Below are 72,089 nucleotides of genomic sequence, written 5' to 3' on the forward strand. Positions count from 1 at the left end.
ACACCAAGCTGATATCTCTAACAAGGAATGCCAGGCTTCCTCATGAAGGACCCAACGGTGTTATTCCTAAGTGTGTAATTGTGTCTGTGTGGGAGAGGAGAGGTGGACTTTTCTAAGTGCTTTTGCTAAGGCGTTTTCAAGCAATTTAAAATTCATATTCACCCTAGGAGCTAAGTACCATTTCTACTCCCACTGTACAGATAGGAAAATGAGGCTCAAAGAGGTTAAGTCATGTGGTTAAGGTCATCACATAATAAGTAAGTGGATGGGCTACAGTGCGACCCAGGTCTCCTAGGCTTCATAAAAATTAAGCCCCTTACTCCTGGGGAGGGAGATGCTTTTACAATATCAAAAACACTAGCAGGAGCAACTGAAATTGCTACCTACCACTCCAGTAGCCATTTTCCCTTTCTTTCTTATTATCCGAACTCTACTTTTATTCTGGAAAACAATGTACACAATTGAAAGACTACATTTCCCAGCACCCCTTGCAGTTAGGGTCAGCCAATGAAACATAAGCAGAAGTTGTTGACTGGGACTTCTGGGTACCTGCTTGTAAGGGAACAGACAGTTGATGCCCTTCTCTTTTCTAGCTTTCTGCTTACATTGTGGCCAAGGTGACTGGAGGTCCATTGTCATTTAAAACAGTATTGAGAATGGAAGCCTGGCCCTGAGGGTAAGGGAACAAAAAGATAAAAGAAACCTGGGTCCCCGATGATGAGGAATTGCAGTACTAAGTGGGACTGCCTATAACTAAGATTCTCTATTTGATCAAATTCTAATCTGAGTTCCCTGGACTCTCTTCTCAATTAGACCCTGACTTTTGAGCTTTTGTGTTCATCTCTGCATCGTCCAGTTTTAGCAGGAATCCTGCAAAACCACCTTAGCCAGAAACCCCTCTATCCTGAGTCAATATTCGAACACTTGATATCAGATTAGCTTCCTTATGCTCCATCATCCTCCAGGTGATGTCTGATTGCTGTGGCCTGCTGCTTCAGCAGGAATACAATTGGCCACTTTAGGCCCCTGATGTTTGCTTTTAGTAGTTTTCCATCCATTTACCCACCACCCTGCTCCTTGGCTATAAATCCTACTTGTCTTTGTTGTATTCAGACTTTAGCCTGATCTCAGCCCCTTGCTAAAACCCCCATTGTATTGAGTCCCTTCCAATAGTGTCTGCCCTTATTGTCTTGAACAATTTTCATGAATCATTTGTTCTTTGACATTTATCTTTGGACTTCATTTGTGGGAGAAAAAAAACGAACTCTGTCTTGTTTAAGCCATGTGTTGGGGTATTTTGTTCAGGGCAGATGAGCTTAATCCAAATAGATACAAGCAACAATGTCAGATGCAGAAGCACTGCAGAATTCTGGATCTTCAGTGATGTTCTGCTTCACAGGCTACCAGATTTCCTGAGAAAATTTTTCTTTTATATGACAAATATTTTGCAAAGTTCCCTTTATCATCTTGAAATAAAAATCAATCACATGTAATAAATTCAGATCAATGTAATGTCCCAATTCTAATGTTATGTTAGAAGAAAGAAAAATAATTTGTAAAAATATATATTTCAATATATAAAAGCTTGGATGCAATTATACCCACAGATACAATGAAGTAGCTAGATGCCCATTTTGTTGTTGTTTTATCTAGTTGCTCTAGACAAAAATCTCTAAAGACTCTGATGCTAGGAAAGATTGAAGGCAGGAGGAGAAGGGGACGACCGAGGACGAGATGGTTGGATGACATTACTAACTCAATGGATATGGGTTTGAGCAAGCTCCGGGAGATGGTGAAGGACAGGGAGGCCTGGTGTGCTACAGTCCATGGGGTCACAAAGAGCTGGACAAGACTGAGCAACAGTTGCTCTGTGGTGTCCGACTCTTTGTGACCCTGTTGAGTATAGCCTGCCGGACTCCTCTGTCCATGGGATTTCCCAAGCAAGAATATTGGAATGAGTTGCTGTGGCCTTCTCCAGGGAATCTTCCTGACCCACGGATGGAACCAGAACTCCTGTGTCTCCTGCAATGCAGGCGGATTCTTTACCCGCTGAACTATTAGGGAAACCTTGGTTAGATGCCCATATCTATATATAAAAGCACTGTGCATATGGCAGGCTAACAGGGGTGTTTTCTTTCTTAATGACTCAAATACAGGGGTAGTTTCAACTTTCTAAAACGGCAAAACTCTCACTAAAGTTTCAGTCATAATGAAATAAAGCATAATCTTACCTTGATTTACACAGGTGGATGCATTTTTAGAACACACCACCACACAGAAATATTATCTGTTTATATAAAAAACAAAGTTCCAGGATGAGCTAATCAGGAACAGGCTTTTCATATACATGAGTTTCTGGTAGGACTCAGAGAATTTGTGTGGGTGCAGGACAGCTTTGTTGTTTGGGACTGCCCCCCACACTGCAGGGGAGGGTACACCCTTCCAGTGGATACGGGGGACTAGGAGCACTTCCAAAGAGACCCCTAGTGTGTGGTACTGTCCTTGATGAGGTCTGCTAGCAGAGTACAACTGCAAACATTGCCTCTGTAGCCCCACAACAGGAGCAGATTCCCCACAATGAGATCTGTGCTTTCTGCTTTCCGCTTCTCCTGGATCCCAAGAGTGACTCTGGGGACAGGGATCATTTGCCAGGTGAAAAAGCAGCAGACACTGGGAAATTGCTGGTGCTAAAAGAGCTGAGCCTTGAGCCCTTCAGTGACTCAGAGCTAAAAAAGAACAGGGAAGTGTAACCATCAACACAACTCTGTTTTATACAAAAACACCTAGCCAAGCCAGCATTGCACATTTTTCTTGTAAGACACTTGCCAGTTAAATTGGGTTGGCTAATTCATCCTTGGATGATACGAAGTTATCATCTAACCATGCTTTGCTTGTATTGTAAGAATAGAGAGGAAATGTGTTTGTGGCAGACTTCTGCTAACTTCTTAGCCTGAAATGAGACAAGAATGAACAGGAATTCTCTTCAGAGTCACAATTCTAAGCCAGCTGTTGACTGGTAGTCACGAGAAGGAACTTATTATAGGAGTTCCTGAGGACAGTGACTCAGGAGGAATCAATATGAAATACACCACAATTCATATTTCTTCTGCCAAAATACTAACCAACTTTTTAATCTTCTAATACCAGCTTGGTTTCGCAGAACTTTGGACCCAGTAAATTTATGATTTCTCTCCTTCCCTCTGTAAGGACTGGGTAAACTCAACTTACTGACATAGTCCCTCTCACTATTTTTATTTTTTAAAATTTTGACTTATTTATTTGGCTGTACTGGGTCTTTGTCAAGGCGTGCAGGCTTCTCTTGTTGTGACTCTAGGGCTTTGTTGCCCTGAGACATGCGGTATCTTAGTTCCCTGACCAGGTATCGAGCCCTTGTGCTCTGCGTTGCAAGGTGGATTCTTAACCATAGGACCACTAGGAAAGTATGCTTTTCATTTTAAAATGGAGCAAAATGCTTTCTTTACCCAATTCTTTCCTTTGCAGTTTGCAAAAGTTCTTTCCTTTGGAGTTTCCTTTGCAAAAGTTTCTGCTTTTTTTCTTGAAACAGCAAAGATTGACGCTGGTAGAAATTTCTCGAAGCATAGATCAGGCTTTCAGTGAAGGCGCAATCGACTGATTTCCTTGGACTGGGCAAAGAGAAGGGCCCAGAAAGATACTGCATGCATTGGCTTTCTGCTAGGTAGCAGGCCTTCTCACAGGTGTATCTCATCTTTAATGCCCAGATCAGCCTTGTTGGAGCAGGTGTCACAGTTCTTATTATATAGGTGGAAGAAATAGGAGAAAATGACATGCTCAGGTTCCCAGAGCAGGTGCCAGATGCAGGATTTGAACCTGGATCTGTCTGAGCTAGGAAACCATGGTGAGTCTGTCACTCCCTTTGAGAGTTATCTGTTTGAACAGGTTTAAGTGCGTGTGTGCTAAGTCCCTTGTCGTGTCTGATTCTGTGTGACCCTATGGACTGTAGCCCACCAGACTCCTCTGTCCATGGGATTTCCTAGGCAAAAATACTGGAGTGGGTTACCATTTCCTCCTCCAGGGGATCTTCTGGACCCAGGCGGTTTCTTTCCCACTAGAGCCGTATGGGAACAGATTTGCCTGTCTCTATCTCCTCACCCAGGGCAGGGTGTTCACTGCCCATTAGGCACAATTTTGTGTGCAGCACAAGCTGGGCTTTCTGTTCTTGGACTCTGTCTCCATCTCCAAGTCGGAAACTCCAGAGGCACAATTGTAAACGCAGATTCTACCTACCAAGTCCTTCAGAAAGCAGCTCTCTTCTAGCTCTGTCTCTCCCACAAATATCACCGAGTACAATTATACTGGTCTTTCATCAGCAGTGATGAACTGTGGCAGGAAGTTCTAAATTCTAGCAAGCTCTGCCAGGATTTCTTTGTAACTCGGTAAACACTGCTGAATATGAATAAACAAATAAACAAGGAAACTGATGAGTGTGTGTTTAGACTGAGAACACATTCTTGCTGATGGGGGCTGAGGGAGCAGCCAGGACAGGCCGACGGCAGTCATTGGCTCATCTCCTTGTCCCACCTGCTTTAAAGGGGAAACCCTTGGGGAACAAAGAGGAAATTACACCAATAAACACAATATTACTTTAAATCCTTGATTTCCTGTGTGACATTGCAATGTATTTAATGCCCCCTCAAGTCAGTATGAAACCCCACGCCCCAAAAGGAGAGGGGCTAGACTGAGATAAAAAGAGGGCATTTATCAACTCTGCAATTAGAATCAGAATCAAATTGTTTTAAAGATACAATGTCAATATTTTGCAGACCATTCCCCTATGGGTAGAGATTCGAGGAGTACCCAGCTGCTGTTTTCAACTTTATAATTGCATTCTGGCTAAATTATACTGTTAAATCATAAAATTATTAATATGTAGCCCACATTTGGACATAAATAACCAGTCCCAAATTGTATTTTTCTTAGAGGACAAATACCTAATGGTGAATATATTTATTCAAACCACATTTAATTTGTTCCCTAGCATCACAGAAGACTATAAAATCATTCTTCATTTCCCTCCATGTTTAATGTTCGTAATTTACCAGGCCCTTACACATATCCCAGATTTTCCTAAAATGTTAATGTCACAAATTTTCGGGGGTGCTCCCCTGTGGGTGCATGCTGTTTCTAGGTTCTGCGGGTTCTGGGTGCCAGCCACTGGGCTAAGAGGGGAAGAGCCCTCTGCAAAACCTAGGAAACAAACCTGTGAGCCCCACAGCAGCTGCCAGGCGCCCCCTAGAGCTTCTGATGGGGCAAGACTCCTTATTTCTATGTCTTGAACTCATTCTCTTCCTGAAGACTTTTCAATTAGGAACAGGTTTGAATTGAGAGAAACATTGGGGTGGATCTTTTTCCTAAGCTGTTTTTCACATGAATTAAAAATTGGGGAGCATTAGTAATCATTTTCTAGTGGTTTCAGAAATAGAATTATCAGCTTTTTATACACCTTTGTTGCTCAGACCCACTCTTTGCGACCCCATGGACTGTAGCCTGCCAGACTCTTCTGTCCATGGGACTTCCCAGGCAAGAAAACTGGAGTGGGTTGCCATTTCCTCCTTCAAGGGATCTTCCCGACACAGGGATCGAATCTGCATCTCCTGCATTTCCTGCATTGGCAGGCAGAGTCTACCACTGAGCTACCTGGGAAGCCATCCTCTTCTCTTGCCAAACATAACCATCATCCAGAATTTTTGTTTCTCATTCTCTTGCTTTAAAAAAAAACACATACATATGTCTGCCTAAACACATTTTGTTGAGTTTAGCAGGTTTTTGAACTTCATCTTACATAAATCATGTTATATATACATATGCTTCTGTGATTTGCATTTCTTATTCAAAATTAATTTCCTGAGATTGAACCATGCTTGCTGATCATGTGGTTCATTCATTTTCACTGATGTGAATTTCTTCATTCTTTTATTCTTGGATACTTGGAATGTTTTCAGTGACTTTCTATTGCACACAGGCTGTTGTGAACATTCTTGGGCATGATTCCTGGAACGTACAAGCCAGAGTTTTCCTGATGAATACACCTAGGAGCGGAAGAGCCAGCTTATAGGTATAAGCATCTTCAACTTTATAATATAATGCAAAATTATTTCCAAAGTGATGATACCACTCTACACTCCCAACTGGAGCACATAAGAATTCCTTTGTTCTGTATCATTTTTGATGCTTGTAAAGTAGCCTCTCATGATTTTAATTTTCAATTTCCTGATTTCTAAGGCGGGCATTTTTCCACATGGTTATTGCATTTCATGTCTTATTCTCCTATGCAGTGTTTATTTATGACCTTTGCCCAGGTTTTTATTGAGTTGTCTTTAACCGAGAGACTCACAGTTTTTTATATACTCTGATACTCTGCCTTGTCAGTTGGGCTTCCCTGGCGGCACTGGTGTAAAGAACCTGCCTGCCAATGCAGGAGGCATAAAAGACGCGGGTTCAATGCCTGGGTCAGGAAGATTCCCTTGGAGGAGGGCATGGCAACCCACTCCAGTATTCTTGCCTGGAGAATCCCCTAGACAGAGGAGCCTGGTGGGATATAGCCCATAGGGTTACAAAGAATGGGACATGACTGAAGCGATTTAGGATGAACGCACACATTTGTCAGTTACATGTGTTAGACAAATATAATCTAGTTTGGGGATTAATTTCAATATTTTTGAAGTATTTTGAGAAAAAGTAGTTATAAAGTTTAATGTAGTCCAGTTTATCAATCATTTCCTGTGTGATGTGTTGACTAAAAAAGATGCACAGTTTGAGCATTGTGAGTTAAGTTTTATGTGGGGCAAAATGAGGGCCACAGCCTGGGAGGCAGCACCTCATAGAGCTCTGAGAGACTGCTCCAAACAGGCTGTCAGGGTAGGTCAATGTATAAGATTTTGGTGAAGGGGGAATTCAGTGCAATCAAGCACTTGCTTTACAAAGGATTTCTGCTAGTCACGAGGTGCTGATGTTACCATGAAAGGATTTAGTGCTTTTCTAGATATGAAGAGATACAAGGATTGGGGTCATGGAATCAGTTCCTGAAAACATCTAACAATCTAAAGACCCGTTTTGCCAGTTTCTCTGGAACACAGAGTCTGGTATTCCCATCTCTAAGAATTTTCCACAGTTTGTTGTGATTCACATAGTCAAAGGCTTTAGCATAGTCAATGAAGCAAAAGTAGATATTTTTCTGAAATTCTTTTGCTTTTTCTATGATCCAATGGATGTTGGCAATTTGATCTCTGGTTCCTCTGCCTTTTCAAAATCCAGCTTGCACATCTGGAAATTCTCGGTTCATGTACTGTTGAAGCCTAACTTGGAGGATTTTACCTTGCTAGCATGTGAAATGAGTGCAATTTGTGTGGTAGTTTGAACATTCTTTGACATTGCCCTTCTTTGGGATTAGTATGAAAATTGACCTTTTCCAATTCAGTGGCCACTGCTGAGTTTTCCAAATTTGCTGGCATATTGAGTGCAGCACTTTAACAGCATCATCTTTTAGGATTTGAAATAGCTCAGCTGGAATTCTGTCACCTCTGCTAACTTTGATAGTAGTGATGCCTTCTTAAGGCCCACTTGACTTCGCATTCCAGGATGTCTGACTCTAGGTGAGTGATCACATCATTGCGGTTATCTGGGTCTTTAAGATCTTTTTTGTATAGTTCTTCTGTGTATTCTTGCCACCTCTTCTTAATATCTTCTGTTTCTGTTAGGTCCATACAGTTTCTGTCCTTAATTGTGCCTATCTTTCCATGAAATGTTTCTTTGGTATTTCTAATTTTCTTGAAGGGATCTCTAGTCTTTCCCATTCTATTGCTTTCCTCTATTTTTTTGTTTTGTTCACTTAGGATGGCTTTCTTATCTCTCCTTGCTATTCTTTGGAACTCAGCATTCAAATGGATTTATCTTTCCATTTCTCCTTTGCCTTTAGCTTCTCTCCTTTTCTCAGGTATTTGTAAGGCCTCCTCAGACAACCATTTTGCCTTTTTGCATTTCTTTTTCTTGGGAATGGTTTTGATCACTGCCTCCTGTACAATGTTACAAACCTCCGCCTGTAGTTCTTCAGGCACTCAATCAGATCTAATCCTTTGGATCTATTTGTCACTTCCACTGTGCAATCATAAGGGGTTTGATTTAGGTCATATCTGAATGACCTTTAGTTGTTTTCCCTACTTTCTTTAATATAAGTCTGAATTTTGCAATAAGGAATTTTCGATCTGAGCCGCAGTCAACTCCTGGTCTTGTTTTTGCTGACTGTATAGAGCTTCTCCATCTTTGGCTGCAAAGAATGGAATCAATCTGATTTCTTTATTGACCATCTGGTGATGTCCATGTGTAGAGTCTTCTCTTGTGTTGTTGGAAGAGGATGTTTGCTATGATCAGTGTGTTCTCTTGGCAAAATTCTGTTAGCCTTTGCTCTACTTCATTTTGTCCTCCAAGGCCAAAGTTGCCTGCTACTCCAGGTATCTCTTGACTTCCTGCTTTTGCATTCCAGTCACCTATAATGAAAAGGACATCTTTTTTGGGTGTAGTTCTAGAAGGTCTTGTAGGTCTTCACAGAACCGTTCAGCTTCTTCAGCATTACTGGTTGGAGCATAGACTTGGATTACTGTAATATTGAATGGTTTGCCCTGGAAATGAAAAGAGATCATTCTGTTGATTATGTGATTGCATAGAAGTACTACATTTCGGACTCTTCTGTTGACTATGATGGCTACTCCATTTCTTTTAGGGGATTCTTGCCCATGGTAGTAGATATAATGTTTGTCTGAGTTAAATTCACTCATTCCAGTCCATTTTAGTTCACTGATTCCTAAAATGTCGATGTTCACTCTTGCCATCTCCTGTTTGATCACTTCCATTTGACCTTGATTCATGGACCTAACATTCCAGGTTCCTGTGCAATATTATTCTTTACAGCACTGGACTTTACTTTCACCACCAGACACATCCACAACTGGGCGTTGTTTCTTTTTTGGCTCAGCCTCTTCATTCCTTCTGGAGCTATTTCTCCACTCCTCTTCAGTAGCATATTGGGCACCTATTGACTTGGGGAGTTCATCTTTCAGTCATATCTTCTTGCCTTTTCATACTGTTCACAGGGTTCTCAAGGTAAGAATGCTGAAGTGGGAGATCTTAGCCAAAATGAAACTGTTTCCCTCAGATTAGGACTTGAACTCATGTGTTAGGACTCAAACTTGCCCCAAACCCATGGTCTTCCAACTGAGACCATATACCTGTTTCAGGATCTAATGAAGGTCAAGGTCTTGATGTCTCATTGCAGAAAGAATTCAGTGAGAGACAAAGTGATAGGCAAGAAGTGGATTTATTTAGAGAGAAACACACTCAACAGACAAGAGTGTGGACTGTCACACAGGGAAAGTGTGGCTTCAAAATGTGGTGTGGTTAGCTTTTATGGGCTATGTAATTTCATAGGATAATGAGTAGGAAAATTATTCCAAGTATTTAGGGGAAGGGGCAGAAATTTCCAGGAATTGGGCCACTGCCCAGTGTTTGATCTTTGAGGTCGGTGTTGGAACTGTCATGCTGCTCCTGGGTATGTCATTTAGCTTGCTGATGTATTACGATGAGCATATACTGAGGCTCAAGGTCTCATGGAAGTGACTTGTCTGCCATCTTGGACCTATTTAGTTCTAATAAGTTTATGTCATGTCCTTAGGCTATGTCATTCTTTCAAAGTTTATTCCCTTGCCCCCTTTCCTCCTTTTTCTTTGACAATATTTATAATACTATATTATATACCTGAAAGTTGCTAAGAGATCTGATTTTAAATGTTTTACCACACACACATATAAATGGTAATTATGTGAGGGGACAGAAGTGTTGATTAACTTTATTGTGGTTAACCTTTGGCATACAAAATTGTACTATCAAATCATCATATGTACATCTTAAAGGTATACAAGGTTATACGTCAACTATATCTCAGTAAAAAGACTAGGGGGAAGGAAAATATTCTTGTAATAGTATGGGGAAAATAAAATTTAAAATAAACTCTAAAATTCTATTCTCTGAATTATTTCCCCAAATGGTGGAATTTTGGAATTCTAAATTTGGAACTACCTATATCCTATAGTAAGATAGTTAACATTTATTTTTTATTTTAAACAACAGTGACATCAGCAGAAAAACAAAAAACCCTCTGTATGATTTGGATACATGCTGACGTATAAGACGGGCCTCCCTGATCGCTCAGTGGGTAAAGAATCTGCCTGAAGTGCAGGGGAAACAGGAGACACAGGTTTGATCACTGGGTCGGGAAGATCCCCTGGAGGAGGAAATGGGAACCCACTCCAGTATTCTCCTGGAAAATTCCATGCACAGAGGAGCCTAGTGGACTATAGTGGAGGGGGTTGCAAAGAGCTGGACATGACTGAGAGCATGACACCTGAAGGATGAGAACCACGGCCCCAGTGTGACCTTAGAAGGAGAGTTTTGAGAATCGCAGAGCCTCAGTCTACTGGAGAATTGTTACAGCAAAGCCAACGTGCTCTCAGTCCAAGATACTTAAATACACAAGCAATACTTGCTTATTAGGTTGAGCCATTATGCATTCGAGTCAGCAAACTACAGTGCGCTAGCCAACCCTAACTAGTAAAAAGGCTTGCCTCATTAGTCTTTAGCCTTTTTCCTTTTCTAATGTATGGACTTAAAATGAAATTTTTTCTTAGGACTGCTTAAAAATTCATCAGTTTGAACATTTAGACTCTTTATTATCATTCAGCTTAAGATATTTTGTCCATTGGATTGAGGAGAATTGTGGGTTCTCTAGAAGCATGTGTCTCAACTTCGATGCTCATGAAGTTCTTCAGTCTTCTTGTTGATTTCCAGTTTAATTGTTTTGTGGTCCGAGAAACTCAAGGAACTCCTGTGTATGACTTCAATATTTTGAAGTTGGATGAAATTGCTTGGGCTCATTTTTGTCAACATTCTGTGTATTCTTGAAAAATCGTGTATATTCTATAGATGTTGAATGCAGAATTCCATGCATTTCTATTGGGTCAGCATTGTTAATTATCTTGTTGAAATCTATGTGCATACTTTTTAAAAAAAAATTTTTATTTATTTTTGGCTGTACTGGCTTTTCATTGCTGTTCGTGGGTGTTCTCTAGTTGTGGCTTGCGTGGGCCACCCTCTAGTTGCAGTGCACAAGCTTCTCATTGCGGCGGCTTTTCTCGTTGTGGTGCTTGGGCTCCGTAGTTGTGGCACACAGGTTTAGTTGCCCCTTGGCATGTGGAATCTTCCTGGACCAGGGATTGAACCCGTTTCTCCTGCTTTGGCAGGTGAATTCTTAACCACTAGACCATCAGGGGAGTCCTATGGTTTCTCTTTTTACTTGCTTGTTCTACCAACTTCTGAGTGAAGTTTGTCAAATACTCTCACTGCTGCGATGGGTTTGTTTCTTCTTGTGGTTCTTTCTGTTTTGGCTCTACACAATGAAGAAATTTAATTAGATGCATGAAAAACTTAAATCATCGTGTCTTTGGTGAAACAAATCTTTTATTATCATGACATGACTAACTTTCTTGAATTCTAGCAATGTTTACTTGCCTGAAAGTGTGTTTTCTCTGGGGCTTCCCTGGTGGCTGAGCAGGCAGGAAACAAGGGTTCAGTCCCTGGGTGGGAATGATCCCCTGGAGAAGGAAATGGCAATCCACTTCAGTATTCTTGCCTGAGAAATCTCATGAATGGAGGAGCCTGGAAAACTACAGTCCATGGGGTCACAGAGAGTTGGACACAACTTAGCAACTGAAAAACGACATAGTTAGACTTGTTTTCCTTTGGGTAGCATTTTTACGTCTCATCCTTTTTTATTCTTTTACTTTCAACCTTAACATGTTCTTATGGTTTAGCTATGTCTCTCACAAGGTTGTTGTTATTTTAAAATCCAGCCTGAAAATCTTTGACCTTGAACATTTGATCCTATTCCACTTACTGTAACTACTGATATGTTTGGTCAACCTATATTATTTCATGCTTTTTGTCTCTCCTTTCTGGCTTTTGAAAAAAAACAACTGAATTTCAAGTTTTCCCCTTCTACTAGTATGGGGAAGTGGTACTATATCTGTCCCTTCAGTGATTATCCAACATTTTATAATGTATATTTAAAACTTTAAGTTAAGTCGCTCAGTCGTGTCCGACTCTTTGCGACCCCATGGACTGTAGCCCACCAGGCTTCTCCGTCCATGGGATTCTCCAGGCAAGAATACTGGAGTGGGTTGTCATTTCCTTCTCCAGGGGATCTTCCCAACCCAGGGATCGAACCCAGGTCTCCTGTATTAGAGGCAGACGCTTTAACCTCTGAGCCACCAGGGAAGCCCAGTTTAAAATTTTAAATGAATCAAAATCTTTGTCTTTCTCTCGGATAATACAAGGTTCACAGAACATTTTAACTCCAGTTACCTCCTTCCTCACTTTCCAAATACTGCAATGCACTATATTTTTCTGTCATTTGAAGAAATGTCACAATTATCTCTTTCATGTAGTTTAAATATATTCTGCATTTGCCTGCCTAACTTACTGCTTTTTGGCTTACCATTTTTTCTTGCATCTTAGGTCTTCCTAAGATTTGATCTCACACTCTTCTGCCTAAATCTTTTAGGATTTCCTTTGGTGTGCTTCTGCTGAGAGCAAACTCCCAGTTTTAATTTTTCAGGGGTTTCATTTCACCTTCACTTTGGAGAGATTTTTACTGGGTATAAAATCCTAGTTTGGCAACACCCTGAAAGGAATTGTCCCATTGTTTCTATTATGAACATTGAGTTAGTCTGTCATTGCTTTGAGGAATCTGTCAAAGAAAAAATTCTGCTTTTATCTCAAATTTTTCTCTTGGTCTTTGGTTATCTAATTTCATGACTTTGTGTCTCGATATGGGCTCATTTTTATTTATTCTGTTTGAGATTACCTGGGATTTTGAGTACCTGGGAGCACTGTTCTTCATCAGTTGGAGAAAATTCTCAGCCTTGTAGTTTCAGATGCTATCTATGATCCATTTCCTCTCTGCTTCTCTGGAATACTAATTAAACATCTATTGGACTTGCTTTGTATCATCCCTGTATCTTACTCTCTCTTCTGTAATTTGTTCTCCCTCTTTGCTACATTCTGCATTTTTTCTGCTCCATCTCCAGTTAAGTAATTCTCTTTCAGCTTTGTCCAACTGCACTTTATTTTTATTTTTCGTTTCTGGAAGTTATATTTGGTTTTCAAATCTGGTCTACCATTTTTAAGTGGCCCATTCTCCTCTTTTCAAGTATGCCTTGTGTTTTTAAAAATATACTATTCGCATTTTACAATCTACATTTGATAACTCCAGAATCTGTTTTCTTCTGGGGGGGGGGGCGGTGTGGAGAATAGGCTGTTTTTGCTTCTATTTTGAGAGTTGTCCTCAGCAATGTGGTCTCCTTATATGCATATTATTCACTGTGTGCTGCTCATAGTCCTTGAAAAAACGTTTTTTCATGATGTGGTTTTACCATGACCTGGGAGGAGGGATGAGGATTGGTTTTTCCAGAAATGAATGGGATTTGCTTCTATTGTGCACTTGGGATTTGTTTCTGGAACCACTTTAATTCATGACCTGACAGTTCCTCTCCCAGCCATTCTAGTAATGCAGATTTGGGCTTTAATTCTGCTCAAGGGTCAGTACTTGATCTACAGTCTCACGAACAGGTTTTTCCTGTCTCATTTTTTCCCCCCTCATTTCTGTTCAGTACCAAGGACACTTCATCTGTTCAGTCAGTCAGTTCAGTCGCTCAGTCGTGTCTGACTCTTTGCGACCCCATGAACCGTAGCATGCCAGGTCTCCCTGTCCATCACCAACTCCTGGAGTTTACCCAAACTCATGTCCATTGAGTCGGTGATGCCATCTAACTCTCTCATCCTCTGTTGTTCCCTTCTCCTTCTGCCTTCCATCTTTCCCACCATCAGGGTCTTTTCAAATGAGTCAGCTCTTCACATCAGGTGGCCGAAATATTGGAGTTTCAGCTTCAGCATCAGTCCTACCAATGAATATTCAGGACTGATTTCCTTTAGGATGGACAGGTTGGATCTCCTTGCAGTCCAAGGGACCCTCAAGAGTCTTCTCCAACACCACAGTTCAAAAGCATCAATTCTTCTGCACTCAGCTTTCTTTATAGTCTAACTCTCACATCCATACATGAACACTGAAAAAACCATAGCCTAACTAGACGGACCTTTGTAGACAAAGTAATGTCTCTGCTTTTTAAGATGCTGTCTAGGTTGGTCATAACTTTTTTTCCAAGGAGTAAGCGTCTTTTAATTTCATGGCTGCAGTCACCATCTGCAGTGACTTTGGAGCCCCCCAAAATAAAGTCAGCCACTGTTTCCACTGTTTTCCCATCTATTTCCCATGAAGTGATGGGACTGGATGCCATGATCTTCATTTTCTGAATGTTGAGCTTTAAGCCAACTTTTTCACTCTCCTCTTTTACTTTCATCAAGAGGCTCTTTAGTTTTTCACTTTCTGCCATAAGGGTGGTGTCATCTGCATATCTGAGGTTATTGATGTTTCTCCCAGCAAGCTTGATTCCAGCTTGTGCTTCATCAAGCCCAGTGTTTCTGATGATGTACTCTGCATGTAAATTAAATAAGCATGGTGACAATACACTTCGTCTGATCAGCACCAAGGAAACAAGGCAAAAGAATCTAAATTTATTTCTGGGGTCCCAACTTAATGGGAAGGATCTACAGGCTCCTTGACTTAGGTGAGGCCTACTTGGTCATCTGCTCTGTCCCTTGAGAAGCTATCAAAATTATAGATCAGCAAACATGTCTAAGTGGCTGTTAACTTTCTAGGTTCTTGTTGTATCTTAGATTTTGGCCTGCTCATTCCTCCTTATTATATTAACTCTTGGATGTTAAGATTTTTGAAATATTTTATCTAGTATTTTAATCGCACTCATTAGAAACATCGGCCTTAAAACCTAGCCCATCATATAAGTAGCAGAAATCACATCTTCATCTTGCTTTGATGTCCTTTAGTTTCAGTAGGTGTATAGGCATAATTTAATCCTACATAGGATGCATTGTGATTCGTGGAGCTATGGATTCATGTTTATCAGCTCTGGGAATTTTACCTTTTAAAATATTGCCTTTTCTCTATTCTCTTCATTAAATATAACCAAGTATTGCACATTCCCATTCCATCCTCCATACCTCTTAACTTCTTTCATACAGTCCTTTTCTCTCTCTTTGCTGTCTTCTAGGTTGTTTAGATATATCTTTAAGATTAAATCACTTCAGTTACGTCTAGCCCATTTTTGACTTGTTCATTGAGTTGATGTCAGTTCCTGTATTTTTCAGTTTTACTGTTAACTTTAAGTCTGTTTACTCCTTTAAATTTTTAAATATATATATTTGGCTGTGCTGGGTCTTGGCTGTGGCATGTGGGATTTTTAACTGAGGCATGCAGTCTTAGTTGTAGCACATGGGATCTAGTTCCTTGACCAAGGATCGAATCCAGGCACCCTGCATTGGTAGCTCAGAGTCTTAGCCACTGAACTACCAGGAAGTCCCTACTCTATTTATTCCTAATGTTTCTTATTGCAAGCTCATGTTAATAATTATAGCTACTCTGCCTTTTCTCTATCACTTGACAATTGGATCTGTGTTCCCATGCTTCTGTAGTGGCTGGTCTTATGTGTTTGGTGACTATTAAAAAATGCTATGAGAGCTCTGTTGGCCTGATTTGGAAGTTTCCCCTCTAGGGATCTGATTTGGCTTCTACTGGCATCTCCCACCTGGAAATAGTTCAGCCTGTTCTAATTCCCCTATTCTGTAGCAGCAGCTGCTGCTGCTAAGTCGCCTTAGTCGTGTCCGATTCTGTGGGACCCCATAGACGGCAGCCCACCAGGCTCCCGTCCGTGGCTCCAGACCTCAAATATAATTGCTCCCAGTCATCTAAGCTGCAAAACCAGTCCCTACCCTGATTAATCCAGATTTATTCTGCTTTGGGCTTGGGGTGGCAGAGGGGAGGGAGAAATATCCTTAGGGGAACCCTTCAGTTTCTTGCCAGCAACGCCTTAAAAAGCATGTTCTAAGATCAGCTATCATGGAAGAGGTGAGTTGTTCAGGGATCCGGCTTTACTCATGACACAAAAATCAGATGTTCACTTTTAAAACCTTCATCTTATTTGAGACATTAAGCATGACTGTTTATGAACTGTGGGCTTCCCAGGCACCTCAGTGGTAAAGAATCCACCTGCAATGCAGGAGACATGGGTACAATCCCCAGGTTGGGAAGATCCCCTGGGGAAGGAAATGGCAACTCACGCCAGTATTCTTGCCTGGGCAATCCCATGGACAGAGGAGCCTGGCGGGCTACCGTTCATGGAGCGGCAGTCAGACACAACTTAGTGACTAAACACAAATTTTATGAACTGTACTTTGATATTTCCAGTATCTTGTTTTCCTGGGTTTCATTCTGTAGCTTTCACTAGAAATTTACTTTTTCCTAAGTATTTTTTATTTCACATTTTTAGGTTTAGATTTATTTCTTCAAACAGTAAGCATGACTATGAACTGTGGGCTTCCCTGGTAGCTCAGCTGGTAAAGAATCTGCCTGCAATGTGGGAGACCTGGGTTCGATGCCCGGGTTGGGAAGATCCCCTGGAGAAGGCAACATCTACCCACTCCAGTGTTCTGGCCTTGAGAATTCTAGGGACTGTATAGTCACAAAAAGTTGGACACGACTGAGCAATGTCCACTTTCATTAGATTTTAAACACGTTTAAAGTGAATATTACATGTATAGCTAATGATTTTCATATTGTGTACGCATCTGTTTAACCACTACCCAGATCAGCACGCAAGAGATTTCCGTCACTTGAGAGTTCCACTAGGCCCCTTGTTAGTCCAACTCCCCCTCCACACATCCTGGTAAACATTAATTTGGCTTCTATTATGTTAACTAGGTTTGCCTGTTCTTGGCCCTCACATAAATGGAACAGAGCATATACTATTCTGTGCCAGGCTTCTTTCATCTGTTTTTGATACTCATCTGTGCTATGGCATGTATCAATAACTCCCATCTTGGTTTTTTACTATGCAGTATTCCACTATACAAATTGCCCTTCTCTTGATGATATTTAGTAATGAAGCCGCTATGAACATTTGAAGACACATTTTCATCTTTCTTGGGAATCCTTTCTTCTGCAAATGGTAGTAATTCTGGCTAATAGAATGGATAGTTTTAAAATTTCCTAGAAATAGTACTCCAAAGTAGGTGTATCCTCTTACACTCTAACCAGCAATGTGAGTCCGTTATTCGTACGTCCTTGGTATGGCGTCTCCTTGTCATCATACTGGGTGTACTGTAGTGTTCCTTCTTGGTTCTGTTGAGTTGGCCAAAAAGGAAAAACCCCAATGAACCTTTTGGCCAACCTAGTTGTTAATCAGATTATCTTTTTTTTTTATTAATGTCCTACCAGATAAACTGTGACTTACTTTGTCTGCACCTGCAGTTTTAATTGTATTTTTAAAATTCTGTTTAATGGTTAGTACCATTTTTGGTTAAACTACCTTGTCTACTTCAAGGTTGCAAAGATATTTTCTCTAGGTTTACACTTTTAAAGACCAAAATCCATCTTTTGTGTAAAGTAACTGTTCATTTTTATTCATATTATTGTCTAGTTGCTCTAGCATACTTATTGGGGGTATGGAAACAAAAACACAGTATCAGTATATAGTTTAGGAAGATATAGATCAAATAATCTGGGCCACTAAAACATGTAGTTCACATAACTTTAACTTTATTGGTTTAATCTTGAAAGCTATGTCAGAAGTAGCAGTTGAAAATGGGCTATTTATTCTTGATAATAAGACTTAAGGAGGGATTATAACGTGCTTTTGAGGGATAAAACAAGGGTCCACAGCACTAATTTCATTGTACTGGATGTGATGAGCCCCTTTGAATTTGACTAGGTTTAGAATCCTGGGTCTACCACTAGTTTCAAAATGCCAGGTCAGTTATAGTTACTTTTGAGTTAATTCCCAGGAAAATAATAAAAGGGGCTGTTTCTCCTAATGGGCCGTTAAAACACTTTGATCTTTTCTTCAAGTAACACCCTCCCTGTATCAGTCTGTCAAGTTTCCATCGTTGTTTCAACGTCTGGGTAAAACACTTTTTTTTCCAGGTAACATTTCCAGAGTTTTCTAAGAGAACTAACTAATCGCCACACTTCAGAGGACACAGGACACCCCTGAGGTTCACAGATAGTATCACTGAGGGCAGCCCATCTAAGATAAATTTAATCTCATGTTTATCAAGTCTTTCTGTCCTCACGTTTTGGCTAGAAAAATATTCATTGTTTCTCCAATAGCCTCAGGATGTAATCCAAGCTCTATACAGATCAGCTTCAGATAGTCCATGTTCTTCCAATTTACAAACAGCTCCGTTTCTCATTACTGCCCAGTTTCACTCTAAGCCAATCCCCATCTCTCTCTACCGTTTTTAAAAACATCATTTCAGTGTTATCTGACGTGCTGATGAATAACCTAGTGTAGTGACTAAGGTTCCGAACACTGAAATCAAAAAAGCCCAGCTGTAGCTAACAAACCCTTGAATACCATGTGTCTATTCACCCGATCTATAGGCTGTTGGGAAATTACTATATTAACACAGCAATCAACAAATTTACCGAGTTGACTCCATATACAAAGGCAGTCCTCTGATCTGTGCAATGCAAAAAATCAAGAAAACAAAGGAAACCACTGAACTACACTTTGCTTGCTTGCCTGAGTTTTATCAGCTGTACAGATGTCATACCTTAAGAAATCATAAATTCAGATTCCTTCCTCTATCACAGCTCCTGATAACTGGTAGTGAACACACATCCACATTTAAACTCAAGACATTTGAGCTAAGTCATACCAACTTCAACCATTATTTTGCCAGTATCTTCACTCTATACACTAGTTCAGTTTCCAGAAAGAATACTGTAAGGAGGCCAAACAATGCCAGCTTTAGGTAACTTGAGAAAAGGAACATGGCAAATTTTTCCTGGTTTCCTTACCGAAAGAATTTGGTGAAGTTTGATGGTTGTTACAATTTGGGAATATCTAAAAAAACCAAAAGATAAAACATAAAGTGGATAGGCACTACAAACACTTACGACATGTCACATGTATTTCAATCTACCACATGTGGATTCATTCGGCTATTCTAACCAGTTTCTTTTCTATTTTAATTTTTAATATTCTTAGGTTTCTTAAAGGATGAAACTAGAAATTTCTTCCTGAACTAAGAGTGGGATCACTTGACCTTTTAATTGGTAGAGACGTCTATCACTAAGTCTAGCAGGTAGGACGCTAACACTTGAAAAAAAAAAGGCAATGCACTTTTGCCCTACACATCATCGTAAGAAAGTATTATATTCTTACCATACCAGAATATTAGGATACATTATATAAAAACTAAAAAATGAGACACTGGGTTTTCATAAGTATATTTTAATTTTTTGAATTTTAACAACTCAAATAAAATTCAGCTAGTTAACATAAATACAGAGTAAATGCACATAATTTACAGCCACATAACAGGAATGCAAGAATAGCAAACCTCACATAAATGGTCAAAGAATATCAACTCTTTGAAGCTGATTATTTAACTACAACTGACAGGTCATAATTTAAATGTTCACATATGCAGGGGTACACATTCAAAATGTTTATTAACACAAAAACTGAGTAAAAGAGGAATCTTCAGTTTCTAAAAGGGGTAGCATAAAAAGCAGAGTATAGACTGAGAAATATAAGGGCACAATGGAGAAGAGATTTGTGTAAGCTAAAGTCTGTACACTGTACTAAGTACTTTTAATTAAAATCCCCTTCCAATTTAAATCATTTAGAAATATCTGTATTCTTAGGAATGTTGAAGTCATGATCAATACTAGAGAAAAAGGTTGTATTACATCCGGCAGCCCCAAAAGGGTCCTGATAGTACTAACAGTCTAGGCAGAAGAGCATGTAAACAACAGAAGACGGCAGAGACAATGCCAGAAGATTAAAGGATAAACTGATTCCTAGCACTTAATTCTTTCAGGGTCAAATCAATATTTTTAGTGATCTAAAACAAATCTAAAAAATGCTGACATATTTATACTCCAGTAAAAGAGTAAACACTCATTATTCTTAATAACCCAGACTCAGCTAGTCCTAATACAACCATGCTATTCCATAATGGGCATTTGGTTTTAGGAGACAGAGACATAGTTAAACAATGTAAATAATATTCTCTCTTGGCGTCAGTTTAAAAAAATCAATTACTTGCGGGTCTCATCTAGTTAAGATTGGTTCCGCAAAGTAACACACATAAGGAAAACCAAGCTTTGGTGCCAGTTTTTTCCCTGGATTTAAAAGCACTGTGTGGTACCCCACAATCACAGGTTGGCGATTCTCAGATGTGCACTTTGAACTCTAGTAAACTGTTTCTGTGAGCCAGAAGTACCAGAGTTCTTTATCTGCTGCTCTATGAATATGCTCTTCAGTATGTACCGCTTTAAACTGAAAGGAGCAATTCAATTTTCTGAGAAGATTCTCAAATAAAAGTACATACCAATTTGAAGAGTGCTGACTACCTCTATACAGTAATAAAGTTATCTGATAGATGAAAATAAAACACAGAATAAAAAAAAATTTCAATGCTTTAAGTTGTTTTTCTTTTTAAATGTTTGCACCAAAAAAAAAAAAAACCCTCCCAAGAAATGTTTCAGACAGACTTTATATACAATTTTTATATATGTATTTTGTTAAATTATCTCTGTCATAAACTGCAGCAGATTGTATTTTTTGGGGGATAAAACAATTAAACACCATCGCTCCTTTCCAGCTGTCGCACAAAGAAAGCCTGAGACTCTAAGATCCTTTTCTTCCAGCACAGAAATATACTCAACTTTTAAAAGCTGAATACAATGCACTAAAAGGTCAAGGTCAATACAAATACAAACAGGAACAGAATATGAGTTCATCCTTGAAGGACACTTGTTATGAATTTGCTACAACTAAATAAGATGTTCCTTAGTTGCTGGTTTTCATATCATTCTTAACCATTTGTGGGTATTCAGATCACTAAATTAGAGTCTCTTGTACATTCGATACAACAATGTTTACAGATCTTCACAAGGCAAATGGCACTGTATTAGGCAGTATAAGCGGCACCTGAAAATCAAAACACTATAGGTTGACACTTTCTCTACAGATTTAAGTTATAAACCCTATTACTCTTTTCTTTTTTTTGGCATGTTTCTCACAATAAATGTCAAAGCTGAAATTCACCATAAAAGATATGAATAATCCCAAAGGTAATGAAACTGAATTTGCCTTTGGTCTCCAAATAGACTGGAATACTAATTCCAATCAAAGCACCTCAAAAACATCCAGTTACTGTTGATTACAAGGAAGTTAAGAAGGTGGTGGAATTTAACAGGGCACTGTGTTTCACTGGTGACAGCAGAGAAAGCTTGCAATGACACTATGTTTTTTATGTTAGGGGCACTGCAGTACACATAAGAATACTTAAAACATTTATTATATTAAAGATCCCCGAAACAATATACCTAAATCCCAGAAAAAAAAAATGTTATGAATACTGTTCCTGCCTAATACATTAACCAATGTTTTAAAAAAATAATCCAACATGGGAATCCTCTCCTACTCACACCCCTCTAACCTCCCAAAAGGCCACAAAGTGCATTCACAAAGAGTCATTCTTAAGATAAAGCCATTGCACACAATGTACAGTTCATGTATACCGAAATGAGTACCACACTGGAGTTTAATGGTAGAAGCTTCATACACCAGTATAGCAACAACCATAAGCAAAAGTCTTTAATATTAGAGACTTACAGCAAGTATCTTCACAAGGGCCATACATATAATAAATACACTTACAGTATTAAAAGGTACAGTTGATCTCAACAGCAAAATGTAAAAGCTATCTCTTGTTAATACACTTCATCTGAATTAACTTGCATTTTTTAAATGATTTACCATTCAAGAAATTAGGATGGAATAAATTTCTTATGCAAAGTAGTTTGTTCACTTATAAAACTATAAGTCAGTTAGGATCACTATCCACTCAATCAGATAACAGAGGCCCTTCTATAAATGTTTATGCTGCCCCGGATTCTTATAATGTTGCCTTAAAAAGAAAAACGCCTTTTAAAGGCAAAGCTGAAAATTACCATTTTCTCTACTAAATAATGCAATGTATGAAGATCTTCCAGAAATAATCCAAAGGTTCAAATTCTTAATGTGAACTAGAGAAAGATCCAGAAGTAGTACATTTTTTTTCACTTTAAGAAAATGATACTTAGGTATGATGGGTGACAATTTAAGTTCATAATTAGTTAAGTCACTGAAGAGACATTGCATTCATTATGTATCATTAGGTTAGACAAGAGAACATGCTCAAGTTGTCGAAATGGCCAACAATCAACATTTTGCTGGCTTATTTTGTCGCAAACTATTACCATTTGAGTTGATACATTGAGCAATTTTAGTGTTCACACTGGGCTAAATGTAACACACCTGTGAGCAGTAGAAATCAACACATTTTAAAACTAAAAGTAAGCACAATATTTAGATATTACTTCATCTGTCAAAAACAGTGACTACCAATACCAAACAATTACCTTTAAAATACAGTGCCAATCCTCTCAAGGAAATGTAAATACTAGTATTGTTACTTTCCAATTTCAGAACTATACAGAAGCCGGATGTTAGAAATTTATGACTGTTAAAACTTTCTTTGGATAGTTCTAGTATATATCACGGATGGCTTTGTCTAGAAGACTGGAAAAGTGCTCATGGAATAAACACTTACTCTGGTTGCCACAGATCAACAAAACGCCAACGGTATCCTGTAGACGTGACAGAGAAAATGGCAATTTTGAGGAAGGGGTGCTTCTAAAGGCTTTTTCTTGGAGGCAGCCACGGCTTTTTTTTCCACATTACTAAAAGGACTAAGTAATGTGGTTACAATTACTTTAATTCCTACAACCAAACTTCCACGTAGGCACAGTTCCATGTTCCCATACTATTTCCCTTCTGTCCGCCATGCTGGCTCTGGTGCTCCATGGTCCAATTTCTCTTTTGGTCTTCCCTCTCTACAGCATAGCAGTCTGGCGGTGCTATCCATTGAGCAGGTAGACCACCAGCTCATAGGTGGCCATCATAATGGCTGTGTTTGGAATCTGTCTCACCAGATGAGTTGTCAGACCACGGTAAAGAGAGCCATAGCCTTCTTCTTGAACAAGCAAAGATAATGTCTGAAAAAAGGATCTATATTTTGTTCCCTCTTCACGCAGTCTTGTTCTTACAACTTCTGTATAGGGAAAAAAAAAGTCATTTTATTTAAATGTTAATAATATCTTTATACCCTCCTAATATTGAGCACATTCCATTTATCAGACTATAAGCGTGAGCTCAGAATAAGTGAGGAGTGATTTTTTAAAATGCAACTTACTGACACTAGTTATTTTAACACCACCAAACTCCTAAGTTAGCTAGCTAAAATCACGCATATTAATTATAAAATTTCATAGGTTTCTGAATGGTAGAAGACAGAATAAACAAAAGTATCTGTTGCATACTAGATATAGATAAAAGAGAGAAAAGATGTGATTAAAAGACAGGTAGAACAGGAAAGGGAATACAGGTGGTATCAAAGATGAATACAGGACTTGCCTGGTGGTACAGTGGATAGGAACCTGCCTGCCAATGCAGGGGACACAGGTTTGATCCCTGGTCAGGGAAGATTCCACATGCCAAGGAACAGCTAAGCCCACGTGCTGCAACTACTGAGCCCACGTGCACCTAGAGCCTTGCTCCACAGTAAGAGAAGACAGCACAATGAAAAGCCCCTGAGCTCACCAAAACGATGAGTAGCCTCCGCTGGCCACAGCTGGGAAAGCTCTCATGCAGCAACAAATAAAAACAAATCTTAGGGGGAAAAAAAGCCCTATGCCACTCATACATATTAAATCCCATTATGATGAACTGTGTTTTGTTATACTATAATTCAGTAAAATGATAAACTGTTCTAATAAATGGGCCACGGGCTGAAGTGGGAGAGTATTTCAGAGTTAATGGGTTACTCATACACATCCAGGGCTTCCCTGGTGGCTCAGTGTGAAGAGTCCTCCCGCCAAGGCAGGAGATGTGGGTTTGATCCCTGGGTCGGGAAGATCCCCTAGAGAAGGAAACTGCAACCCATTGCAGTATTCTTGCCTGGGAAATCCCGTGGAAAGCAGTGCCTGGCAGGCTACAGTCTACTGGGTTGCAAAGAGTTGGACGTGACTAAGCGACTGAGTAACAACATACACCGCCCCGTCCTCTCACCGTGTGGATACGCTATACTTGTGGCACACGTTTTTGAGGTGGCGGCAGCTAGCATCATTCCCACGAAATCGGACGCTTCTTTTACAGACTCTTCTTCGTTTTCCATTGTAGAAGCAATCTTATATTCTAGTAGTTTTTGCTTAATACTTTCATATATAACAAAATGGATGACAGTCTCTGATATGCCAGCATATGAAGCAGACATGCCCCTATAAAATCCTCTAAGTCCATCTGTCTGATACACTTTACGGACACACTCGAAAGCACCCATTCGCTTTTCCCCACGGTTCCTGAGAAGCAAAAAGGAAAAAAAATCTTATTAACATAAATAAAGTAGTACAGCTTTTTAAATAAAGTAAATGCAATATATAGGAAGAGGCCACTCTACTCAAGAATAACCCTCTTTAATTCATGAGGATGTACAAATGAGAATTTAAAAACATTTAGACTTCCTACTCTTTTGTCTCAAGTCTGTCATATCAGACAGATGTAGTTTATTTTACTGAATGCAAAACAAACTACATTGAACCTCCAGTTTCACTGAAGTTTGTATTGTAGGAATAAGCAACAAAATCCACCGTGACTGCAGCTCAAGAGAAAAACAAAATAAAATAAAAACCCCTCACGTTATACTAAATGCAGTTCTAAGCTGAGAAGATTTCTTTAGCATTTAATAACACATAAAAAGAATGACTGAAACACCAATGACAACAGGCTATTAAGAAGTACAATTAAGGTAATTTCAGTGCACTGGAGGGATTCTTTGAAGCCCACCCAATTTCTCCCCAAAAATGACTGGGTGAATTTAAGTCAAATTTTCTATGATCCTTTGAAGGTAATGGCTGTCTCTTTTAACTCAGTAAATAGTGAATGAGGACGTCTACAGTTATCAAGTATGTATTGAGCACTGTGCCCAAGACAACTTTCTTAGTGCTGCTTAAGCATGCAACATCTATCTTGGATATAATTCTGAGTTCATAAAAATATTTATTACCTTCACTATGATTCCCTCAATAGAACTTTATCTGTAAGAAATGGGTTTAAATTCTACCCACAGGGAAAGAAACAGAAAAGTTAACTTTATAAATTATATACAACCTGCTTATGATGTAACAAAATAAAATCACAACTAAGACATCTACCTGATAACCTACAGATTCTCCAACTTTATAAACTAGTAACTGTCTTGAATAACTATCCTCAACTAATGGTACTGAATAAATTACCTTCTTAGTTAAGTCATCCACGCAACCAACTGTAATTAGTTTCGGCTGTCAGATTCTTTCTTACAAGAAAGTTAAGAGAGCTCTAAGACCTAAAGGAAAACATACAAACATACTCGCCCTATTCTCGGTCTCAGTGTTGTAAGGTAGCGCACCTTCAAATCAACCTTTCACTACTACCCCAACCCTACTCCTAAGCCTAAAAAATTGTGCTGGCTTTACTATTACTTTTCACCTAAATCCACCCTCTAAATACTGAAGCATACATTCCCCTGGTAGTTTATAATAGTACAATACAGACTAGCATCTCACACTTTTCAACCTTTGGGTTGTCTTATCTACCACTACCTTTCAGTTCTCTGACTTCAAAATAAACTTTGAGTCTTGCCATAACACTGTACTTAGGTTTCACTAAAAATTATTCCAGATGAAATAAGGACTAGACATTTTAAGTCTCCAAGTGACATACAATTCCACATGAAAAAATGCAGAAAACAGATCTTTAGGCAGGCATAATTGTTAATGATTTCTTAGGTCAGTTTTATTTATAGTCTACAAGATATAACACTAGGCTTACCAAACCCTAAAATATAAGAAATAGTGAACATCTTTTATATATAGCCTACTCCAGACTGAAGGGTTAAATTAGTTTCAAAACAATTAATGTGATTATTATTATTACAACACACCAGACAGATCATCTCTCTACTTAAAAAAGTGTTACCCTCTCCCCATCCTTCATTCTGAAGGCCAATGGGAGCTGAGATGGCAGGACTCTAAGCTATATCACTTTTGGCCTTTCTCTCAGTTCCCAGAACTTGCCACAGGCATAAACCTAAAGATATGTGAGGTGTGCACTGACTAGTGCCTCTGCTTAAAATGGGTTCAAAAACCATTCATTGACTATTCCATTAAAATTGGTCCCCACTGTTTCCAGAGATATCTCTAGAACCTACCAGTACCTGTTCATTACAGATATATTGAATGAATGAATCTTGCTGCCATAAAGTGACTAGGGGTAACAGATGAAGTTCATGAATACATGAGAGCTAAATTCCATGCTAGAACACTTCGCTGTACAAGGTTCTTGAGTTTGAACAATGATCCTCAAAGACTCAGTCTAGACTCACTGATCATGTAGTTTATTTAGGTATTTAGAAGAGTTGATTATAATCACACACGGGGTGAATGAAATGAGGGGAAAAACATGGTTAGATACTTGGCACTAGATATAAATTTATAGAAAAAATTTTGTTGAAGCCAACTTTAATGAATTAACATACCTTGCATCGAGCTGTAATCGAGTCTTTATAAGCCAAATGGGGTTGGTTGCTGTGATCGCAGTAAAACCTAAACAAACATGTTTAAAATGAACTCTGGTAAAAATGAAGGACACACTATTAACCTCAAGGTTTCTTAAAACTTTATGTAAGTCTATATTTTAAAAAATGCATATAAATATTTACCTACAAACTGATGTATGCTTTACACTTTTGTTTTACAAATCCATTCACAACCATGAACATTTGTACTTTATTTTAAATTTAGTCTCAAAGTCTGACTCATAACTAAAAAAATTTTTAAGAACAAAATCTGATTATATATAATTCATCTTCCAATACATTCAGAATACCCTCTGGGCACCCTCTATTCTCTAAATTTAGAAACCCATTTGTGCAGACACACAGAAATTTTGTGTATTCTAAGGCTTTTTAGCATGCAAACTCTACAACAGCTACTTGGGGTCCAACTAACATCACAAATCACTATGTTCAAAATGGAGTCTACATAAACGTCAGCATTTACTAATATTTGATCTTAAGTTGACTATATGACAGAAAGAATTATTGTTTGGCCTTATGAATACTTTATGTAACCATATACTTATTAATACTGTTAAAATAATGGTGTCACAGAGATATGGTTTCTGTTAAAGAATTAAAAAGGGCAGATCTATTTTTTCATCCACTTAAAAACATACAAAAACTTAAAAGTACAAAAAGTTACAAATCAGAACTTCCCTTTCACTTTGAGACACTGAAGAGAGAAACTGAAGGTAGAAGGTAGCTTTATTAAAACTTTAAAACTAAAGTACTATGTATTAACTGTCAGTGTGGAAGGGTGGTCCCCTAAGGTGGCTGATTTCAGGTAGTAAATTAAGATCTCTTGTATGTTTCTAGGCTAGTGTGTATCATTTACTTGCTATCTTCCTAGAGCTACAGAAAAATAGCACACGAAATGCAATCTTGATGATAGAAATTTATGGAGATTGCTTCATCTATACAAAACAGGGTTTTCATAATATAATGTTTGTGAAATATTTAAGATTAGCTGCTACACAAATTTCATAGAATTACCTTTCATCAACCTACATTTATTCAATTGGCCTTTAAATTCAGTGAAAACTTACATGCAAAAATGTCTAAGGATCTTAACTGTTAATGCTTTCTATCAAATACTAGCAGGTCAAGCACATTATTTTTAGAAAGGCTTTGAAATATAATCAGCACCCTAATATTAGTAAAGTACTTTCAGGAACAAAAATGCTGTGGTACTACATTGTTTACTAATCGGAATTTAGTCTCACAGGTTCTCTCCCCTTCTATAATGTCAGATCACTAGCTAACTCCAATTTTACTCCTTTAATCCACTATATTAATATTGCAGAAATAGCCAGATGTTTCACAAAGAGATGCTCAAATTGAATCTATTATCAACTAAGATAAATGAAACAAACGTTTGGTTTAATAACTCCTTTAATAATTTTTTAATGATTATATAGTCTCCATTTCTCTTAAGTGCTTTTAATGCTACATACATACATATAAAATTAGAAAGGGATCAACAATTTTGTAAGGATCAGCCAGTACCAAAACAATAAAAATTGAATGTGCTGAACAGGGTGTCAGGAAGATGTTTTAAAAGGTTCTTTTCATGCATATATTCTTGATAAAAGGAAAGAGAAGAAAACTATGAAACCAGATCAGTTTAAATATTTTATTTGGAATAGATTTGTGCATGGCCTGGCTTAATTAAGATTAAAGTCTCTTAAATCTCATTTTTCTAAGTGAAAAAGTCAAACTAAAGATATTTAAATTACATTCTAAAGCAAACGTGAACCTGACATCAGAATTCTGATCATACCCCTAATTTAATAATTCTTTATTTTAAACCTAAATATCTGTATTAGCTAAATGTCTGTACAGTAATATTAGGAGTTTATCAACAAAAGGCCTCTAAGCAGCACAAACCAACAAAATACTCTGCATTACTCAAAATAGTTTTTTATTAATTATTCTGTGGAAAGTTGAAGAAAAAAATTTTCTTTATTAAACTTTGAAAGCCTAAAACTGGGTATCAAACTTAAGCATCAAAGCTTTCTAAAAAAATAAAGTTCTATGTCTAAAAATATAAACTGAGTACCTAAATTTATGAACACTCTTCCAAGTCTCAAATTCCTCAATTAGAGGCTGAAAAAAACCCCATATATGAAAACTTAAAATATTATAATACATATTTGTAATTATTACTAGGGATAAATTTTTAATTACCCATAATTAAGTTTTAATTATGCTCTGTACATGTTAATAAACAATGACAGGAAGCAAACAACAGGTATTTCTCACTTAACTAAAATTCATTTCCAGATACAGACTGACCTATGGAACATGACACACTAAAATTTAAGTGAAAGAATGACATCATCTTGTCCCTATAGAGTCTGAGCTTACTACAGCTGGGACTCACTCTCCCAGTAAAAAGCTAGCTCAATAAACACACTGCCTCACTATCAGCAAACCATTAAGTTCAAGAAAAGAATCGATATATAATCCACAGGTTTTTTAGCTATTGTTCCTTTACCAGCTCTGGTCCTAGTACATTCTCTTAACTGAAAACATTCTAATAAATTACGGAGACAGTATTAGGCTGATGAAATCTAGAAAACATAATCTATTAGTTAAAAAAATCAAACAAGCAGGAAGAAACAAATTTATTACTAACTTTGAATTATATATGGTAAGGTGATTTGAAGCTGGCAAATAGCTTAAGTTAAACACCTTCCTACTTCTTTTAAGATAAACATACACAGATACTGGGAATGGTTCCCCTGAAATTTAGACATTTCCTATTACTTTTATTTTGGCATTTAAATTTTGTGATATTTTGATAATATGCTATTTCATATTAATATTCTGAGTACCCTGTTAAATATTAAAACTGACTTATCTATTTGGAGGTTAAAAAGAATCAATATTGCTCCAGTCAATAAAAGCGAAATGGCAATATACTGGCCATACTATTAGTAATATGGTTGATATTTTATTGGAAAGTTTAAAAAAATCTTTTAAATGTAATTTTTAAAGCTTTGTTTCATTTAAGATTCCATTTGATAATGTAAACCAATTAAAAACCATAACAACAAAAACCCATATAATAAACTTGCTGAAAATGTCTATTTCATTAAGTGAGTGATACCTGTAGTATTGCATTTTCAGTACTTTTTATTAACTTCTGTTAAGAACAAAGCCCACCTAACCTTTGAAAAGAAATATATTAAAAACAAAACAAAACAAAAAACACAAAAAAAACTAATTTAAACTAAAATAAGATCCCATATATTCTTATCCCGTGTTTGGAAAGTAATGGTAGGTATTAAGATCAATGTTTTTGCAAGAAAGTAGAAAGCCAAGTATCAACAGACAAGAATGGAAAGCACTGTATTAGACTTTTAAAACATGTTATACTAAACAAAGAGAACTACTATTTTCTAAAAGTTGTCAGATGGTATGATACCATTTACAGCTATGTCAATCTTAAATACTATTAAGGAATTCTTTGGAGGTCAAGGCTATTATGGCCAAGCTAAAGACCCCAGGCTTTTATTAACAATAACTGAAAAGTTACTCCATTCTTCCTTCTAGAAGGAGTTTATCAAAGAATCAGAATTAAAGTTTTATGAAATACTCAGATAATGCACACACAAATTCAGGAAATAAAAATTCATTTCCCGCCTTCTATTCAACAGCTATTATAAATTCCCAGGGTGTGTTTCTTATAACTAGAGGCTGCAAGAGATGCTCAGATCAGTACTCACGAGGTTTAAGTTAGTCCATATTTCTACAGGAAGTGACCTGCGGATGGGGAGCATGAGATGACACGATCTCACTCTTTTCTCGGGAGAAATGTACAGTAAATGCCTAAAATAGACACAGGCTTTTCTGTATCATAACAACAAGCAGTGACCTCATCAGAAACACGTGTACAAAATGAATCCCATTGGAAGGATTTGAGAAATATTTACTGTGAGATCTAACTTTTGAAAATTTTAAGTTAAAAAAGAAAAAGGAATATCAGAATGGGCCATATTTTTTTTTTTAAAGTACCGAGTACTGAAAATTCTGCCATCTGTAGCAGTTTTGAGAGTCTAAATACTTACCCAAAAGAAGATCAATTTTGCCTTAATGAAAAAATGCTAACCTTGTCAAAGCAGAAATCTAAGAAAATATTCAGAGCAGACTGTCATATCCCATTTTCCTACCATTATTATTTACCATGCTCAGAGCTGAAATCACAAATATTTTCTGTTCTTTAACAATCAGTTTATTTGGTAAATCTAAAAAACAACAACAAAAAACCCAGAGGAGTTCCCTGGCAGTCCAGTGATTAGGACTTGGCACTTTTACTGCCATGGGCCCAGCTCTGATCCCTGGCCAGGGAATCAAGATTCTGTAAGCCACACAGCATGGCCAAAAAATATTTAAATTAAAAAAAAAAAAAAAAAAAAAGAAGAAGAAGTAAAAATTAAAAAAATAGAAAATTCAAGGAACTTCAGTTTCTAACTGTAATTTTTAAAAAATGTAACATACAGGTGGCTACTATAGTAGTACCTTTCACTTTCTGTACTATGATCAGTAATACTGCACATCCATTTTTATAAAATATTTTGTATTCAGTTTCTTGTGCTCTACGAAACAAAAAACAGGAAGAATGTTTACATGAAAACACACAAAACATCTCACCATCCATCTAGCTGAATAAACTGCCAGGGATAAATCATTTTAAAAAATATTTTATAATGTAAAACAAAATTTCTATTTAATGAGTAAAAATTTAACCTTAAGCTTTAAGTCAAATAGAAAATGTACCTTGAACACTATTAACACAAACATAAAACCCACTAGTATCTAGGAAATGTTAAATGATTACATTACTGGTATTAAAAAAATTAAGCAATCACTGTGTAAATATATTATCCAATAAAAATCAGAATTCATCTCTGTTAAATCTATACTGTTATATATAAAAGTATATATAAACCAGATAAAAACTTTGGAAGATTGGGAGTTACTATAGAAGAAAAAAATTTAATACTATTCTTTCTGTATACACACCTTTGTGTAGGTGTATACAGAGGGATATGCAAACTCATTTAAACAAAAACACACAAAAACCCTCAAGAAAATAAATATACCCTCAATGATTAAGATATATTTAGTCTGCCAAAGGTCATATGTGAGGGGAGCGGGGAAGGTAGTAAAACAAAGTCACTATTACTTAACCTGATTAAGCAGCCTCACAACTAGAAAAAAGTTTTTTAATGCATGAAAATTTATAGCTCAAGTTGAGAGTTTACAAATTCTTACATTATTCCCTTGAAACACTAAAACAAATGAAAATAAGACAGCCTTTAAATAAACTGTCCTTTAAACTAAATAGTTTAGTATTTAATTTCATATGAATAGACTGCAAAAGGCAACTGAACCAAGAGGTTACTTGGAATAAAAATTATGTACATAGTTACTAAACCCTTAATGCATGTGCTATTTGATGTGGCAAAATCTTGCGGGTGTTATCAACAGTGGTACATTTTTTATACTAACGTGACAAGGTTAGCATTTTTTTGAATAGTAAGAAAACAAATTTTCAAATGACTGCCTCTAAGCACTTTGCACCCCCAGTTCATATTTTGAAGACCTCTAAAAATGATCCTGAAGAAAAACCAGTCTACATTATTACAAGAGTGAAGGGGGCCAAAGGCTACCTTAACAAGTCTGCATGGGACCATTCAGTTTCACCAACCATGTAGCTATGTATAAAAACTGCAAAGCTAAATATTATTGCTCATGAACAGTTGCAAAGAAGCTCTGAAGATGTAATTCTCAGAAAAAATCTAACTGCAAACAAATGGAAGAAGTATTTTCAAATTACACAAGTGTATAGTATAATACTCTCTGAACAATGTAAGTCTTTCAGTTTACCAAAATTCAAGAAATTCAAGTTGGGAAACAGTATCAACGCATAGATAAAAACAGAACTACAAGTTAACATTCGTACACATTTGAGAAAAAAGTACAAAATGACAATTCCACTGAAAATCTTTGCAGTATGATACAAATATAGTAATAAATTTTGATGAGATAGTCTAATGAAAGATGTTCCAGTGGGAATTGGTTTTCTGAAACCCTAAATTTGCAATACTGAATATATTAACAACTATCCTCAACTTAAAATAATTGCTTACCTACTTTCTTGGCATCAAGTCTTTCAAAAAAGAAAGATTAACATTTCTTTACAATTTTCTGGGGTTAAAAAAACAAAAACATGAACACTGATAATCCAGAAATATATTCTTAAAGACCCTAACATAGTGGTTATATAGTTTGAAATTAGCCACTAACTTTTAGACTCTAATTTGGAGAGAAAAGTCATAGATATTCATATCCAACATTTATCAAAATATATTAAAAAACTCTAACTGTAACTAGATGATCTCTGTGGTATTAAAGAACTGATTTTCAAAATATAACCTAAGGTAATGGAGAGTCACATAAACTACCTAACTTGCCTAAGATCTCTTTTCTTTGGTAAAGAGTATTTCACCACCTTGATCTTTAAAGCTTTACTTTCCAGTTTTAAAACTCTGTGAGTCAGTCAATAATAACTAAATATAAAAAGCCATAAAAATAGTTTGTAAGGTATGTACTAGATTATATGGCTACTGACCTCTCAGAAATTAGTATTTCAAACTTACACTTAGTTCATTAATTATGTGGTTGAAATTGATCCAATTTATTTCTAAACAGAAAATAGTTAACTCATTATCAAGCATCTGACATTCAATTTCTCGATCAACAGTTGATAAAGGTAGTTATAATTTGCTTTATAAAGTCACAGCATAATTTAGAAATGCGAGGCATGATTGAATAATGCACCAAATCTCAGAACTAGAGAGAATTTTCTGATGAGAAATAAAGGTCATGGCTTTGTCTAACATGCATGGCAGCAAATGATTCCAGAACCATACTGGTCAAACCAATCTCCCAGATTATCTTTAAGGTAGTGCAGAGGTCCAAGACTAGCTGTTTTAATTCACAATCATATATTCTCATGAATGATGATTAAAGAGTTCCTGGAAACATTTCTAGAGCAAGCTTGTACAGGTATCTGGTGCACAGCTACATTTTCAGTGCTATCTTAGTGTGATTTATGTGGAATGCTAAACATAGTTTTCAATACATACATTATAATAACTGAGTTATCAGTAATACACCACTCACAAAAATCTCAGCATTTGAGCACAGGACAAAATGAATACTTTACCAAGAACTGCCGGCACATTTCAGACAGAAGCCAAAACATGCAGCAAAAAAGGAAAAGGCACTAACAGAAATTGAGGAGAAAAGAGTAAATTACAGCTCTATAATTTTAAGTGTAATTATGGTTGGATTCTTAAAACAGTTAAAAGTGATCACAAAATATTCAGCGGACTACACAAGACAATGTAAATATTATATTACCTGCATGTATCACAAACTTCTAAATACATAAATGCCAACTGACAACAGATTTTACATATACTATTTAATCAAATTTATGGCATACTAAAAAATGTAAAAATCATGCTTGCAGATGTGAATCAATGAAAAGCACATTGCCTTAACTTTACAAGGTTAAATTCATCAAAAAGCAATATTAAGTCTCTAGGTGTCAGAAAATTTTGTTTTTTAATATCATGTATTCATACCTGCCATTGCAGCTGAAATCATGTGTACCTGGGTAGAATCAGGATCAAATAAACCATTCAACTTTTCCTTGCAGTTTGAATAAGCAGCAAAGTATATGGCTCTAAAATAAAGATTTTAGTTTTGTCAATAAGCATGTTGCTTAATTAATAAGATTTACATGGCATATAAATTGATCTTTATTATTTCAGAGTCCAGAAATCTAAAAACATAAAACAAAATCTTAAGTTATTATTTACATTTTCATGTACTATCTACATATTTTTAAAGAAAACCATGAAGTATTTCTTGTATTGACTTGTTAAAGATAAACTTAAATGTAAAGCATTCTCAAACAGATGCTCATATCCCAATATTTTAACAGCAACTGACTGAAACAAAAAGTGTTTGTATAAGACTTTGACGATCAGAAAACACATGAATAAGGCTGAAAGGCCTATACAGCACTAAGGGTAAGTTAAATACATGACAGGAGATGTGATGTGGGTATTTTATGTTGTTTTTGAAGAGAGGAAGGCAGAACTAACAATCAAAGTGAATGTTCAACAATTCTGATACACTGTGCTATATATATATCAACCTATACGACACAGAGAGTAGCTTACAGCATCCCTAAACAGACAGAACAACTGCAAAAGAAATCAGTCACACTGGGTCGTATCAGGTATTCTAACATTTGTAAACACTGCATTAAATTTGTAAATATTTTCCCTAACTTATTAACTGTGACTATGCATTCAACTACCTCCTCACTGTTGACAGCTTTCCGGGCACTGAGTTACTTGCTGCTGTATCAAATATCTTGTTGTTTTCCAACAATCCTGATTCTCTGTCTAAGAAGGGAAAGGCAAATCTCACTGATGTGTTTTTTTTAAACGTGCTTAAGAAAATACGGAAGTCAATAAAACTGAAAATGAAATATTCTTTTTCATGAAAAAAAAAAAAGGATATACTGAATGATATCAAAGTAGGAAGAGGAATAAACACTGAATTACTAGATATGAATAAGAAAAAAAAGCACCCCAATGAGAAAATGGGCAAGGAATATGCATATGTAATTCACAGAAGAGAGAGACAAATGGAAAACAGTTACAAGGAAGAGGACATGAAAGCACCAATATAAAACATATTAAAACAGCAAAAATCATGGCTAATCTATTTGGCAAGTATTAAAATACATGGAGAGTTGCCAACATCTGTAATATGTGGATAAAGAGCAACTAATTCCCTACTTGAGAATAAAAGGATGGCATGCCTTTTCAGAAGGGATTTGAGCAATTATTCGCTAACTTTAAGTGTTCATATGCCCTTCTGTCCAGAAATTCTACTTTTAGGTAACTATCCTAAAGAAAAATACTTGCTTAAGTACTCACAGATAAACACACAGCTATGTTTCCAAAACCATTGTTTTTAACAGCAAAAATCTGGGAATAAATCTAAAGGTTTACAAATAAGGGGGTCAATCATACTATAAAAGTTTTAAAAAAACTCAGCTTTTTTCATGGAAAAAGCTTCAAGACAAACTTGGTGAATAGTTCAATACGATTCAATTTGTATAAATGATAATAAACATATATATTGTGCTTTTCATGTACACAATTAGCCAGAAAAAAATAAAGGAAGACTTTAAACCAAATTTTTATCATATGGGCAGGGCAGAGAGTAACTGTGTGTAGAAAGGTACACTGGGAGAGAGGGGATGTGTTTAAGGTGATGTGTCAAGCTTTACACTACACATTTTTTTAGACCTCACAATTAGAATGAATTTTGGATCAGGTTTTAAAAAGAAAGAGCCCACAAAAAGTTGAAATCCCATAAATAATGGGATCTGGTTTTGCTACACTGTTTGGATACAGAGGCCTGGGTACACATTTTCTGAATGTGAACTCTGCTGTGTTCTATCATGAAAAAAGTCAATCTAAGATAAAAAGATATCAGAGAAAAATGACAAAATATTAAGGCCTTTTTGGTTGTTTTGAACTTGGTGCAGAGACTGCTTCATGACAATCTCATACATGACAATGACAACTGAGGCCCTTCACACCTCCACATGACACAATGTGCCCATCCTTTTGGATGGTTACTGGTATCAACCTGTCACAGTGCTTCATCTTTATCATCTTGACTTCTTGTCGGCATCTCTTCTCATTAAACTTGAAACAAGAAAGACTGCCACAACTGAATTAACTTATATGTATTTTTTTACCTGGAAGGGGCCACCCCCACCAAATTGGGGCCTAATCCTCTAAATAGGGAACGAGGCCCTTCTTTTTCCAAGATCACCCTGAAAGAGAAAAATATTATTTAGAAAGGAAAGTCCTTCAAAGTGCGGTACTTTATTTATACAGAAAATATAAAAGTCTAAATCTCCTGTTTGTACTATGTTATAAATGCTCTTGTCAGTGTTCCTCACCTCACTTATGAAAACCTGCTTTCCTTGACAAAGCATATAATAAAGATTGACAGATTTACTAGTGAAACTCCATTTAGATTCTTTCCTGAAAGTTTCAGAGACATAATCATCAATATAGATTTCTACATTTTCATATGATCATGCTACTCTTTTCTTTAATCTCCTCCATTTTACTATCTTTACCAGCAACTTCAATTCCCAATTAAAAATGCAGTTGCGTCCTAGTATTGGAGATCCCTTCCTTGACACTGAACAATGCCATCCCACTGCAGTAGCATGCTATCCAACCACTTTAGGGAAAAGGCAAAAATCTACCTACTAATGTTGGTACTAATCTGCTAGTAATTTATTAATTAATCTACTGATGTTAGTACACTTACATTCTTCAGGGTACTAAAATGGTTAGTCTGCTACTGTTTCTCCCTCTAATTAGTTAACATTTACTATACTGGATAGTTATTGTGTAAAAACTAAACATAGTAAGTAAGAAAAGATGGTAAGGACCCTGCCACTGAGAAATCTGTCCATTTGTGGAAAAAAGAATTAGGCTGAAGTAAATAATTTAACAGACCATATTAATAAGTAAATACTAAACACAGGCTCTACTTTGGCCACCTGATGCAAAGAGCTGACTCATTGGAAAAGACTCTGATGCTGGGAGGGACTGGGGGCAGAAGAAGGGGATGACAGAGGATAAGATGGCTGGATGGCATCACTGACTCGATGGACATGAGTTTGGGTGAACTCCAGGAGTTGGTGATAGACAAGGAGGCCTGGCGTGCTGCGACTCATGGGGTAGAAAGAGTCGGACATGACTGAGCTGAACTTGAACTGAAACACAGGCTCAGCAGGGAGAGGAACAGAGAGGCATGTCCAAGTCATAGAAGGCTTTCTGAAGGTGAGTTATTAAATGAGATTTGGGGGTAAGAAACATAGATTGATGAAGTGTAGGTATTTTAACTCAGAGTTAACAGACGAGGCCAATGGTTCTGAAGCATCTATATGCTTAAGAATGACTGCTTGAAAGGCAGTTGAGCATAATGCTTAATTAAGGGCCTGAATTGTGGGGCCTTAATATAAGGTCCAATTTTGGTAACTGACTAGTTGTGAAACAAAGTAATAACCTTTCTCTTATCCTTATTTTTCATCAACAGTAAACAGGAAAATAACATTTTCGGGGGGAGGTAGGGTGGTGGTTGCTATGAGGAATGTGTGCTACGTGCTAAGTCGTTTCCGTGTGTCCGACCCTGCGACGCTATGGACTGCAGCCTGCCAGCTCGTCTGTTCACGGGACTCTCCAAGCAAGAATACGGGAGTGGGTTGCCATGCCCTTCTCCAGGGGACCTTCCCTTCCCAAGGATCAAACCCAGATCTCTCATGTCTCTTGGACTGGCAGGCAGGTTCTTTACTATGAGCACCACCTGGGAAACCCAAGTTAATTTAAAAAAAAGAGCTGAAAAGAGTACCAGGCTTACAGTAAACACTTGATAAATCTTAATATTATCATTATTATTGGAGCATTTGTTCAAAATGAAAATTTCTTAGATTACACCCTCAAAGTATTCTGATTCAATAGGTACAGGACAGTGTTTAGCAACTTGCATTTTTACCATGCTGCCAGATGACAGATATAGATGATACAGAACACTTTAGATAAAACTAAGTTAGACAGAAGCAGAATTAAGAATGACAAATTGTAGAACACATTTGATAAATTTCAGTGTTTGCTACTCCCTTCTGTGATAAATTCTTTTGAGAAGTTAAGAAAGGTAACTGTCCTTTAAAATAGAAAAACACTTGCAAATACTCACAATATTGCACACAATTTCAACCTAATTTATAGATCTCTGGAAGCTCATCCATGAGACCCTAAAACCTAAGGGGGAATTCCCAAAATTCCTGGTTAAGAAGCCATGAAACACTTCATACCCACTAGGATGGTTACATAAAAACAGATGGGAGTAAAACAAAGGCTGGTGAGAATTTTTATTTTATATTTTGGTGAGGAATTAGAAACCTCATTCATTGGTGGTGGGAATGTAAAATGATGCATCCATTTTGGAAAATGGTTTGGCAGTTCCCCAAAGTGTTAAAATGACCAACAATTCTACTCCTAATACAATATATATCCCCCAAGAGAGAAAACATGAACAAGAAAACAGGTTTCTGTAATGTATTCACAATACTCCAAAAGGGAAGACAGTGCAAATGTTCATTAACCGATAGGTGGATAAACACATGTAGTACAAACCTACACAATGGAACATTTGGCAACAAAAAGATGCTTGCTACAGCACAGATGAACTTTGAAAACAGGCTGAGTGAAAGAAATTAGGCACAAAAGACCACATATTACATAATCTCATTCACATAAAATTCCCTGAATATGCAAGTCCTTAATGATAGAAAATAGATTAGTAGTTGTTGCCTAGGGCGGGGGGCAGTGAGAAAACAGGGGGGAAGAAGAGAAAACAGGAGTGACGTGCTAATAGGAAGGGGTTTTTTGTGGTGATGAGGAGTATATTCTAAATTTAGAGTGTGGTGATGTGAATATACAACTCTGAATGCAAACTCTGTGAATATACTAAGAACAACTGAACTGTACACCTTAAATGAGTGAATTTTATAATATGTAAATTATCTCGGAATAGAGATGATGGGAAAAAAGGAAGAAGCCATAAAACAGACTGATGAGGGGGAAAAATGGGAATACGAAGAGAGGTTAAGGCAAGAAAATGCAGACTTGGAAGTCATCTGGGTACCGATGACACGTGAAACATTAAGCTGACTTTTCACATGGGGGAGTCCTAGGTGGCACTAATGGTGAAGAATCCGCCTGCCAATGCAGATGATGAGAGAGACTTGGCCTTGACCCCTGGGTTGGAAAGATCCTCCGGAGAAGGAAATGGCAACCCACTCTAGTATTCTTGCCTGGGAAATGCCATGGACGGAGGAGCGTGGCGGGTTACAGTCCCTGGAAAACTGAGAAATTAAAACAGAAACCAGAGGGATTCCTACCAGTGCCTCTGAGGAAAGTCAGAGAAGGCAAAACCACTGAAAAATGAAATAAAAAAAATATAGTACTGTCAAAAAGGTCAAAGGAAGAATTTTAAGAAGAGGAAGTCAGTGGTAATGTCAACATCATGGTATTAAAAGATTATCATTTACCATATAGAAGTATTTATCTGTAACTGTGGCATGTTCCCTGGTGGTTTGGAGGTTAAAGCATCCGCCTGCAATGCGAGAGACCTGGGTTCAATCCCTGGGTTGGGAAGATCCCCTGGAGAAGGAAATGGCAACCCACTCCAGTATTCTTGCCTGGAGAATCCCATGGACAGACGAGCCTGGTGGGCTACAGTCCATGGGGTCACAAAGAGTCAGACACGACCGAGCAACTTCACTTTCACTTCAAATGGCATGTTAACCCGAAATTGTTAACAGTTTTATTCTGCCTACTCAAGTACTTAGGTAAGTTTGAAAAAAGTGATGAAACCTTTTAGTAGTGAAAGTAAACACAAAGTACGGGTTTACTTGCTACCACAAAATAAACACTATTGAACTAAGTTCAAAAAGATTATGCTCCAAGTGAGCTGATAAGAGAGACACATAGGCCTTGAGTTATGCACTCATGCTTGTGCTTGGTTGGTAAGCTGCATCCAATTCTTTGCAACCCCATTTTCTGTAGCCCACCACACTCCTCTGTCCATGGGATTTCCCAGGCAAAAATATGGGAGTGGGTTGCTATTTCCTTTTCCAGGGAATCTTTCCAACCCTGGGATCAAACCCACATCTCCTGCATTGGCAGATGGATTCTTTGCCACTGAGCCACCTTGGAAGCCCATTCAGTTAAATACTTAAGTTAAACATGTAAAATCCAATTTCAATAGTTTTTTAAAAAAATATTTACTTATTTATCTGGCTGTACTGGGTCTTAGTTATGGCGTGTGAAGATCTGGTTCCCTGACCAGGGATCAAACCAGGGGCCTGTGCTTCGGGTGCATGGAGTCTTAAGCCGCTGGACCACCAGGCAAGTCCCCAGTTTTCAACAGTTTTGAAATTTCTAATCTAATTTGTAATATAATGAAGTATGACAGAATGTAAAAACACATCTTTTTCAAACCACCAAGAAATGCCAAACACTAAATTACATTTTAAAATCTGCTTTAAATCTTGGTTATATTTAGGCTGTATAAAAATCAGACTGTCATTAATTGGATGTACTTATGTGTAAGTACTTTAAAAATTAAAAACACACACACAAGAATTAGTATTTAACATTATCACATTTCAAAAACTAAATTGTTTTAGAATTCATAATCTGAAACAAAATAAACACGAAGTATGAGTTTATTTTGATATCTTTCTGAAATATGTCTTTAGAAAATAAATCGAATGGATAAATGTAGAAAAACATTTTAAATGCACATGATTTGGAAATAATGTTTTATATTATTCAATTTAGTTTTTCTCTCCATTAGGGATGTTCACTGTTTCTACTGAACAGGTGAGAGTCATTCTGTCATTAAGTCTGTAAAACCCTTTTAAAATACGGCAGAATATAAATAAGTCAACAAGGCTATCATTAAGGTAAATCAACAACAACAACAACAACTAATGAGTACTGTGCTCTCACTTTAGACAATGGAGAGGTCCAGGAGACACTACTCGATTAACACTGGCTCCGGCCATGGTGCTCAGCTGAACTTCAGAGATATAAAGTGTCACAGAAGACGACTGCAGCCGTGTTTTCACAACTTCCAGTGGACATGTCAGAATAGCTCCCACTGTACCACCACATCTACAAGAAAGTACAAAGAACAAAACTCTACTTAATTCATAAATTAGTACACATGCACAGAGCTGTGAAATAAAATGAGCAACTGGGGCTTTGAGAAGGTACTAAAATCTACAATTTCTGTATTTAGGAGACTAAACAATTTCTTACATGTTTCATGTATTTGACTGTACAGAAACATTTAGAAGCTAAAAGTAAGAGTTTAGTATCTACCTAGCAAGAAAAATTAGCTGAAGAATCCAAACAGTGGGTGCTATTGTTAAAATGTATTAGTGTATCATATCACAGCTTTAAATACTGTTATAAGGGTTTATTTAGTATTTCTTGCCCAGATATTACTTGTGTTGAATCTGAGACAATTATGTGAGATATATCCTATTTCTCAAACTCCTACCTTATCTTTCAATACTCAAGAAATAGTCTTGACAACCTGAGGATATACTGGGCTGTACCGAGTGCAAGATCGTGGTTTAATTCTTCCAATTTTAATAATACTGCTAGTTATTTTACAAGATTATTGTTTCTTGCATTACCAAATGTGTGACTGAGTATCTGACAAAAACATAATTTTATGAGTTATGACCCTAACTCTAGATACAGGAAGATAAATAAGAGGACATTTCCCCCTGGATCATAACAGATTAGTAACACAGGTTGTACAGAGTCCTTTGGTTACTGCTGAAAAGACCCAGTCAACTAACAGCACACCGAGTGGCCTACGAGTGAAATCTCTGCCAGATCTAGGAAAGCCTTCCTAGCACCACGGGACAACAGAGCCACAGAATGCTTCCCAAAGTGTGGGAAATTTATGACCGTGAGGGGACCCTGTCTACAAACTGACCCTTACCATCTACCTCTACAAGGATTAAACCATGCAGCTGCTGATTTTCAACACCCCCTGAGAGGAGTTCAGGGTGGAGAGCGTAAATGAGGCACTCTGTGCTTGGGGAAAAACCGGCAGAACAGGTCTTCAGATAGAGTATTTCCAGGAGCTGATTTTATGAACCCAATTCTTGTATGTCCTTATATCTAGAAAAGTACTAAAATCCTTCATGGTGATGACTGCTCCTCGTGATTAGCAGAAACCTTTTGCAGCATCATCTTTTAGGATCTGAAATAGCTCAACTGGAATTCCATCACCTCCACTAGCTTTGTTCGTAGTGATGCTTCCTAAAGCCCACTTGACTTCACATTCCAGGACGTCTGGCTCTAGGTGAGTGATCACACCATCGTGATTATCTGGGTCATGAAGACCTTTTTTGTATAGTTCTGTGTATTCTTGCCACCTCTTCTTAATATCTTCTGCTTCTGTTAGATCCATACCATTTCTGTCCTTTATTGAGCCCATCTTTGCATGAAATGTTCCCTTGGTATCTCTAACTTTCTTGAAGAGATCTCTAGTCTTTCCCATTCTATTGATTTCCTCTGTTTCTTTGCACTGATTACTGAGGAAGGCCTTCTTATCTCTCTTTGAGATGGATGCTGAGTCGTCAAATCAAAGGAAGCAGATTTATTCTAAGAGCACCCATTCTTATTTAAGCCTTCCATGGTTAAAAAGATTTGAGATTACATAATATACTTTATGTTCGTAACTGATGTGGCTGGAAAACTACTGTTGAATTTGTAGCATCAGAAGAACTGAAAACGTGATGTTATTTTATGCATGTCAACAAAGGAGTGACCTGTTCTTCTACAGAGAATGGAAATCGGAAGTCAAACAGCCTTTTGTGCTCCAAAGAAAAGTGAAGTGCTGCTGGTTGCTCAGTCACGTCCAACTCTTCCAAAATAGGGTCTCAAACATTTTGCAACCTTCATTTAAGTTGTTAGGAGGCTTGAAGATATTAGTACATTAATCTATCTTCTAATACAGTTTAATAAAGTGCTGAATAAATGATGCAATGGATCAATGGATGAGTGATCAACCAATAGTTCTGCTAGTATCTGATTTCTTCCCCAATAAAGTTACATAAATTTAAAAACAGTTGTCAGTGTCAATTACTGATAATAGCAACTAAATTTTTTTTAATGGAACTATTACTAATGGGCCAGATCACAAACTAGACATATACAGTATGATCCCTTAAAAAAAAAAAACAAAAAAAACAACCTCAATAAATAAAACACACGAGGATCTAAACTGTATAGAGCTGGGGTTAAGTGTAAGTGGGTATACACACAAACACTTATACTGTCCTGAAGGAGTACATTATAAAATGCAATAGGTATGCAGTACAAGAGTAACACTTCAGTGTTTCTCATGCTGCTATTTTAAAGTAATTATTTTGTACACTGAAATAATTGATCAATGTAGACAACAAAACTATTGCTGTTGATAAACATTTAAAATCCCTATTCTATGAAAACAGGAATAACTACATTAGATTTAGCTCCTCTCCTCTGTCTAAAGGAAAATGCCGCAAGGACAAAGACAGGAGAAAGGTTTCAAGCAATGAAGCAAATGGAAAGGATTAACTGTCTTGGCAAAGAAGAAAGGCTTGCAGAGGGAAATACCAAAGAGTTTCGGAGAAGGCAATGGCACCCCACTCCAGTGCTCTTGCCTGGAAAATCCCATGGACGGAGGAGCCTGGTGGGCTGCAGTCCATGAGGCTGCTAAGAGTCAGACATGACTGAGCGACTTCACTTTCATTTTTCACTTTCATGCATCGGAGAAGGAAATGGCAATCCACTCCAGTGTTCTTGCCTGGAGAATCCCAGGGACACAGGAGCCTGGTAGGAGGCCATCTCTGGGGTCACACAGTCGGACACAACCGAAGCGACATAGCAGCAGCAGCAGCAGTAACATTTTTGCCTTGCTGAGACCCCTTAGAGGTCTAAAGACCAAGAGCACCAAGTACTCAAGATGGAGATAAGGCAAAGAATTGAACGCTGACAGGTAATGAAGCAAAGTGGGATACCCACATTGTAAAACTAAGCCTAATTCTCTGAAGAACATGAACTCAAACTCTGAGTTCAGGTTTAACAGGTACAATGGATCCAAGAAACTCATGTCAAGTTACAGTACTACAATCCCTCAAAATACTGAGTATACATTGGATGGAGTGGGGCAAAGGTAGAAGCAGAGACTTCTAGAAAGAACAAGAGATCACATACACAAAGAAGCCATAAAAGCATCAGATTTCTCAGCAACTGCAGAAGCTAAGTTATTCTAGAATTCTAAACCTAATGATTAAACAGATAAAATAAGAAGTGCCCACTGGGAGGGAGACAGCAGGGAAATGTTGGTTTTCATGATCTTTCAGCAGCTTTTTTAAAAACCTCATGTATACATCTTTATTTTCAAATAACTTTTTAATCAAAATTTTTAGCAGTGAATGTCCTTTAAAAACAGCAAGGGTTTTTAACTGGAGAATGTGGTTGACATTTCTGGGACTCAATGAACTCCATGAAAAATGGTATGTTTGTGCAAATGTCTTTGACTCACAACTCCACAATAAATTTTGAATCGTGACCTACCTCTCACCATTTCCACCCTGGTCTAAGCCACAATATTGTACTAAGGTTACTGGAGCAACCTTCTAAATAGTGTCTCTCTGCTTCTACCCTTGACCCAGTCCCTCTGATGTATACTCGGAGAAGGCAATGGCACCCCACTCCAGTACTCTTTTGCCTGGAAAATCCCATGGACAGAGGAGCCTGGTAGGCTGCAGTCCATGGGGTCGCTAAGAGTCAGACATGACTGAGAGACTTCACTTTCACCTTTCACTTTCATGCATCAGAGAAGGAAATGGCAACCCACTCCAGTGTTCTTGCCTGGAGAATCCCAGGGACGGGGGAGCCTGGTGGGCTGCCGTCTATGGGGTTGCACAGTCGGACACGACTGAAGCGACTTAGCAGCAGCAGCAACTATACATTTGTCATATCCAGGTTAAAAAACTTCAATTACATTCTCTTAGTAGAACTATGAATACTTGGATCAATGCACATTTTAAAGTTTCAAAGGCAAATGTCACACCTTTAAAAGATATGAGGCCAAGGCTGCTTGGTGAGAGCTTACCATGTAACTATGAATTGATTTTAGAGAATACTTAAGAACTGTTTAATATGGTTATCAATAAACATCTTTACAAGACATTTAAAACTATTCTATTTTCATGATGTTTGAGAAATTATACAATAAGTAAATCAAGTCACCCCAGGAATTAACTGGATTGGAGACCCATTTTTAGCCTATGGTAATTTGGGAGTGTAAATGTCTCAGAACTTTCTAATGTTGCTTCTACTTGTTTATAGTATATAATGAAGACAAAATTTTGACACGTCAGACATTCTAACTACTGAAGGGCGTACAGATCCCTTGAGAGTAAAGCAGAGGCTAAAAACTGCTTAGAATGGAATTTTTCCCCCCTTGAAGCTAGGCACAATGTAACCAAGAAACTGGTTAAAAAAGAAAACACAAAAAAATCTGGGAAAACAGGTACTCTCCTACACCCAAGTTACAGCAACACAGGAATCAGAAACTTGAGAGGTTGGGGAAAGATAGGGAAAGGGAAAAAGAAATTATTCACTAACATGAGTAACAAGCGTATCAGTTTTAGCCAAGATGCCAAGAGTCATAAATCCCTAGGGTCGGTGCATATGCAGAACGCCATCATCAGGATAGCCTCAAGGGCCTGAACCACTAGATTCGGTTTCTCTGGGTTTAGAGACTTTTACTAGACATATCTGTGGAGGAATCTAATTGGTGCCCCAGGTTTCTGCTTAGGAAAGGATGAAAAGTCAAAGTGTTAGTTGCTCAATCATGTCTGACTCTTTCATGGACTGCAGCCCACCAAGCTTCTCTGTCCATGTAATTCTCCAGGCAAGATTATTACAGTGGGTTGCCATTCCCTTCTCTAGGGGATCTTTCCAACTCAGGGATCGAACCCAGGTCTCCTGTACTGCAGGCAGATTCTTTACTGTCTGAGCCACCAGGGAAGCCCCAAGGGAAGGATGGGTCATGAAAAAGCAATGGGATTTAAGACTGTGGTTGTTGCACATACATCTTTGATTTTGACCTTTTGAGCATGCATGGATCAGGACACTTGTTTTTACTAGGCAAGGTAATTCATAAATCGACAAAGTCTATTCTGCTTGGGTCCACAATAACGATGTGTACACACACACATATATTTATATCTATGTATATATATATATCATAGGTACTTTACAAATACATTTGTTAACATTAAGCAAACCTATTTTGTCAAACAACTGCAGAGTTTAGCTTTGCAAAGCAAAGTGAATAGGTTAAAATATTTTGTTATCTCTCTGCTGCAGGTAATACTCCCTTGTAATTTCCTAATTAGGACATTAGTCAAAGTAAGAAATACCTCAAAGAAAAAGACTCATTAAAATGTCAGAATTTTGCAATCACAAAAATGTAGCTTGTCTTTGAAATTGTAGAAAAACCATGTTTAGGAAGTCTTACTGAAAACTGTTTTCTCTGATAATATATTTGTAGAGGTACTTACTCTGAAGCTTTAATGTTTGAGCAAGATACAAATTCTTGAAGAATCAAAGACATATCCTATATACTTGACAGAATAACTTATGAAAAGTCAGACAGATGTGAGATGTGGTTGAGAATAATGGTACTTGGTAGGGGTGGGTATCTGTAGTGTTTCTCATGCAGGAAAAAAACTAACAAGCTAGGCTTTTTCAAAATGCTAAAGCAAAATCAAAGCACTAATAATATTGAAAAAAAAAGACATTAACCAACAACTTAGATAAACATGGAAAAACTGGTATCAGGATTAAAATTCACTATAGAAGCAAAATATACTGAGGGTATGAGATAGGTTTAGTAAAAATAACAACTTCCTCCCCCCATTATTGCTTTGTTTCTTTGCTCCCCCCAGCAACAAATGTCAAAATTCCATTTACTGCCTAATTTCTCTCCCACTTCCATCAGATTTCCACTCCTCAAGGCAGATTTCCATTGCCTTGAAAACTGCTAATCACAGTAACCAAAGGCCTCCACAACTGTTAAATTCAATAATGAAGAACTCTCAGATTTCATCTTAACAGACAATGACACAGGACAACTGATCAGCCACTCTTTCCTAATATTGTATATATTTGTTTCTTCATTTGACTTTCAGAGCACATTTTTGTGGTCTACTTTGCTGGTTCCTCTTGTTCTGATCTGTTTTGCTGAAATTTCCAGAGGTCCTCTTTTTTACCCTATGTTTACTCCCTTAGTGACATCAAGTAAGCTCATGTTACCACCTATATACCATTAATTACTAAATGTGTGTTTCTAGTCCAGACCTCCTTTCTGGGCTCACCTAACACATGCACCCTGTTCAAACTTACGTCTTAAATGGAACTATATACTTATCTTCCTCTATCCCAAACCTATTCCATCTGCAATCTCGCCCATTTCAATTAACAATAATTTCTTCCCCCTTCAGGCGCCCAAACTAAAAATCTTGCAGTTACTACTTTTTCTTCACGTTACATAGATTACAACCTTCTTTGAAGAACCGTTGCCTCTCATTTCGATTATTTCAACAGCCGAATCATCTCCTCACCTCTGGCCTTGCCCTATGTACAGTCTACTCTATGCATGGCAACCAGAGTTAGCCTTGAAAACTCCTGCAGTGACTATTCCCATTTCAGGAAAAAAAGCCAAATGGCCTAACACGGCTCTATTACTCTGGCTATACTTACCCAAGGGCCTTTTCACTGCCTGGTCTACCTAAATAGTTAACTCTCTCCCCTCCAGGTCTTTGTTCAAAAGTCACCTTCTCAGTTAGGACTCCACCAAGACTCCCTACTTGGAACTACAGTGTTCCCCAACCCCCATTATTCTCTTTTACCCTGCTCCAATTTTTTCCTCAACCATGGCACTGAAACCATAATTAATGATATAATTTACTGAGCATAACAATTCAATCCCCCCTTTTCAGATAATTGTGGGCATTTTTCAATATTACATTAAAACTGGACATGTGGTAGGCTCTTAAAATTAGCTGCAATGTGGAATCTGGACTACACCAATAAACTTTCACTTTGTTAAACCCAAATTTAAACCCATTGCTTTATGTTCTGATTCCTTTACCTATGTGTTATTCTATAACATCATGCACTGGTCATTTAAAAAATACTGGTTCAGTAGATTATACAGGTCTTTCAAATGCCGATACATTTTATTATACAATATCTTAAAAATTACATCCCCTATCTATTCAAGATTTCAAAAGTTCCAATTAGTGTTTAAAATCTCAGATTTTATCACATGGCAACAAATGCTACCAGTGGTTTTCCTCGAAGCAACAGGCCCACTTCTTTCATTTTTTTGGAGAAAGTATTTGCCAAATATTCAAGTCTGAATAGTCACAGTTGAGTGGTTCTCATGAAAAAAGAGGCTAGTTCAGTTTGAGGCTGCAACAATTGCAGAAGTACTTTATTCGTGTTTCCCATTTTCTCACGCAGAATATAAAATGAAGTTGTATACACAAGCGTCAAGATTTAAAACTAATTTTTACTGTTTCAAAAACATTCTTAAGTGAACCTGTGTTTTCAAAGTGCAAGTGCTAGTGACTACCGGCACAGTCTGGGGATGCTGCCTTGAAGCATGCTAAGGCAGCACTGCTTTTGCACCAGCGGTCCAAACATCAACAGCGAAAAGGCAATAATGTGTTAATATTTTTATGAGAAGAGCTTTAACATCTCAGACCACCAAAAGTTCTTGGGAACTCCCAGGGGTTCCTGACCTACAATGCTATACCACAATAATCTCCTTACAGGAATGTAAGTTTAAGCAAAAATGTAGATAAAGTAAACTGTATATAAACCACATTCATTATGCTTTTAAGTATTCTGCTTCTGCCCAGATCTTACAAGGAAACAGGTGAAGTCATTTAACAAATATTATCACAAAATTTCTGCAGAAACAAGATATCTGACACCCACTAGAGATTCTTACTGAATAAATGAAAAATAAATGGTTTAATAAATGACTGGGTTAATTCCAGGATATAAAAATAAACAATCTTAGATAGCCTGAGATTGCCCACTATATGTTTTAAGCTCTCACTGTCACAGGAGCTACACAGGAAAAAAATTCATCCACCTAAGTTGGAGATTTATTCCTCCTGTTTGTGGCAATCTCTCTCTCTCAAATAGAAAAAAACCCCGAACTGCCACACAAGTAAACAATGTAGATCTACCAAAAAATGTAAAAACATACTGCTTAAATCTTCATATACGAACACTGTTATTAAAAGTATAGCTAAAATAATATTGTATTTACATCTTTTGCAGGCTGTCATGAATGGCCTCCGTTAATACAATCAACCTAACCGATGACCTTACTCTGAATATTAACCCTGACAAAAACTTAATGGGACCAAAGGGTGTGTTAAAGCACGAGTTACACATGTGAGGCTGTCACTCAGACCCAAGGTCCAGTGCTGCTGCCGCTAAGTCACGTCAGTCGCGTCTGACTCTGTGCAACCCCACAGATGGCAGCCCACCAGGCTCCCGTCCCTGGGATTCTCCAGGCAAGAATACTGGAGTGGATTGCCATTTCCTTCTCCAATGCTAGAATGTTTCAAAATTTTCTGGTTTAATAATATCACTTCAAGGCTCCTAAAAATCTGAGATGCAAACACATATTTGAATAAATACTATTATAATTATCAAGGAAAACAATTCAAAGGCTCTATCTTAAAATGATTTTTGTCTAATGATTAGATGTGACTGTGAAAAGTTTTTGGTTCTTGCACAACAGCTAATAAAAATAATTCCTCTTCTCTATCTGGTTATTATTAAAGTAAAAAGTAAGTTTCCCTAACTCAATTTACATAATTCTATCATGATAAAAAAATGAAATCTAGTTTTCTATAAAGAACGTCCAAGAAATGATTGCCTAAATGCACAACTTGAGATATACTGTGTGTGTGCATGCTCAGTTGTGTGCATGCTCAGTTGTGTCCAACTCTTTGCCACCCTAGGGACTGTAGACCACTAGGCTCCTCTGTTCACGGGACTGTCCAGGTAAGAATCCTGGAGAAGGTTGCCATTTCCTTCTCCAGGGGATCATCCCGACCCAGGGATGGAACATGTTTCCTGCAATGGCAGGCAGATTATTTACCAGGTGAACCACCCAGACATCTTCAATGAAGAACAATGTTTCCCACAAGTCAATTTGCATTTCTACAATGGTTAGCATACAGATTTTCAGAACATTCCACAGCATTGATTTCATTTAAGACAGAGCTGGAAGGTTCCTTAGAGATTATTTACCTCTCACTCAACATGTATGAAAAGTTGATGTTGGATAAGCACATTTTTTATATCTTGGTATTTCCCCATATTTTGAAGGAGCTAAGTCAGACGATCTTTACCATCGTTCCTAGTTCTAATGTTTCTCTAAGAAAGATAAGCCAAATTTTACTGAAATAACTTATGCAACTACATATAATGGAGACAGGATGCAAAGAAAGAATTTATAAGGCTGAGCATCTATCTTATGTCAGGTACTATAAACAAGTACTTCATTTAAGACTCTAGATAACCTGCACACACTAAGTTCTTTTATGGGGGCTATTGAAAAGTCAAAGTTGCTTAGTCGTGTCCGACTCTGTGTGACCCCCATGGACTATAGAGACTATGGAATTCTCCAGGCCAAAACACTGGAGTATGGAGGGGTAGAGGGGCTCCCAAATTGGGAAGTTAGTGCAATCAAGCTAACATTGCAAATAAATATGCCCTATTTTTAACAAGGCTTCCCAGGTGACTCAGTGGTTAAGAATCTGCCCAACAAGGCAGGAGATGAGGGGTCAATCTCTAGGTGGGGAAAATCCCCTTGAGAAAGAAATGGCAACCCACTCCAGTATTCTTGCCTGGAAAAATCCCATGGACAGAGGAGCCTGAAGGGCTACAGTCCATAGGTTCACAAAGAGTCGGATGTGACTGAGCACATTTTAAACAAAACTTGACAGTATGTAGAGCAATAAAAATTTTAGGACCCAGCCTTAGAAACCGTCTCAATATTCTCATTTTAGAGATGAAGCAACTGAGATCAAAGAGTTTGTCTTTCTCACTCAGATTAAAATAGTGGCCAGAAGTAGATGTGTGTCTAACTTTCAACAATTACCTTATAATCTAATTACAGAAGGGAACCCAATTATTTGCACAACAAGACATCTTTACAAGAATACCTACATGGCTAATGGGTTTTAAAATGATTTAATTTGCCAAGATTACTGGTAAACATATAACATAGAAAGCAAACCCTGCCAAAACTGAGTCTCACAAACTAAATGAAAAGTACTTTAATGTCAGAACAGTGCCTGGTCCACATGTGGTGTGCAATGTTTGTTGAGTCAATGTGCTATGCTAAGGAAAGCATGGTCATCACTGGCAATAGAGTCCACACGTCTAACTCCAATGAAGCCACTGTGAACAGAACCGCGTATGTATTACTTTAATATTCTTAAAGTAGCTGATTCAGAAACAAACTGCATGCTTTGAGGGGATGCGACTTTATATGGTCACAAAGGCAGAAAAGAACCTCAGCATTATTCGTCGTATCCATTTCTGATAAGACTCTTTATGACCCTGCAAAAAAGAAGTCACTCCTAAGTTTAAAATTGCTATGCCTCTCCAAATTTGGAAAGAACAACCTAAAAAAGGAGACTAAGTTGGCTGAACAAAAGATCTGTAGCACTCGGGCTGGCAAACAGGGAGCTAAGACTTTTAGTCTTAACCTTGCACAAACAGTAACTATTGTCAAAGCTTCTAACCTCTCCCCTACCCCCACTTTTCTTCTTTGAGCGGACGAAAAGCAGCGGACGTGTAGGAGGGTTGATTTTCAGGAAAAGAATCTGACACTGGACGCACTGTCGCTTTGAGACAGCACCTCGCAACCTGGAAAAGCTCAGGAAGGAAATTTTCTGAGCTAGAAACATACAGCTACTGCGAGCAACCGAACCCCTAAGCTTTCTCGCAGGAGCCGGAAGCCCCAGGACGATTCACCGGGACTGACTAGGGCCCGGAAATCAGCCGCGCGAGGTCCGAGGAGGGGCGTGAGCTACGTGAGGCCCCGCCGCAGCCCGCGCGCCAGGGAGGGAAGAAGAAGGAGGTGCGGCGCCCATTTTGTCCTCGGCCTCCGCACTTTCCGCCCCCGACCAGGCCGGACAACCTACGTGAGGCCTGCAGCTACTGTCCTCCCGCGGCCACGCATCCCCGAAGCCCGCTAGGCCGCGGCGCGTGGACTGGGCCTACGTGGACCCCAGCGCCGCCAGCCACTCCCCAGGCCTCGCTCCGGCTGGGGGGGCCCAAAGCCTGACGTCCAGCCAGCTTCGCCCTCCCACCCTCCCCGCCTGGGCCTCAGCCCTCTGGGCTTCTTCGGCTCCCAGCTCCAGTCCCCTCACCCCTGCGCTTCCGGGCCGCATCCCCCTCACCCTTCTAGCCCGAGTCTCAGGCCACGGCCCTCGGCCTCAGCCCGGAGCCCTCAACCACCGTCCGCAAGCCCCGGCTGCAACGTACCCTCCGGCAAACAGATGCACCAGCGTGTCCCTCTGGCTCATTCTCTCTCCCGCATGTCCTCCGGGCGCTGAGGCGGGACGCGGATCCGGCAGCCCGCGAAGGCCGCAGCTTCCGCCCCGGCCTGGAGCAGCACGGCGCCCCAGTGACGGCGAGGGGAGCTGACGGAGACCTGCAGAAGGAGCCGGCGCGGCCCTCCCCGTACCGCTGCAGCCGGGGCGCCTCCCGCTCTGGCTCGGCACTCACCACCCGCACTAGAGGATAGCGCGGCGACGGCGAAGCGGGGATGAATATTCAGACCACCACTCCCCGCCCCCCCGACATAAACAGAAGCTACCATTGGCCCGCGCTGCATGACGTCACGCAGCCGGCATGCCTCTTTCACGTGATCGCTAAGGCGTTTCTCAATGAAAGGGGCCGGGAGGCGGGGCCAGAGCGCGTGCACGGAGGGTAGTAGGTCACGGTGTCCTCGCACCTCGAGCGTTTGTCGGGAGGGCTGCGCTCTGCGCGGTCTCGACCCGAGCAGCCTAGAGGATTCGATCTCCTCGATCCCCCGGCTCCTGGTCTGGTATGCAAGCGGAGTGCGGTGCGAGCCGGCCTAATCTCTGATTTGATTTAAGGACTGCTGTTTTTTTTTTTTTTTAGAGCTGTTTTACATTCACAACAAAATTGAAACGATGGTACAGAAAATTTCCATTTGCCTCCTGCTTGATTCGCGTTTTAAAAATTGGATGTATGACCCAGCATTTCCGCTTCCTGTTATCTGTTGATACCTTAGTCGTGGCATCTTGCTTGGAATCAGTCGTATCTGACTCTTTACAACCTCAGGGACTGTAGCCTGCTAGGCTCCTCTGTCCTTGGAATCTTTTTTCAGTTAGGAATACTGAAGACGGTTGCCTTTTCCTACTCCAACTGATACCTCAGAGTAGCACTCAAAACAATCCAAGAATGAAAGAACAAACAAAAACAAAAGGAAACAATCCAAGAAAAGGCTCGAACAAAGATACTACTACAGGATCACAAACAACAGTACTGTATTTACAAACAGTGCTTGTAATGGAAAACTGATCAGTAGGAGAATGGAGAAATGAATCACAGTATATTCCTACTGTGGAGTATTATGTAGTAAAGGGTGCGGTAGATCCATGTGAAAAAAAGTCTCCAAGGTGTAGTAACTAAAACAGGCAAATGGAATGAAAACACTAAGGTTTATTTTAGAAAGAAGAAAGAAAACCATTATTTACTAAGTTTTTTAACTAGCAGCTGTTTCTTACATGTATATGTAAGAAGGTCAAAGACTGAGGGAAAGAAAATGTTTTATCCCTTTAGAATACCATGATTAAATATTTAAAAATTTTCCTAATTAGTAGTTATTTCTGAGGTGCAGAATATAACATAACACTGAAACTGTTTGTCACTCACAGTAAATAAATGTTGATCTTTTCCACCTCTTGGCAGCTTCCATTTCACCTTCAAGGCCCTTACCACACTTTCCCACCCTTCCAAGGTCACTTACTTCATGAAGTCCTCCCTGATTACCTCAGCTCTCTATGCTCTTTACCTGCTCCTAAATTTCCACAAAATGTATGTACAGATTGCACAACACTGTCAAGTTCATGCACTTCACAGTAAATGCTCATCTGTAAAATGAGCATTAGAGTACTTATCTCACAAGGCAGTAATGAGGACTGAACACCTTAAGATTCTGTAAAATGCTGTAACAGTGCTGTGTAAGTGCTACCTGTAATAATAAGTAGTAGTATTTTACTGTGTTGTATTCGTAATGAGAAAAATGATGGCAGCTGATATTTCTTGAATACTTACTAATATGTCAGGCTCTGATCTAAATCCTTTACAGCATTCTCTTATTAAACTCACAAGTACCCTATGAGGTCAGTGATCATACCCCCCACTTTTTCATGAGGAGACTGAGATATAGAATAATTTACTTGCCCAAGATTCTCTCTTTCACCCAGAAAGAGTTTGGATTTGAATCATCCAGCAGAGTCTCTCTGATCTTAGTGCTTCAGTTGGTGAAGTAATAGCTGCACATCAGAGAGGGAAATTTTGAAACAAAACAAAACTCCTAGAGAAGTAGAAATAAAAATTGACACCCTGGCCATACTTCCCTGAAACCCTTGTATTAACTTTTGGTGGTGGTGTTGTGGGTGGGTGGGTAGATCTTTTTTTTTTTTTTAATATACCAGTTTTATTGAGGTATCATAAACATGAGATAAAATTCACCCATTTAAAGTATGGTGAGTGGTTTTTAGTATATTCTGATGGTTGCACAACCATCAGTTCAGTTCAGTTCAGTCGCTCAGTTGTGTCCAACTCTTTGTGACCCCATGAACTGCAGCAGGCCAGGCCTCCCTGTCCATCACCAACTCCGGGAGTACACCCAAACCCATGTCCACTGAGTCATGCCATCCAACCATCTCATCCTCTGTCATCCCCTTCTTCTCCTGCCCTCAATCATTCCCAGCATCATTCCCAGCATCCATCACCACTACCTAATTCTAGAACATTTTCCTCATACTGAAAGAACATTTTCTCACTCTCATACTTGTTATCAGTTACTCCCATTCTCCTCTCTTCCTATCCTCTGCCAACCACTAATCTACTATCTATCTCTCTGGATTTGTCTAATCTGGACTTCTCATATAAATAGAATTATACAGTATGTGTCCTTTTGTATCTAGGTTCTTTCACTAAGCGTAATGTTTTCAAGGTTTATTCACATGTTAGCACTTATCAGCACTTCATTCGGAGAAGGCAATGGCAACCCACTCCAGTACTCCTGCCTGGAATATCCCATGGATGGAGGAGCCTAGTGGGCTGCAGTCCATGGGGTCGCTAAGAGTCGGACACGACTGAGCGACTTCACTTTCACTTTTCACTTTCATGCATTGGAGAAGGAAATGGCAACCCACTCCAGTGTTCTTGCCTGGAGAATCCCAGGGATGGGGTCGCACAGAGTCAGACGCAACTGAAGTGGCTTAGCAGCAGCAGCAGCAACAACACTACTTCATTCCCTTTTATGATAGGATAGCAGTCCATCGTATGACTATACTTCATTTTGTTTATCTATTCTCAATTGACGGCCATTTGGATTGTTTCCACTTTTTGGCTGTCATGGATAATCCTGCTATGAATATTTGTGTACAAGTTTTGGCATGCATGTCTGTTTTCAGTTCTCTTGGGAGTATACTTGGGAGTGGCATTGCTGGGTCATATGATAGCTTGATGTTTAATGCTTTCAATAACTGCCAGACGGTTTTCCAAAGTAACTGCATCAATTTATGATGCATTTTCTTTGAGACAGTAAGTGTGGCTCCATGTTTTTGGCATAGTGAATACTGTGGTGATTACATTTAATGAAGGTTCTGAAACTGGTAAGGAAGGACCCTGAGTTCTTTGGTGCAGTAAATTATTCCCACAAGAGCAATAGCACTTTATAATGTGACTGTTTCCTTTGGATCCTCCTTCAGATGCCATCATGGAAGGAGACTCTGTGCCCTGCACATTCTGACTAGTGGCCCTGGGGGCCACCCACTGGGGTGTGGTTGCTGAGGCTGTCATTCTTGCAGGGATTCTGGGGTTGCATTGCCTGTCCTGTTTCTTGAGTTTCTACTGCCCTGTGTCATCTGCCAGCTGTTTTATAACTTTCCTTCCTCATCCCTACTTTCTAATGTCTTCAAGTGCTTCACACAGGACCAGCACAAAGAAGAGGTTACTTGAGCCCTTGCCCCTTAAACAAACAAGTTTCCAAGTACTTTTCCAGAATATTAAAGTAGGATGGGTGGGGCAGAGACCTTGCTTTGTTATCAGGTATACCTGTGCCTCTTTCAGATCCCCATTCCTACCGAGGGGTTTTCTGGGAGCTGTAGTTTTAAACTGAATGTAGAAAGAGAAGCTAATGGGGAAAGCATGGCCACATCTGGTTGCCTGGCTCAAAACAAAGAAGCTCATTGTGAAGTGGAGGAGACTGCTACTCTGTTTTCTGATTGGTACTGAGCTCAAATTTTCATTGCTAAAGGCTGAGAAGTTCTGAGTACCTGTTTGTTGGGAAGTAGAGCACAGATGGGCCAGTGATACCATTTCCCTCCCCCGCTTTGCCTCAATTGGTCTTGTAGATACAGAAAATTCATACAGGTTCCAAACCTTAGGTTGGTGACATTAGTTTTAAATATTTGAGTGGATTTTTTTTAAAAAGCTTTGTGTCTTCTTAGCTTTTAATGGGAGGTTTGGAGAGATTGTTTTATATTCTCTTAGCCAGATGCCATTAAAATAGTTTTCCTTATGTTGCTTCTAATAAAAAGTAATAAATTCAAATAATACAGAGGTGCATGAGTTAGAAATTAAAATCCTTACCTCAACAACCTCCCTTCCTAAATCCTGCTCCTCAGAGGACATCATTGGTAAGTGTTGGTTAAGCACCCTTCTGGGTACTTAATGCCATGATAGTAATCATCTCAAAGAGCTTCAAGGGTGTGCAGTGCTCACCATGTTCCAGGCACTGTTGGAAGCGCTTTTCATGTATTTAACTTCAGAACCTAATGAAGGATATACTATAGATGCTGCTGCTGCTGCTAAGTTGCTTCAGTCGTGTCCGACTCTGTGCGACCCCATAGACAGTAGCCCACCAGGCTCCCCATCCCTGGGATTCTCCAGGCAAGAGCACTGGAGTGGGTTGCCATTTCCTTCTCCAATGCATGAAAGTGAAAAGTGAAAGTGAAGTCGCTCAGTCGTGTCCGACTCTTAGCGACCTCATGGACTGCATGCAGCCTACCAGGCTCCTCCATCCATGGGATTTTCCAGGCAAGAGTACTGGAGTAGGGTGCCATTGCCTTCTCTGGTAAAGTGGTGCAGCTACTATGAAAAACCCTATGGTGATTTCTTAAAAACTTAAACAGAGTTATCCTGTGTTCCAGTAATTGCACCTTTATGTATATACCCAGAAGAATTGAAAGCAGAGACTCAGATACTAACATCAAGGTTCATAGAATCACTATTCAAAATAGCTGAAAGGTGGAAACGACCCAGGTGTCTGGCGTCAGATGAATGGATAAACCAAATATGGTATATACATGCAGTGGAATGTTTACTTAACCTTAAAAAGGAGGGAAATTCAGACACATGCTATAATGTGGATGAACCTTGAAGACACTATGCTAAAGTGAAATATGCTAATAAGCAACCAATATTGTAGCATTTCACAAATGTGAGTTACATAGAATTGTGAAATTCATAGAGGAAAAAAGTAAACCAGTGGTTCCCAAGCATTTGAGGAAGGGAGGATTGAGGAGGCAGTGTTTCAGTTTGGGGTGATGGAAAAGTTCTGTAGATGGATCGTGTATGGTGGCACAATAATATGAATGTACGTCCGTCTAGTCAAGGCTATGGGTTTTCCAGTGGTCATGTATGGATGTGAGAGTTGGACTGTGAAGAAAGCTGAGCACCGAAGAATTGATGCTTTTGAACTGTGGTGTTGGAGAAGACTCTTGAGAGTCCCTTGGACTGCAAGGAGATCCAACCAGTCCATTCTGAAGGAGATCAGCCCTGAGATTTCTTTGGAAGGAATGATGCTGACGCTGAAACTCCAGTACTTTGGTCACCTCATGTAAAGAGTTCACTCACTGGAAAAGACTCTGATGCTGGGAGGGATTGGGGGCAGTAGGAGAAGGGGATGACAGAGGATGAGATGGCTGGATGGCATCACGGACTTAATGGACGTGAGTCTGAGTGAACTCCAGGAGTTGGTGCTGGACAGGGAGGCCTGACCCCATTCATGGGGTCGCAAAGAGTCAGACATGACTGAGTGACTGAGCTGAACTGAACTGAACTAATGCCACTGAGTTGTACACTCTGACATGGTTGAAATAATTAATTTTATATTATGAAAATTTTACCAGAATGAAAGTACTAAAAGCAATGCACATAGCTGTAAAAAAGTAAATATATAGTATTAGAAAAGTTAGTAATTACTTCAGACTTCCAACCTTATTCCTCACTGTCTTCATCGTTTTTGCTCCTAGAGGTGCTGCGATTCATGGGGTCGCAAAGAGTCGGACACGACTGAGCAAATGAACTGAACTGAACCACTTTCAGCTTTTTCTTTAGTTCTAGATTTCTCAATTATAGCAATTCATGCTGTTTCTCTTGATTTATTAATTTCAAATGTTATCCATTACCCTTTGGGTAATAAGAGATGCAGATTCAGGGTTCTTATTCTACCCCTAAACTCCTCATTTTTCCTGATGCATCTTCCCAATAGTTGTATCACATTTTTTTAGTTAAATTGACAATTATTTATCTTATCATGACTATGTAGATTTTGTCCACTACAAAGCCAGTTAATGTACAAGTAGTACACCGTATATCTGTATCATATCTATCAATGGCCTAAAATATTATTTTCCAAATGTTTTAATATCAGTCTATCAATCCTACTTCTTTTCCCTCACTGTAGAGACCTTCCTCTTGGATTCTTCTATCTTGCTGCTCCAACCTGAATTAGTTATAGGTACTCTCTTGGCTACATAATTGTCATCCTGGGATTTACATCCTCTTACCTGTAATCATTAGATTTTGTATGCTTTTATTTTATCTTCATATTAGATAATTTGGCTAAGTATGGGATTCTATGAACAAAGCTAGTGGAGGTGATGGAATTCCAGCTGATCTACTTAAAATCCTAAAAGATAATGTTGTTAAAGTGTTGTACTCAATATGCCAGTAAATTTGGAAAACTCAGCAATGGCCACAGGATTGGAAATGATCAGTTTTCATTCCAATCCCGAAGAAGGGCAATGCCAAAGAAAGTTCAGACTACCATACAACTGCACTCATTTCACATGCTAGCAACGTAATGCTCAAAATCTCCAAGCTAGGTTTCAACAAGAACTTCCAGATGTATGAGCTGGATTTAAAAAAGGCAGAGGAATCAGGTCAAACTGCCAACATCCGTTAGATCACAGAAAAAGCGAGGGAATTCCAGAAAAACATCTACTTCTGCTTCATTGACTATGCTAAATCCTGTGACTGTGCGGATCACAACAAACTGTGGAAAGTTCTTAAAGAGGTGGGAATATCCAAACATCTTACCCGCCTCCTGAGAAACCTGTTTGCAGGTCAAGAAGCAACAGTTAGAACTGGACATGGAACAGTGGACTGGTTCCAAATTGGGAAAGGAGTATGTCAAGGCTGTATATTGTCACCCTGCTTGTTTAACTTCTATGCAGAGTACATATCAGAAATGGTGGGCTGGATGAAGCACAAGCTGGAATCAAGATTGCTGGGAGAAATATTTACAACCTTAGGTATGCAGATGATACCACCCTAATGGCAGAGTGCAAAGAGGAACTAGAGAGCCTTTTGATGAAGGTGAAAGAAGAAATTGAAAAAGCTGGCTTAAAATTCAACATTCAAAAAACTAAGATCATGGCATCTGGTCCCATCACTTCATGGCAAATAGTTGGGGAAACAATGGAAACAATGGCAGATTTTATTTCCTTGGGCTCTAAAATCACTGCGGACAGTGACTGCAGCCATGAAATTAAAAGACTCTTGATCCTTGAAACGAAAGCTATGACAAACCTAGATAGCATATTAAAAAGCAGAGACATCACTTTGCTGACAAAAATGACTATAGTCAAAGCTACAGTTCTTCCAGTAGTCATGTATGAATGTGAGAGTTGGACCATAAGGAAAGTTGAGCGCCAAAGAATTGATGCTTTCAAACTGATGAAGACTCTTGAGAGTTCCTTGGACTGCAAGGAGATCAAACCAGTCCATCCTAAAGGAAACCAACCCTAAATATTCATTGGAAGGGCTGATATTGAAGCTGAAGCTCCAATACTTTGGTCACCTGATGGGAAAAGTGGGATTCTGGATTGAAAATAATTTTCCTTTTTTTTTTGTTGGCTGCATCAGGTTTTATTTGTGGCACAAGGGCTCTCTAGTTGTAGTGCACAAGCTTATTTGCTCTGTGGTATGTGGGCTCTTAGTTCCCTGATCAGGGACCAAACTCTCATCGCCTGCATTGCAAGGCATATTCTTATTCTTTTTTAATATATATATATAATTTTATTTACTTTTGGCTGTGCTGGGTCTTCACTGCTGCTCAAGCTTCTCTCTAGTTTCAGTGAGCAGGGGGTTGGGAGGCTTCTCTTCATTGCGGTTCTGAGGCTTCTCATTGCAGTGGTTTCTCTTGCTGCAGTGCTGTAGGGAAAGCGCGCTTCAGTAGTGGTGGCATGTGGGTTCAATAGTTTGTGTTTCCAGGCTCTAGAGCACAGACTAATGGTTTTGTTGCTTGGGGTTATTTGCTGTTTGGCATGTGGGATCTTACCAAGTCAGGGGTTGAACCAGTGTCCCCTGCATTGGCAGATGGATTCCTAACCACTGGACCACCACTGGGCCTCTGACTTTTGAAGTCACTGACCCATTGATTTCTAGCACTCAGGCCCAATATGGAGAAGCTTGACTCTATTTGTAGCTCTGGTCTTTCTATAGAACGTGTGTTTTCTTTTCTTGTTTTTTCTCTTTTAACCTTTTAGGGTCTTTCTTCCATGGTTTTGGGAAATTTCACAGAGTACCTTGTTGATGGTGGAGTCTCTTCATTCATTGTGCTGAGTACCCTATGGGCCTCTTATGCTTGGAAATGAACAACTAGAATTCACTCTTGGAGTGTTGTTTAATGGTTTCACAAGTGCTCATTTGGGTCTTTCAGCTCTGAAACCAAAAAGTATAGCTGATCCTTTTTTTTTCTGGTATCTGGCAATAAATTCGCACTGCATCAGTACTCAGGGTCAAGGGCCAAATGTTAAAAGGATAGACTTCTGGTTTGGCAGCAATGCTGTGGGAAAGCAGAATTTTGCAAATATTTGGTGGGGAAGAGAGTGATAACAGTTTTATTTCGTAAGTGGCTGATTCCCTTGAATCTGGATGCCCTCTCAACCCTCTCCCCGCACCCAGAACCGATTTAGCAGCTTTCCACCTTCTCCCCTGCCTTGACCTCAGGCCATGCTTTCTTATCCTGCTGAGAAGTTGGATGAACAGAAGAGAAACACAACAGGACTGGGGAGTCTCACTAACCTTTGGGTTAGGGTCAAAGATCAGTGCTGGAAGGGAAAGCTCCACACTCCATAGTCAGAATTGCCTTGGGAAAAACCTTTCAATCTCCCAGAAGTATGAGATACTAAGAACTTTTTGTACTTAATGTTTCAGTCTGCTCCTCAGTTAATCCCTTAGTGTCTTCTTTCAAGATGTCGATGAAACCGTCACCAGCCAATTTTTTGGCCACAGCTGAATACTTTGTTTTCCCTCTTTTTATTGATTGGGAAATACTTAAAGTTGTTTTCCCAACTTTTCCATAATTTTGGCTATGTAAGTTTTTCACTTTCAAACAATGTGGAATAATGAGGGATCAGAAATATAATGAAAATCCAGGCCAAATATATAGAACTGTAAACAAAAAGAATAAAGAGCATAGCTCAATATCTACTTACACAGAGAATTGAGTGCACATTCTGTATGCAGGTCAGGAAGCAACAGTTAGAACTGGACATGGAACAACAAACTGGTTCCAAATAGGAAAAGGAGTCCATCAAGGCTGTATATTGTCACCCTGCTTATTTAACTTATATGCAGAGTACATCATGAGAAACGCTGGACTGGAAGAAGCACAGGCTGGAATCAAGATTGCTGGGAGAAATATCAATAACCTCAGATATGCAGATGACACCACCCTTATGGCAGAAAATGAAGAGGATCTAAAAAGCCTCTTGATGAAAGTGAAAGAGGAGAGCTAAAAAGTTGGCTTAAAGCTCAACATTCAGAAAACGAAGATCATGGCATCCGGTCCCATCACTTCATGGGAAATAGGTGGGGAAACAGCGGAAACAGTGCCAGACTTTATTTTTTGGGCTCCAAAATCACTGCAGATGGTGATTGCAGCCATGAAATTAAAAGACGCTTACTCCTTGGAAGAAAAGTTATGACCAACCTAGATGGCATATTCAAAAGCAGAGACATTACTTTGCCGACTAAGGTCTGTCTAGCCAAGGCTATGGTTTTTCCAGTAGTCACGTATGGATGTGAGAGTTGGACTGTGAAGAAGGCTGAGCGCTGAAGAATTGATGCTTTTGAACTGTGGTGTTGGAGAAGACTCTGGAGAGTCCCTTGGACTGCAAGGAGATCCAACCAGTCCATTCTGAAGGAGATCAACATTGGTATTTCTTTGGAAGGAATGATGCTGAAGCTGAAACTCCAGTACTTTGGCCACCTCATGCGAAGAGTTGACCCACTGGAAAAGACTCTGATGCTGGGAGGGATTGGAGGCAGGAGGACAAGGGGACGACAGAGGATGAGAATGCTGGATGGCATCACTGACTTGATGGACATGAATGTGAGTGAACTCCAGGAGTTGGTGATGGAGAGAGAGGCCTGGTGTGCTGCGATTCATGGGGTCGCAAAGAGTCGGACACGACTGAGTGACTGAACTGAACTGAACTGAACTGACAGTGCCAGGGTACCCTGCGGGGAATTCAAGATGAAAGAAGCTGGAAGCGTTGTATGCTTTTGAGTATCCAGTCTCCTAGACAGTTTTTAGGGCTTCCCTTGTGGTAAAGAATCTGCCTGCAATGTGGGAGAGACCTGGGTTCGATCCCTTGGTTGGGAAGATCCCCTGGAGAAGGGAAAGGCTACCCATTCCAGTATTCTGGCCTGGAAAATTCCATGGACTGTATAGTCCATGGGTTTGCAAAGAGTTGGATACGACTGAGCAACTTTCACTTCACTTCAGAACTTCAGACAGTTTTTAGAGCTTCCTAAGCGGTGCAGTGGTAAAGAATCCACCTGTCAATGCAGGAGATACAGTTTCGATCTCTAGGCTCTCTAGGTTAGGAGGATCCCCTGGAGCAGGAAATGGCAACCAGTTCCAGTATTCTTGTCTGGAAAATCCAATGGACAGAGAAACCAGGCAGGCTACAGTCAGTCCACGGGATTGCAAAGAGTCAGACACGGCTAAGCACACACACACGTGCACCATTATTACAGTTTCTGCAGTTGTTAGAGTTATGCAACTAACTTTTATTCAACACATTTTTATCAGTTAGGAATCTGACATTTAGTGGGTGCTTCTGCAGGTATTATATAATTCTGTTCTTATAACGCGCCTGTGAAGTTGGATTTCTTTGGTTTTTTTTTTTTTTTTTCTGCTTGTAAGAAAAGGAGGGAGTTCCCTTGTGGTCCAGTGGTTAAGACTCCACACTCCCAAAGCTGGGGAACCAGTTTTGATCCCTAGTCAGGGAACTAGATCCTGCATGCTGTAACTAAAGACTCTGCATGTTGTAACTAAAGACTGCATGCTTCAACTAAGACCCAGTGCAACTAAATTTAAACAAAGGGGGTGGGAAGGCAGGGAGGAAGTGGTGGGGCGAGAGAAGAGATGATGATAAAGGGGAGGCAGAAAAATGAGAGGGAGAGACAGAGAGAGAAGGAGAAAGAGAGACAGTTGAAAGGAGAGACAGAAGAAGAAAGTTCAACTCCCCCAGATTGGCACTTCATGGTGAAATATCTGTCTACCCCTCCCTGCAACTCTCTCAGCCCTTCCTATAAGCACAGGTCCCTCTAGGCCATCTGAATTCCTGGCGTTGCACACATTCCCACAGTTGCTTCACTCCTCTGGGCTTTCAGAAATGTCCAGGTCTGTGCTGGCCTCTCTAGACCATGCCCTGTCCACTCTAAAGGCCCGTGTACTCCCTGGGAGCCAGGATTCCTGGCCAACGATGGGCACCACTCTTCCTCACTCTGGGAACCGTTTCATAGTTGTCTCTGAGGCCTCTTGGGCACTTGGCACTGTGGACATTAACTAAATATTTTCCATGTGCCTACCCTGTGCCAGGTACTACCCTAGCAGGGCAGAGAGACACTCAAGGGGCAAGCTCTCACAGAGTTTATATTCTACTTTACAATAGACAATGTGCTGATCGACAAATGAAATAACTATATTTTGTGAAAGTATTTTAATGTGGAGAAAAACAGGTGATGGGAAGCTGTGGTTTAGACTGAGTAGTTACAGACATTCTCTCTGAGGACATGGCATTTATGTTGAGTGCTGAGAAGGCTGAAAAAGAACCAGCCGTGTAAAGATGGGGCTTATATTAGTTTCCTAGGGCTACCATAAGGAAATACCACAGACTGCATGGCTTAAACAACAGAAATTTATTTTCTCACAGTTCTGGAGGCTTGAAGTTCAAGATCAAGGTGTTAGCAGGTTTGATTCTTCTCCTTGGCTTGCAAATGGTCGCCTTCTCACCACGTCCTCATATGACTGTCTTGCAGTCTGTGTCCCTGCTCGAATCTCCTCTTATAAGGACTCCAGTCCTGTTGGATTAGGGCCCACCCATACGACCTCATTTTACCTTAATTTCCTCCTCAAAGGCCCTGTCTCCAAATCTAGTCATATTCCGAGGTACTGGAGGGTAGAACTTCAACATATACATTTTGTGAGGGCACAATGCAGTCTGCAACAAGAGTCAAGTGCATTTCTAGGTATGGCAAGTGAAAAGGCTTTGAGTGAGTTTAAGGAAACGTGAAGACAGAGGGGTAAGGGTAGAGTGAGCAGGAAAAGGCAGGTTGGAGATGGAGTTGGCTAGGTGGACAGGGCCCAGCTTATGTAGGCACCTGTAGACCATGGCAAGGATTCTACCTGTCGACTGAAAACAAACAACCTAAAACTAGAGAATTATGTTTTATTCGGCAGTCTGACTGAGGACTTAAGCCTGGGACACAGCCTCTCAGATAGCTCTGAAGGACTGCTCCAAAGAGGTAAGGGAGGAGCCAGGATGTACAGGAGTTCAAACAAACAAAAAAAACCAGGTAGTTGAACCTCAAAAGATTACTGCTAATTAAAGAAAACCAGACATTGCAAGTTAATGAATTGAATGCTTTTCTCTGTATGGGAAGTTGCACGAGTCTGGGCTTATTGAAATCATTCCTCAAAGGTTAAAACTGTCTTTTTTTCTCCATCCTAAATCCACTTGGGGTTCACAGATGGGGACTGCAGTGGCTGATGGCTTGATGGCTGCAGCATTCTCTGTTTACTGATATGGCAGATAACATTTTTAGTCTGCATATTCTACGTGAGATGAAAACCCACTGGAGGGTTTTAAGCACAATGATGTGAGGACCTAGTTTTCTTTAAGTTTCTTTCTTTTTATTTTTTTGGCTCAGAATAAAATACTGCATTTTATTTGAGTAGTCAGTTTCCTATCTTTTATTTAACTTTCCCCTGTCCCATTGCCCGACTCTTGCAAACATACAAAGAGAGCACTCAGAGAAATAATAAAGACCTAGACTTTGGAATTGGAAAGATCTGGGTTTGAATTATCCTTCTTTGTGATATTAAGCAAGTTAATCAACAGTCTTTTTCATTCAACTAGAATTTAAATAGCAATGTTCACCTTGCATCGTAATGATAATTTAAATTATGCCTCCTAAAGTAATGGTTGTATATACAACTGGTAGGGACGGAGTGAAGGGACAGAGTAGGTGACTAAATAGTTAATACCATGAGGGGACTGTAAATAGAAAAAATATGGGAGACCCCTATAAGTTAATGATTACTCAAGAAAGGAGGTTTACTTAACCACCAAGCCAAGCAGTCTTGCTTAGCAAGAAAACCAAGCAACAAAAGCGTGAGACATGCCCCCAAACAATAAAACAATGGTGGAATGAGACCCACATCCTGCCCAGTGAGCTCAGTAAGTTAATGATCCCTAGGCTATGCTTTCTCCACTCATAAAAAACCAGTAATTTGTGGACCTAGCTTGACCATATAGGGACAGGAAAACTCCCCTCCCTTATCTGGAGGAGCTGATGATGGAAGCATGATGTCTTCTTGAGAAGACAAAGAAATTTTCCTCAACCTACCCACTTTTCCTTTTATTATGAAACTGTAGCCCAGTAAGTTTTCTGGGTGTGAAATTTCCTGCTCACCCACTTGTAAACCTCACAAGTGTCCTTTACTAATAAATAACTTCTTAGCTGTCACTTTGTCTCTCGCTGAATTCTTTTCTGCACTGAGACATAAAGGGCTGTGGTACCAGAGGTCTTTGTAGCCCCCCAAACGACACCAGTGGGTTTCATAATCAATATATATATTAAATAATTTTGAAAACTATAGATTTTTTAAAACATCAATTGTATTTTATTTCTTTTTTCTCTTAACCGTTTTTTAATCGAAGTATAGCTAATTTATGATGTTGTGTTAGTTTCAGGTATACAACAAAGTGATTCAGATACCACACACACACAGACACAGACACATGTATCTATGGATGCATGCTAAGTCACTTCTGTTTTGTCTGACTCTTTGCGACCTTGTGAACTATCCTTGGGATTCTGCAAGCAAGAATACTGGAGTGGGTTGCCATACACTCCTCCAGGGTATCCTGACCCAGGCATTGAACCTGCATCTCCCGCGGCTCCTGCATTGCAGGTGGATTCTTTACCACTGAGCTACCAGGGAAGCCTATATATATTTATATATATATACCATGCCTATATATATATACGCACATATACATATATAAGACTTCCCTGGTGGCTCAGAGAGTAAAGAGTCTGCCTGCAATGTGGGAGACCAGAGTCTGATCCCTGGGTTGGGAAGATCCCCTGGAAGAGGAAATGGCAACCCACTCCAGTATTCTTGCCTGGAGAATCCCTTGGACAGAGGAGCCTGGCGGGCTACAGTCCATGGGGTCACAAAGAGTTGGACACGACTAAGCAACTAAGCATAGCACAACATATATATATATATATATATATATATATATATATATATGTATATACACACACACTCACACATACATGTATTCTTTTCCATTATAGGTTATTACAAGATATTGAATATAGTTCCCTGTGCTATACAGTAGGTCCTTGCTGCTTATTTTATATATAGTAGTGTGTGTATGGTAAGGGACTCAGTTTTCAGTTTCGAAAGATCACTCTGGCAATGCGTGGAGGCTAGATGGGAGGTGGGTAAGAGAGGAAACAGAATGCATTAGTGGGGATTGCAATTGGTGGCTTGGACTGACTACTCTCAGGGGAATAATGAGTTGGCTGGAGTGAGGGGATGAATAGGTGAATCGGGAGGAATAAGAAAGTCTCTGATATGTTTCATTAAAATGTAATTTCCAAACAAGCTTTGTCATCACAGTGAGTAAAAGTTGCTAATTGAAGAATCCCATGAATAAAGTCATTTCAAAGAGTCTTGGATAATTCAATTGGAACAGTGCCATTCACTAAGCCTCAGTTGTGTGACAGATAACTTGCTTTACACGTAGTTTCATGTGTAAAGTTTCTCATCTTCATTAGAACCCCTTGAGAGGGAATTGCCACCGTCATTTAGAGAGGAGGGAACACGGGCTCTAGTGAAACATGGGAGAGCAGGAAATATCCTCTCCAACCCCCAGCACCCTCCTTTTCCCTCTGCCCTGGGCCCTCCCAAGATGCTTTGCTCACTGTTCACTGTGGGGCTCAGAGGAGGGCTGCTCTCCTGCACCTTCTCTGAGCAGCTGAGCCCAGCTCAGATCTGCCAGCAGAGTGAGCCCCATAGACCTGTGGCTGTGGGCCTTTAATGAGATAGCGTTGATAAAAACACTTAATGGCACAATTTATTAATTTCTTTCCTATGAAATGTTAATTATGAACTCCTGCTAACACAAAGTTTGGGGAGTAGTGTGTAACTTTGACTTAGGGCAGTGTTCAGAGTCCTGAGCCCTCCCCCATCCCCACTGTCTATGAGTTTTGGTTTCTGAGCTGAATTCCCGCTCATGATCCTCTTTTCTGTCCCATTTATTTTATGAAAAGGAAAATAAAATATTTACAGAGAAAGAAAGAGAGGGAGAAGCCCCAGGTGAGAAGGGAAGCAGCTGCCACTGCTGGGAAAACAGCAGTCCAGATGGAGATGGGGTATAGGGTGTGGAAAGGTCAAGGTGAAGACCACCTCTTCCTGTGTGGACCACTGACAGGGTGGGGGGTGCAGGGGTAGTGAACCTGAGCCAAGGCCACTGTCCACCCCTAAGTGGTTTTCTACTGGCCATGAGGAATGTTAGCAATGGACACCAAACAGAAATGGTCTTTATTTTTACTCAGCTCATGGCGCACAATGCCACCTTTTCTTCAGGGGGCCCCAGGGCTAGGGGCTGTTTTAAGCAACAGTCAACAAGAAGGCAGTGACTAGTATGTAGGGGGGGTGTAACTAGTGATTTTCAGAGATGTTTCAGCCTCTGCCCTGGAGCATTCTCATCTTAATGAAGTGAAGTGAAGGAGCTCAGTCATGTCCGACTCTTTGCAATGCCATGGACTGTAGCCTATTATGCTCCTCCGTCCATGGGATTTTCCAGGCAAGAGTACTGGAGTGGGTTGCCATTTCCTTCTCCAGAGGATCTTCTCGACCCAGGGATTGAACCCAGGTTTCCCCCACTGTAGGCAGACGCTTTACCGTCTGAGCCACCAGGGACTCCCCTTAATAGAGGTAGCAAAAGGGTCTTTTCCCCCCATGGAGGAAAAAGTAACTTATTCTGTGATGGCCTGTTGATAAAGGAGGCAACTGAATCACCACCCTTAGGGAATGGATCGCCTGCGAGAGTAGACTGGAGGGCCCACCCAGGTTCATGATCTCTGTTCTCAGGGAGCTTCCTAATCCGTCCCTGGGCAAATTCCAATGTAGTTTGAACAACCGCTGTTTCCAGTAAAGTCCAGGAAATGGTGAACACATGCGTGAAAATAATTAGGTACTTTGTCACGTTTGAAGAAATTTTAGTTGACATATAGACACCTCTTGTTTTAAGTTACCGTTAGACACAGATTTTAAAAACCATCCTATTTTTTAGGGGAGATGTATGGAGAGAGTAGCATGGATATTTACAATACCATGTGTAAAACAGATAGCCAAAGGGAATTTGCTGTATGACGCAGGGAACTCAAACAGGGCCTCTGTGACAGGCTGAAGGGTGGAATGGGGAGAAAGAAGGGAGGGAGGGAGGTTCCGGAGAGAGGGGACATGGGTACATCTATGGCTGATTCTTGTTGATGTATGACAGAAAACCAAAAAATTCTATAAAGCAATTATTCTTCAATTAAAAAAAATTGGATGGCCAGAGATGAATTGACCTAAACATAAAAAAAAATTTTCTGATTTTTAGATCCAAATGCCTGAGAATTTGGTACAAATGTGGCATTTCAAAGTAGTGGAGGAAAATGAATTGTTTGATAAAACATATTGTGATTACTGGGTTATCCTATTTGCAACAAACCAAACTTGGACTTCTAAGTTCACTCCTTAGATCAAGATAAATTCCAGATGGATCAGAGATTTAAATACAAAAATGTAAGCCAGGTCAAAAGAATGAGAAGACAAACCACATACCAAGAGAAGATATTTGCAAAACACATGTATTATAATAATCAAGCCATGAAAAGACACAGAGGAGGAACCTTAAACAAATAATTACTAAGAGTAAAAAAAAAGCTAAGCTAAAAAGGATCTGTACATGACATTCTGGAATAGGCAAAACTATGGAGACAGTAAAAAGATCAGTGTTTGCCAGGGGTTGAAGGAAGGAGGGATGAATAAGCAAAGCACAGAGGGTTTTTAGGGCAATGGAGCTATTCTGTATGATATTATAGTGGTGGATATAGGTCATTACACATTTGTCAAAACACAGAGAATGTACACCACCACAAGTGAAACCTAAGGTGAACTCTGGACTTTGGGTGACAACGATGTGTCAGTATAGCTTCATCATAGTTAACAAATGTATCCCTCGGGCTGGGGATGTTGATATTAAGGAGGCTGTACATGTGTGGAGTCAGGGAGTGAATGGAAATTCTATACTTTCAACTCAATTTTATTGTGAACCTAAACCTGCTCTAAAAAATAAAGACTATTAAAAAAATCAAGCTATCAGAAACCAAACAAAAAAGTGGAGTCAAGCATATTATGCATAAAACCCAAAAACTGTAAAATATCCAGGGAGTGAACTACTACTCAACAGGAAAAAAGAAAGAAGGTACACGCAATACCATGAGTAAATCGCACAGACATTGTGAAAGAAGCCAGATACAATTCCAATATTACATTTTCGAATAGGCAAGACTAATCTAGGAGGAGAGAAAGCAGATGCCTGGTTGCTGGGGTGGGGGCTGGAGGTGGGATTGACTGTGAAGGGGATGGAAACACAGTGGAGGGAATTCAGTGACTGGAACTCAATCAATGAGGTGATGGAAGTGCTCTTAACTGTATTGCTGGTTACTTGGCTATATGTATTTGTCAAAACTCGATTGAACTGTATACTTGAAATGGGTGCATTTTATTGTATGTAAATTGCCGGGGGCCAGCGTGAGGAACTCTGCCCATGGCAAAGGTCATGAGGAAGGAGGCTTGGCATACGCAAAGGCGTGATCAAGCCTCAGGAAACCCCCTGTTCCCAAGCATCTACCCCAAAACCAGAGTCTGTTTTATGCTCTCACCTACACCTCTGACTTTACGGGGGGCTCTTCCCCCATAACCGTTTCTCTCGGAGAAGGAGTAAACGTGCAGCTCCAAGGCAATAAAAATTCCTGGGTGTGACAAGAGTGTTTCAGCTTACTGACTGCTCTGAAGCTTATCTAGCCCACCTGTATAGGTTAGTCCGGCCACATGTGATTTACAGCCTCCCAATCTGAGAG

At 39.2% G+C, this 72,089-nt stretch overlaps 1 protein-coding gene across 2 annotated transcripts; it reads right to left on the bottom strand.

The window, feature by feature from the left end:
* Nucleotides 1-19,495: 19,495 nt before the first annotated feature.
* Nucleotides 19,496-53,619, bottom strand: SLC25A36 (solute carrier family 25 member 36). 2 transcript variants are annotated; one of them, XM_015092639.3, is made up of 7 exons: nt 53,355-53,619; nt 41,694-41,858; nt 36,854-36,931; nt 34,650-34,750; nt 26,908-26,974; nt 24,402-24,691; nt 19,496-23,385 (listed from the first exon to the last, which is right to left on the bottom strand). In XM_015092639.3, the coding sequence occupies exons 1-7, from the start codon at nt 53,393-53,395 to the stop codon at nt 23,192-23,194; spliced, it is 936 nt and encodes a 311-aa protein (XP_014948125.2). In that variant the 5' UTR covers nt 53,396-53,619; the 3' UTR covers nt 19,496-23,191. The 2 variants fall into 2 exon arrangements, with proteins under 2 accessions (XP_014948125.2, XP_014948126.2); XM_015092640.3 differs by lacking the exon at nt 36,854-36,931.
* Between the last annotated feature and the right edge of the window lie 18,470 nt (nt 53,620-72,089).

This window comes from Ovis aries, chromosome 1 (genome assembly GCF_016772045.2).
Source record: "Ovis aries strain OAR_USU_Benz2616 breed Rambouillet chromosome 1, ARS-UI_Ramb_v3.0, whole genome shotgun sequence".
Classification (NCBI taxonomy): domain Eukaryota; kingdom Metazoa; phylum Chordata; class Mammalia; order Artiodactyla; family Bovidae; genus Ovis; species Ovis aries.

What these genes read in the sequence shown, in the direction of transcription:
- SLC25A36 (XM_015092639.3), bottom strand. Translation starts at nt 53,395, where the DNA reads ATGAGCCAGAGGGACACGCTGGTGCATCTGTTTGCCGGAGG. An exon ending in GTGCATCTGTTTGCCGGAGG is followed by an intron (nt 41,859 to 53,354) that starts GTACGTTGCAGC and finishes ACTTTCTTGTAG; the next exon opens with ATGTGGTGGTACAGTGGGAG. An exon ending in GATTTCAGCTGCAATGGCAG is followed by an intron (nt 26,975 to 34,649) that starts GTATGAATACAT and finishes ATGTTTGTTTAG; the next exon opens with GTTTTACTGCGATCACAGCA.